The 72,089-nt window shown below is 34.6% G+C and overlaps 4 protein-coding genes across 5 annotated transcripts in view; 2 read left to right on the top strand and 2 right to left on the bottom strand.

Annotated features, from left to right (window-relative positions):
* Nucleotides 1-5,404, bottom strand: part of LOC131627998 (UDP-N-acetylglucosamine transporter UGNT1-like) — a 7,965-nt gene extending 2,561 nt beyond the window's left edge. Inside the window, exon 1 of one of the 2 annotated variants that reach the window (XM_058898864.1) lies at nucleotides 5,215-5,404. In XM_058898864.1, the coding sequence (XP_058754847.1) occupies nucleotides 5,215-5,341 (127 nt within the window). In that variant the 5' untranslated portion in view covers nucleotides 5,342-5,404. Of the gene's footprint in view, nucleotides 2,768-5,214 lie in introns of those variants that run through there. The other variant, XM_058898863.1, reaches the window with a different exon arrangement.
* Nucleotides 5,405-13,864: 8,460 nt separating this feature from the next.
* Nucleotides 13,865-19,274, bottom strand: LOC131627997 (probable hexosyltransferase MUCI70). The gene is made up of 9 exons (XM_058898862.1): nucleotides 18,558-19,274; nucleotides 17,536-17,826; nucleotides 17,196-17,409; nucleotides 16,715-16,824; nucleotides 16,430-16,629; nucleotides 15,626-15,729; nucleotides 14,938-15,128; nucleotides 14,622-14,821; nucleotides 13,865-14,270 (listed from the first exon to the last, which is right to left on the bottom strand). Exons 1-9 carry the CDS (start codon nucleotides 18,805-18,807, stop codon nucleotides 14,076-14,078), a joined length of 1,755 nt encoding a protein of 584 aa, XP_058754845.1. The 5' UTR covers nucleotides 18,808-19,274; the 3' UTR covers nucleotides 13,865-14,075.
* Nucleotides 19,275-52,580: 33,306 nt separating this feature from the next.
* LOC131627996 (probable serine/threonine-protein kinase At1g54610) lies at nucleotides 52,581-58,208 on the top strand. The gene is made up of 8 exons (XM_058898861.1): nucleotides 52,581-53,763; nucleotides 54,368-54,652; nucleotides 54,883-55,200; nucleotides 55,518-55,745; nucleotides 56,312-56,412; nucleotides 56,693-56,807; nucleotides 57,047-57,517; nucleotides 57,700-58,208. Exons 1-8 carry the CDS (start codon nucleotides 53,344-53,346, stop codon nucleotides 57,907-57,909), a joined length of 2,148 nt encoding a protein of 715 aa, XP_058754844.1. The 5' UTR covers nucleotides 52,581-53,343; the 3' UTR covers nucleotides 57,910-58,208.
* Nucleotides 58,209-60,813: 2,605 nt separating this feature from the next.
* On the top strand, nucleotides 60,814-69,671 carry LOC131628007 (uncharacterized). The gene is made up of 3 exons (XM_058898874.1): nucleotides 60,814-60,977; nucleotides 65,350-66,215; nucleotides 69,550-69,671. Exons 1-3 carry the CDS (start codon nucleotides 60,814-60,816, stop codon nucleotides 69,669-69,671), a joined length of 1,152 nt encoding a protein of 383 aa, XP_058754857.1.
* The last annotated feature ends 2,418 nt before the right edge of the window (nucleotides 69,672-72,089 follow it).

The following is a 72,089-nucleotide window of genomic DNA, read 5'->3' as shown; positions in this document are numbered from 1 at the left end:
GCTTCCAATGTCACTACTAGCAGTTGCTATACATTCTGCTTTAGTGGTGGAGAGAGTTACAATAGATGGTTTTTGATAACCATGAAAGAGCCTTTATTTCAAGCATAAAAAACATATTTCAAAGTACTTCTTTTATCTATTAGATCTCTTGCTTAATCTGATTTTGACCATTCAACAAACTTCCATTCTTTGTCTTTATCATACATGAGACAAGACTAATTGGTTACTTCAAGTGCCCGAGGATCCTCTTTATAGTTGTCATGTGAGTTTTAGTTGGCCTTTCCATATATCTTGCAATCAAGCAAATTGAGTAGACAAGGTCATGTATAGTTGTCATCTGAGTTTCAGTTGACCTTTCTACAAATAGTCTTCTTGATGAAGAGTTTCGTGAAGGTCATGAGCGATGATATTTATGGTGTAGAGTGAAACTCACACCAGAGAAAAAGAAGTGGAGAGAAAAGTATGAGATGAAAAAAAAAAAGAGAGAGTTGCCTATTTATAATGCTTCCTCTGACGCTCTGAGCGTGCAACAGCTTCACAAAATCAATGAAGATTCGGCCCAGAAAATATGAGAAGCAAAACTTTTAAAAAAGAAGTCATCTAATTGATTAAAATTTTGCCCTAATCGATTAGGTAATGATGATATTAAAGATCTTGCACGCTTGCTAGTAATGCACTGTTTTCTTTTGCTTGGAGATAAAGATTCAATTTGATTTTGTCTGAAATTTGAAACGTGTAGGTTACCTAATCGATTAGCTTCTTGCTTTTCAGCCTCCTTGATCCTTTTTCGGCCTTAAGTTGAATTTTAACTTTGTCCCACCTTTATTCATCTTGTTTGCACCCTTTTTTTTGTAGAAAGGCTAAAAGCTCATTTATTTTTTATTTTATTAGTGGAAATAAGTTTAAGTTGATGAACAAATAATAAAAGCACTTATTTAAAGGGTTAATGAGAGTTTTCTAATTATTCAACCTTTAAAAAATGCACTACATTAATTATCAGGTAACCTTGATAAAAACTACCCCATTCGAGAAAACGACAACATAGTGTCATACGTTCTTCTCTGTGAATAATTGGATATGAGAGTTGAAAGTAAACCATAAGATATATGGTTTATTGGAAACTTTTAATCTCCAAACATTTCTTATCACTATTACATGGTGTCAATATAGATGTTTAGTCTCATTGTTGGGTTGAACCAAATAAAAAGTTGATGGATATTAATATAGATGGTGTCAATACATCTTCTTACCAGCATTTAGAGGACTTATTGGATCAACATGGTCAATATGATATGGTTCTTTAAAATTATTTGTTTCCTCAAAATATGGTAACTAAAATTCTATCTATTGCCTCCCGATGGTAATAGTGGAAGAGATATTTGTTGTTGACAAAACAATGGAAAGGGTGAATTTACTGTTTCATCAGGTTATAATTACTGTGTAATTTTGGTAGGCAAAATGACGAGGATAGTTGGGTGTTGATATGGAAGCTTAAAATTCTTGAACGAATAAGGGTCTTTATTTGGTTGGTGTATCATGGTAGGATAATGATCAATGAGAAGAAAAATAAAATGCAATTAGGGAGATCTTTTTGTAGTCACCATAGAACATAGGTGGAATCCATTATACATTTCTTTAGCGATTCTTTGACTTTTGCAATTTGAACTAATGTGGTTAAGTTGGATATAAAAGACTCCTTTTTTACTAGTAATATTAAGGAGTGGGTGAATATTATTTTGAGTTTGGATTTTGGTATTAATGGAGATATGTTGTAGGAGGAATTTTGGGCAACTTGCCATAAACTTTGGATGTGGAGGAATAAGTAACATGATGAAAATTTTTTGAGACCTAAAATTTTGTGGCGTCATTGTTACTAAAGTTGCTCATTAGTATTCCCTCTGGTCTTTATTATAAGAAAAATTTAAATTTTTAGATTCATTCAATGATTAATGCATTCAGGGCCGGTCCTAACTTTTTGGAGGCCCGGGACAAATAAAAAAAATAGACCTCTAATAAAAAATTGAACAACTAACCTTGAATTTTGATTATTTTTTATTCTATTTTTATATGAAAGGTTAATGGTTATATATAAATATAAAAGCGCATATGAGCAAAGAATTTGATTAATTAGGTTTAAAAATTGTGTTGACCGAAACTTCTTCATCATCTTTATTGTTCGAAACATATATTCTCTTTGATGAAGTTTCTTCATTAGCAGACAATGATTCTTTGGAAGATCATTCATCTACTAAAATTGTTTTTCCAACGAAACCATGGAGTTGATTTCACAACTTCTTCAATAAAAAAAAATCTCTTTGATTAATAATGATGATTCTTTTAATATTCTTAAAGTAATCCTTTCACGCTTCAACATGTGAACTAACTTGTTGAGCTTTTCACCTAGATTTTTTTTTCTTCTGAAAATCACAATCACTTCGATCTTTTGAATTAAAGATTAGATCAAATTTTATATTCTAATTATTAAATCTTAGATATTTGTCACACACACAAGTACTAACTTATCTTAAACATGATTTTATGAGATTTTTTTTAAAAAAATATTAGAAATTATTCAAATTATTTTTTATTAATTAAAAGAATAATTTTGATATCTAATTATTTAAGTCTTTATTAGTAAATATTATAATATAACTAAAATCATAAAATTATATAGTTTTTTTAAAATGATTTATCTAAAAATTAATCTTTTTAGTATAATAAAATTATATTTAAGTGATATTTTAAAATCTAAAAAATAATAAAATATTTAAAACTTAGAATAAATTACATTTTATGTGCTATAGGATCACAAATTTCTAAAACATGATTTTAAGTGTTTTATAAAAATTCTAAATTACTGTAAGTACATTCTCATAAGATAGGAATAGATATCAACTCCAACTTGAACAATCATGTAATCTTTTAATGTAGCAATAAAGCATTCTAATCTTATCTCCTTTCCAGCCAAAAAACAACAAAACAACATAAGTATAGCACTGATCAAGATATGAACCAAAATAGCACGTTGCACATGAACTATCCTACAAAGTGGAACTAAAGTAAATTGTTTTATCAATCAATGATATGATATAAGATATAAAGATGAACCCTAAGAGATAATATAATTTTCTAAATTATATGCCTAAAGTAGTATCTAGAATGAAAAAGTCTTAAGATATGTTAGACAAAAAGACACATTTCCAAGGGCGTGCAATCATCCGTACACTCCTTAATCAATAATATAAATAAGCACTACACAAGTATTGTGTTAGTCTTTTTCCACATATCTTTATCATAACACATATCTCACTATTTAAATATATCTATGTCTTGAATCTTTATATCACATATGTTGATGTTAATGATTATTGATGGAGATAATATAGCACTAACTAAACCCACATACAGTTAGGGGTGTTCAAAACCAAATTAGCCCAATAAAAACTGCAAAACCAAACCAAATCGAAACCGCAAATAACCGCATTTAATTCGGATGTGTTTGGACAATTTTTTAACAAACCGCACAGTTTGATTTGCGGTTTGTAAACCACATTATGTTACAACCCTCAAACTTCAATTAACTTATATTCAATCCAAACTCAAACTTATTATGCTTTAACCTTACGATTACGAATGATTTTCTCTTCCTCACACTTAAGGTTTTAGTTTAAGTTTTCTCAAATCTCTCATAGCGGTATTGCACCTTCTTCTCATCTTCTTTTCCAAATACATATCACATATTCTTTTCTAGTCTTTCATCTATTAAGTTCTTTTCTTTTTCATCTTATTATTTTTATTCTACTTATCTCTCTTCCAATTACGTTTTTAATATTCCTCTTCTTATCAAATCACATCTCTTTTGCTCTTTCTTTTTCATCTCTAATATTTCATCTTTTTTTTTTTCTTCTATTTCATTATAATATTTTTAATATTATTTTATGCTACTATTTTATGTTTTTTATTCCAGTTTAATCTAATATTATTTTTGTATATTAAATGGAAAGTTGTTATCTAAAGATGATGAATTTTTTTGTTATTTGATAACGCATAAATGACTAAATACAAAGTTATCTTCTCATCAATATGTGTATGTATCGCTCAATAAAATTTTGTAAAAAAAAAACTGAACCAATCCAAACCGCATTGGTTTGGTTTGATTCGGTTTTATTTTTAAAAGCCAACCGAACCAAATTGAACCGCACACTTTTTCTTCTTGCAGTTCGGATAATTTTTTACGTCAAAACCGTTTAAATCGCACCGCAAACACCCCTACATAGAGCTACTGGGCCATGACACTCCTAAACGAATTGACATCAAAATGGTTCATACTACACTTGCTTGCTTTTGATTGGTTTATTCCATCTTTTTGCATACTTAATAAGAAAAAAATAATTTTGGTTAGGGTGCCAATTGCCAATACGGGTCCGGCTTGAGCATACCCGTTTTGTGTGCACTATAATGCGGCATGAATCAAGGTTTTAAATTCTCATCCTCTAATGTGAACGCTTAGTTCCACTCAATTTTTATGCGAGTTTTTGCGGAGATTGATATTAACGAAATTTTTTTGCTTTTTATACTTAAAAAGTACAATGCCTGCGAATTTAACATGTCCTGCCCTCACTTTTTTGTTGGACGGATCAAAATTTTAGACCCGCACTCTCAACTATCTCAATATATATATATATATATATATATATATATATATATATATATATATATATATATATATATATATATATATATATATATATATATATATATATATATATATATATATATATATATATATAAAAATTAACTTCTTCACAAATTTTTTATTTATTTTTACATCACAATTTATCATAATCACAACTCGACTCTTCTTTCTCAGAAGCTTGAAATTTCAGTCATTATTTAAGAATTTGTGCTTTATTAATTTTTTCTTTAGTTCTTAAAAAAGATTATCATGCTCATGAACTCAAAAAATAGATCATCTTTATAATATGTTAATAGAAAGCTTACGAAATTATTTTTTAAACTATCTGATCTATGAATTCCTTATAAATTTATTTCATTTGTAATTCTTATTAATAAATGTTAACTTTCAATGTAATTTAAAAAAAAAAAATTCAAAAATTTAAAATACATACACTTATACACGCATTATTAGTTTTATAAATTTTTCATATTTTTTATAATGTTGAAAATAATTAATTTGAAGAAGTTAAAACAAACCTGAAGAAGTCATGTAAGATAAAGCAGTATAAACTCCTTTTCTTGTCATGGTTGGAATTTTTTGTTCTGTTTCTTTGCTCTGTTTGATATCATTAGATAGTGGCAGCAAATTCTTTGTAGACTCCATTAATATGGCATGCACGATCCTTCTCTGTCTCTTATTTCTTGTTTGTCTAGAACTTAAAAGTGAGAAGTGATTATTTATAGCAAAGCAAAGAGAAAAGGTAATAGAGAAGTAAATATTGCATTATATAATTTATGGAAATATTTTAATATATATATATATATATATATATATATATATATATATATATATATATATATATATATATATATATATATATATTTAAAATTTGTGTATTTAATACATTGAAAATTGAAATAGTCAATTTTTTAATGTTTTTTTTAATTTGAAGTCCGAAGAGTGCCTAAGTAAACTCGTTAGCAAGATCCATTTTATTTGAATGGTAAAATAGTCCATATAATGTAAATAGCTAAATAAGAATTCTTGAAACGATAATCAAATGAAACTTAATTTTTAGAGGTTCTGTTGTTGTAAATATTAATTAATTAAGAGATTAATTAAATACATAAGTATTGTGGTGTTTCAATAATAACATGACACCTTATAATTGAGTACTCCCTCCGTCTCATAATAAGTGTCTTATTTGAATTTTGCGCGGTTCTTAAGAAAATGATTAGATGAGTTCAGTGGCAAAGCTAGGAAAATTATAAAGCCTGGGCAAAAACTTATGTTTAATATTAGTTTGAGACTGACGGTTCGAATATTCCATTGATGGGGGAGCATGCAGGTAAGCATGCTGCAAGTTTAAAAAACTCATTTATAACAGCCCCTAATAAAACTTATGGTAAGTAACAAGTACCAAGTAACAATATATATCATATATATAACTTACATCATAAAAATATCATGAATATTAACATCAATACCATCTTCATCCTTTAGGGGGCTATCAATTTTTTGGGAGTAAAATTAGATTCTCATAGATGGTTCAAAAATGCTCCCTTCCATGTCGCTCAAAACTTTTCAATAAAATCAGTCTTTGCATCTGATTCTGATGTAAATCCAAATGGTCCCGCCAAAATTAAGTGATGTACATGCTCAGGGTGCTATATTCAAATTAATAATATATACATCATATTGATTGGTAGAAGAAAGTTATGGAGTCAGTAATTTTTATCATTTTAAGCAATGCAGCAACAGACAGCTTACCTTGAGAGCATATTTGAAAGCAACATAACCACCAAAAATAATGTCCAAGTAGTATGAAATTTTTATCACATTCTCTCCGGTGATAATGCAAGCATAATTTTTAACTAGCCTTCAGTACTTTTGCATGTGAAATCAGGCCTGCTTCATCCGCCCCAACGACACAAAAAATAAAAGTTTCTAAGCCTTATAAGTAAAACATACATGTCTCATTTTGATGAATACTCTTCTCCCCTCAAAATTGATAGCCCCCTAAAGTTGAAATATAAAAAGGAATTTAAGGATATGTTATTATCCATCTAATCAACTTACCACTAAAACAACATCAAAAGCTTCTTTGTAGATGCTAATTAAGTTCTCAACGTTGTGGTTCCTACAACAATTCAAAATGGCAGAAAAACAAGCAGGGATCATCAGGTCACATTCAAAAATGTCTCAATTATCCCAACAATTAACTCAAGTATACCAAGTATTTTACATACAAAAATCCCACAAAAATTTGAGTATCGTAATTTAAACCTCGGACAGTAAATCGGACCTGCAACCAAGAGATTTCAAGATAGAAAAACAAAATAACATGGTTCAGGCATTTCACCGAACATTTGGTGTGCATAGCACGAAATGATAAATTCAACAAAAATTCTTCACCGATTTATAAACCACAACCTGCAACAACAATGAATAACGATTCTGCGTTGAAAATCGACCTTAAAAATGGAAGAAAAAGAAGAAGAGAACTCGCGACAATTCGCCATCTAAACTCGACCACTGTTTCTGAGTGAGGGAGAGAGAGCCGATTGACCCTGATATTTCGATTTCTTGAGCGAGAGAGAAACCACTGCGACGAGATTTTGAAGTTCAAGCGAGAGAAAAAAGAGCCCGGGCAACTGCCCTAGGTCGCCGGGCGCTGGCGTCGCCCCTGGATGAGTTGATTTTAATGAAAAAGTTAATATCATTTACTAATGTACCCTTATTTATTATAGGTAGTGGAGTTGTTGAAAAATGTGAAAATTAATATATAGGGGTATAGTAGTGGAAAAAAATAATAAATGTTGCATTGGTATTCTAAAGAGACATTTATTTTGAGACAAAGAAAAGGTGTAAATGAGACACTTATTATGAGACAGGGAGTAGTAAGTAAGCATTCAATGTATAAAAAATAGTTTCACATTGAAAGTTTAATTCAGTTTAACGTTCCTTATATAGAGTTGGTGTGAAGGTCAAAGTGGCATAAGGCTTGGGACCATTATACTCATCCATGTGACATTCTTTCCTCTTAAATCATCTAGGATTTAAAGAGCGAATCATGTTGCATGGATGAATATGGTGGTCTCAAATCTTATGTCACGTCTCATCTCCACACTTTCCTTCGCAATACCACCTCTGGGACCAGAGGATATAGAGGCGCTAGTGGCAAGAGTTGCAAGACCATGAAATTTGAACCCTCTTATTCATTGCTTAATTCTAGATTTCTTTCATCCATGTATTCGAGTTTTTATTTGTCTTATGCAAATTCTAAATAGATTGAATTATCCTGAATATATGTTTGTAGACTCTAAGTAAATTTAGAGAGTGCTTGAAACGCTATTAGGAAAGTGTTCATATGCACAATTTTAGCCTTGATCCATCTACTTTACAATCAATTTCTAAGGATTTAATAGTGCCTCAAATAATGACAATTGAGGCTTCCGTTTCAAGCATCAAAGTGATGAACCAAGACCTTGTGAAGTTGGACCGTATCGATGGAAAAAACTTCACTCGCTGGCAAGACAAGGTGATCTTCCTCGCGGGTGCTTTGAATATCTTTTATGTCTTGGATCCTGATTTGGCATCGATTCCAGACTAACAAGACAAAAATTTTGAGGAACTTAAGGCATACTGCAAGAAAGAAAAGAGAATGAATCATTGTGCCGTGGACACATTCTGAACACACTATCCAAATTCCCCTCGAGTTCAAATTTCATGCTGAGGATGAAGGTACTAAAATATTTTTGATTTCATAGTATTTTAATTTTAAAATGTTAGATTCAAAGCCTAGACTCGCATAACTGCACATGTTACAAGTTCTTGTAAATACATTGAGGACTATGAATATCGATATTCTTGAAGTTTTCCAAGTTGGTGCAATTATTGTGAAATTGTCATATTTCTAGAAAATCTATTAGAAGAAGTTGCTTCCCAATTCCGAGGAATTTTCACTAGCACAAATCCAAAAACATATTCGAGTAAAGGAGAAATCAAAAGTTAGAGAGAAATTTGAGGCTGCTAGATATTCTAAGGCCAATGCGGTGAGTGCAAAAGGAGAGAATAAACAAGATGGTAATAAGAACTATCTTGGTCCTAAGAAGAATCAAAATCAGTTCAAGAATTCTGGCGAATCAAAGGGCCCCAAAGGCGACTATCATGTGTGTAGCAAACATGATCATTATGCTCAAGATTGCAAGAACAACAAATTCCAAAATAAGGAAAATTTTGTTCAAGCCAATGATAACATAATTGCTATTGTGAGCGAATTATGGCGATCAAAGGCAAGGTAGAAGGGTGTTAGTATGATATGTGTGTTACTGTCCATGTTTCCTATAACAAGAGATATTCAAAACTTATTCTGAAGTCACTGATAGACAAGAGGTTCACATGGGAAGTGAATAACGTTTAAGAGTCATTGGAATGGAAACTGTGGAACTCAACTTCACTTATGATGGAAAGAAAGTTACTCTTATTAATGTATTTCATCTTCCTGAAATGAACAGGAACCTTATTAGTGGAGATCTTTTTGGAAAACCGGGTATTTAATTTGTGTATGAATCAGGCCAGTTAATCTTGATTAGTAATGATGTATTTGAGGGAACAGGTTATTCTGATGAAGGAATGATTAAGTTTTGTACTATTGACATCATTATTAGTAAAGTTTATATTTCTGCTTATATGATTGAATATGTTTCTTTATGACATAGTAGATTAGCTCATATTGGTATTAGTATTATGAAAATATTAATTAAATATTGTTTAATTTCAAGTGATGTTAATAATTTCGAAAAATGTGAAATATGTGTTAAATTGAAAATGATTAAGAAACCTTTATACAGTGTAGAAAGAAATACCAACTAGTTTGATCTTGTGCATTCAGATTTATGTGAATGTAATGACATGTTAACTCTTGGTGGAAATAAGTATTTCATTATTTTTATTGATGATTGCTCTATATTCATACATGTATATCTTTTAAAGCATAAAGATGAAGTCTTTAATGCATTTTAATTTTTTAAAGCATAAGTAGAAAATTAATTAAGTAGAAGTATTAAAATTCTTAGTGTTGAAACAAAATTGGTTTGTACCATGTCCCTACGATTTTGATGATAACAAAGTATTTAAAGAACAATTGAGTATACTAATGTTTGTTCATGTGAGCATGATCAATGAATAAAATTTATGATACAAGTTATGTTCTGGCATAAAAATTGAATATTATAATAAAAGCTTGAAGATTCTCAATCTAAAGGACCAGAACCTGAGCATCAGACTCTAAATACCCAGACTCTGAAGAGGTAAACTTTTTGAAGACCAGACTCTAAAGAAAGTAATCCTCCAAAGATCAAGACTCTGAAGTCAATCAAGCGCTAGGATCAAGAAACTCTAATAGGTCATTATCAACTCAGAGAGCAATTTTTCTTCTTCTAATTACGTGAATATCCAAGTCCAAATACAATAGAGATGGAACAAATGGTTCCTTTTTAAGCAAATGAAATTCAAATGTCTTCTTCCAAGCTTTAACCCTTTGAAGCAACATTCCAACGTCTCTGATTAAGATTCTACAAGACTCTCTTGTGCAAGTTCTTCAACGACTCTTTCTGTCTCTCTATATAAGAAGCTGAAAGACTTAAAGAATTATAGCGAACCATTGACAAACAAAGAGTTTTTACTTTGTCAAATCAAAAGCAAAAGTTTAACTTAGAATTTCTTAACACTTGTATATCCTAGAAATTCTTAAGTCTTAAAGAGTCTTTATGTGTTGTATTTTGTTTAAACCTATGATTGTATATCATGTGTAATACTCAAACAATATCTCTCTAAGTTAGATTGTAGAAGTATATTGCTTGTATGCTTGAGAATTTGATGTCTCTTGCTTGTATGCTTGAGCATCTTAAGTCTCTTTCATGTGTGCTTGAGCATTAGAAATCTCTTACTTATGTGTTTGAGCATTGTAAGTCTCTTGCTTATGTGCTTGAGTAAATATTAATCATAAGTGATTATAGTGAAATCCCTTGGAATTACAAGGGGACTAGACTACTCCTAATTTGTGAGAGGAACCAGGATAACTGCTTGTGTCTCTCTTTCTCTCAACTCTAATATTGTTTTATCCGCTGCAAACAACTTACCCTGAATCATATTCTAGAATTTGTGTTTAGAATCCTATAAGAGCGTTTTAAAAAGAAAGAAATAGTAAACACAATTCAGCCCACTCTTCTTATGTTTTTCTCCCCCTTCAGTTGGTTTCAGAGCGCCTGGTCTGCGCTCTAACACTTTACAGTGGTACATGAAAGATCCTGAGAGAAAAATATGCCTGGTACTAGAAGTGAATAACTATGAACCATGATTATAGTTTTTTTGAAAAGAATAACTATACTTCTAGACATCCAGCCTTTAGTGGAGATTCAACAGAATTTGAACGGTGGAAAATCAAAATGTACAATCACTTCATAAGTATTGATGATGAGCTATGGGACATTCTTGAATATGGCATTTCTATTCCAGTTGACGGAGTAGGAATGATTGCTGACAAAAAGAGTCTCACACCTGATCAAAAGAAGATCTACAAAAAACATCACAAAGTGCGAGGTATTCCAGTGGATTCTCTACCTCTCTTGAGTACATTAATATTATTGAAAAATCTACTGCTAAAACCATATTTCAATCTTTGTGTGCTACCTATGAAGGAAATCAACAAGTTAAAGAGGCAAAGGAAATTCTTTTGGTCCAACAATATGAATTGTTAAAAATGAAAGAAGATGAGAATATTGAAACATTGTTCTCAGGTTTCAAGATCTGGTTTCTGGACTTCGGGTTCTAAATAATAGCTATACAACCTCTGATCATGTCAAGAAGATTCTTAGGAGTGTTCCTGCCAAATATAGAGCAAAAGTGACAACCGTTCAAGAGGCTAAAGACTTGAACTCAATAAGTCTTGAAATCCTGATAAGCAATCTCCAAAGTCATGAGATGGGGCTTATAAGAGATGAACCTCCTAAGAAACTCAAGTCTCTTGCTTTGAGATCTGTTAGTCAATTTGCCAAATCTCCTCAACTTTGGGAATTTGAAGAAGCTCTTTCTGCAAGAGGTTTTGAAGAAGGCTCAAATGATGAAGAAGAAGAAATGGAATTCTTAATCAAGAGATTTCAGTATTTGGACAAGAACAAAAGGCCCTCAGGAAGAAGCAGTGGCTTCAGATGATCTAGTTCAAGAGAAAAGAGTTATGATCAGAAGGGATGATTCAATTGTAAGAAGTTTGGTCACTTTATTGGTGACTGTCCAGAGCTGCAAAAGGACAAGTTAAAGAAAGGAAGCTTCTAGAAGGACAACAGTAGAAACAAAGTCAAGAAGAGTTTCATGGCAACATGGGATGAACTTGACAAAGAAGAGGAGTCTGATGAAGAAGAAGCCAATATGGATTTAATGGCTCTAACATCTTCTAGCTTAGATTATAGTTCAAATTCTAAAGAAGAAGATGAGGTATTTTCTAACCTTTATAGTTCTGGTTTAATTATATTAATTCAAGACCTTATGGAGCGTTGTCAAGAAAAATCCAAACACATGAAGATTTTGAAGAAAAAAAAGAATTAAAATATATTAAATTAATATAATGATTTAGAAAAAAGTCAAATTGAAAAGGTGTCTGATTAACCCCCAGATGAGCATGAACTTGCTCTTCAGGAGTTTATTATAAGTGGCTTTAACAGGACAAAACTTGCTTCCATGATTTGTGGTATTAGCAAGAGCAAAGGAGAAGACATTGGTTCTTTACAAAAACCTAATAATCCAAGGATGGGAACCTTGAACAAACCAATGGAACCTTATTTCTCTAGCTCTACTAAGAAAGGGTTATATTCTCATTTTGTACCAGTTGCTAATAAGGCAGAGGTTGTGAACCAGTTAGAACCAAAAGATGAAGAGTCCAAAGTTCTGAACAACTCAGAACCTAGTACCTCAAAGGTTCTGAAGAAACCAAAACCAAGGACTCAGAAGGCAAAGGTTCTGAACAGACCAGAACCAAGAACTCAGAAGTCAAAGGTTCTGAGAAGACTAGAACCAAGGAATCAGAAGTCAAGGTCATGAACAGGTTAGAACCTAAGACAACCGAGTTTAAGGTTCTGAAAGGTTCACAACCTAAGACTAAGATAAATTCAATGAAAAAAAATTAAACTAAAAGTCTTGAATGATCCCAAGCCTTGCTATATGAAAGCAAAAGTACAAAGTCAAAAGAAGCCTTTTAGAACTAACCTTAAAGGACCCACAAGATTATAGGTACCTAAATATGAAATTAATTTTGCAACAAATATGCTTCATGGGAGACGTAAAGCAGCACTCATGGTACCTAGACAGTGTCTGCTCACGGCATATGACATAAGAAAAGCATATGTTCCAAACCATAACTTTGAAAGAGGGAGGAAATATGGGGTTTGGAGGAAACAAAAAAGGAAAGATAATTAGCACATGTATTAGTGGTAATTCCTCCATTTTTATTAATAATGTCTGGTTAGTTGATGGACTAAAAGATAACCTATTAAGAATTAGTCAATTTTGTATAGTCATGAATAAATCTGGCAAGTCCTTAGTGTTCAAAGGTAGAAGAAAAGGCAATGCTTATAAAATTAATTTCTCTGAATTGGCTGATCAGTAGGTACTTTACCTTCTATCAGTGAGTGATGAAAAATAGATCTGGCACAGAAGGTTAGATCATGCTAACTAGAGATTAATCTCCAAATTTAGCAAGTTAAAACTTATTAAGGGTTTGTTAGATCTCATTATCACTCAGAAGTTCTTTGTGTAGCATGTGAAGTAGAAAAAAATCAGCAAAACCTCTTCTGAAACTAAAACATTTACTTTAAACCAGTTAGTCCTCTGAAGTGAGAAGGTTCTCAGGTTCAAAAGGTCCTAAGTCGGAATCCCTCTGAGAATTTTCTGTCTTACATTCATGCATCACATTCGATTTCAAAAAATTTAGAAAAATTAAACAAAAACGAATATGAGTGTTTGAAATATTTAGATTTTTTTTTTTTTTTGAAATATTTGAGGGACTCAGATCTCACCAATTCAATGTCTATTTCTATTTTAGATAATCTTGAGACATAATAACACCTGAATGTTCCTTCATGGATAAAATTTGCAAGTATAAATGAAGATTAAAAAAACTATGATAACTAATGAATACAAATTGTATTGTGTGCAAAATGCACAACTGAGAACCCATTTCTTTCTCCCTTTTCTCTTTCCCCTTTGAAAAAAGTAAGCAAGGATCTTGTCAAAGACAAATATTTACAAAATAAAGCATAAAAAGGGAGCAACATTTTTGAAATGGTATCAGTTGTTCAGAGCTCCTTGATGTATAATTTCAAACAAAGAATGCATTTACAATTTAGAACCCTGAGTTCATAAGAAAATTGTCTACTACTTTACGATGACGCCTAGAACCTGATCTCCTATCTCCTCTTCCGCGCCTAGGATTCTTCTTCATCAGTGGCTTGTTAGTAGTATAGGAAGAAGGTGGATTGAAACGACTGATTATGACTGGAGGAGGAGGCATGTTCTCCAATACATCTCTATGGTAAGCCTGAAATTTATCGCAAACCAACATCAAAATTCTTCCTTTCAAAAGAACAAATGCACAAAATTTACACTGTTTTAGACATTAGCCAATCTCGTGAGAGAAAAATGGTTAGCATTAATCAATATTTTCTTTTTTCAAAGTTTTGCCCATGAAATATAAAAGACTGATCAATAACTTTTTTTGTTTCCAATTTCGGTTTTCCCTTATATTTATGAGAAGGCCACCTGGTGTTTGCATAAAAATTGTATGGAAAACAGTGGAACCCTGTTTCATGTACAAAGCTTTAAATATAGGAAACAGATTGAAAACGAGGCAGATTTGTATTTCTAAAAATGGCATCAACTAAAAACTAACCTGTATCACAAAGTTTCGCCTTTCACAATCCAAAAACATATCGATACTCCAATCAACTTTTGCCATTATTTTGTCTCTTACTGTGGAAAAGCTTAATTGATCCCTGGAAGTAAAGCGATCGACTTCATTGAACCATAAGCAGGTAAACAGATTTGTAATTGGAATGTGTTCTCTAATGATAACACAACCTTCAGGAACATCTGCAGAGGCACAAGGCACATTTAAAGTGGAGTATTATATGCAAGCACAAGCACATCTCTCCGAACATAACCTATTTTGCAAGAATAGGCATGTTAAATATTGAGATTGTTCTTACCACTAGTTATGGGAAGTTTAGCCCTAGAATAATGAGTTAAACCATCGTGGTATTGATAAAATTGGACTTGGCGATCAATGGAAGCATTTTCATATTTTCCTGCTACTTTATTAGCCTCAGCCTCGACAAAGACATCAAAGCGTCTATAGTGTCTTGAAATGGCAAATGTAGCATTTGGGCGCCACAAGAACCTGGATATAAAAAACAGGCGGTGACAATGAACATATTACTGATACTATCAGAAATTCTTCTATGTAACTTGGCTAAGTAAGCAATTACTTGTATTGCACCAAAGGCAGAGGGTTATATAACTTGATCATCATAACTATAAAAAGAAATCGAAGTCTGTTTTATGCAATAAGAAATCTTCAAAACTTTCATAGAAAATACCAAGAAAAGAGTCAAACTTGAAGCCAAATTGTAAAGGATGTGCGCACAAGTATCACAAAGTTGAAAATAGTAAATAAAATCTATAAATCATGTAAATCTAAGCCGAAAGTTATTTAGTAATTAATCAAAAATGAATCCTCTAAAGAGTATGCCTGATATTAGAATATTTATTACTTGTCAAGGAATACTAATTTCAACTCTAAAGTATAAATGACAGTTAATAGAAAATTGCCTCTCTCCCATACAAAGGGAATAAAAATATGAAGAAAAATATATTGAAAAAGAGAGCACATTTTACCTTTCAAGAACTTGATATGGGTCAACAACGAGCTCAAGCTTCCCATCAATCCAAATTGAATATCGAATATTGGGGAAGATTCTGTGAAGAAGAAGTTTTGGAATCTGCAATATGTTCAGAGGCATCATAATTCATAATAAGTTCCACAATCTTTATAGGGAGCAAGACAAAAACACTATCATACTTCAATAGGTTACAAATTTGATTGTTATTTGTTAATATATTAAAAAAGCAAATTGTTAATACTTCATAAAATCAATAACTCGGTTCTTTCTTGTATAATTATTTCAACTGATTAACACCCTTTTGCTTCCACCTTTCCTACTATGTTTCTATTAGATTTCAAATATTAGAAGATAAATCAACAAATAAATTTTGTAAGTTTTATGCATTGAAGCCTCAAGCCTCACTTCATGCACTGGATTAACAAAGACATACATGATTCAGATCCTTCCACGCCAAAATGCAAGCAGCCCTTGGAAAAAAAACCCATTTTATTATACTACATGGTTCATATTGGTAGGAAGCACCAAAATCAAACTCAGCAATTAATTTGGATTTTGGAAAAAGATAATAAAAGCTCAATTAATCAAGTACAATTGTTACACGGATTAAAGTGAAATTCAAACAGCATCAAGATAAATGTAGAAAGAAAAAAGTTCTGAGATCAAATCAGAAAAACAGATGTAATTCAGAAAGAAGAGTGTTAAGAAATACATTATAGAGGTCAAAAATAGTATTAGATTTCAATAAATCACGTTATTGATGTTCTAATAACGAGTAAGCAAAGAGTAAGCAATTAACCTTTCCATTACGCCTAGAATCAGCATATGGAATATTCCGGACAACAATGATTCTCCACAATCCAACTCTCCTGCTGCTATCCAAAATACTAGCATTTCTCATATACATTTCTGTCTCTTCGTCAATAAACATATAGAAAGGAATGTTTCTTCTTGCTTCTCTACTGATGTTCCTGGGCTGCTGTATTACATCATAGTTTCCTGATATATATTGGATGGAGCTATGAGAAACAGAAAACAAAAGACAAAAAAGCAAATATAGAACATAATCAGTCATAAATCATACCAAATATGGCAGACGCAACAATGATATCATGGTACTGATCCAACTCTAAGAGATCTTCCTCATCAAAATCAAACCCAGTCTGGCGGCCAGGTCTGCTTCCTTTGACAAATCTGACAAGAGTGTATGTCAGCCAAGAAATGCAATAACAGGTATTAAAAATGCATTGAGTATTGAACCCAGATTCTGTGCAGTAAAAAATCCCTGCAGTCACTACATCTCGACGGATAAGACATGTCTCATGTCTCTACTTCACCAAATTGGGTTTAAAACGCAAACTCGAAATACTAACCATCTTATCTTTTATCGAACAACTGAGATACAATGACTGCAAGAATTTTTTTTTACTGCATCAAATCCATTTCTGTAAAAAAAATCTTAAAAGGACACTAATGGAAAGTGGGAAACTAAATTATGAATTCTTTCAAGAACATTACTTTCCAAGTTTTGAGAGAATTAAAACAATTAACAGAAATAAACTAACCCACAATGCACTTTCATGGTCTCTTTTATATCAAAAGAAGCATCCCTTTCTTCCAGAGTAGGGTATCCACCAAAATCAGAGCCACCCTCTGGTTCAATTGGAAACATATTTTCGTTATGCGCATATGTGAGAGTGTGAAGTATAGGAGACTCTGATGGGGAACTTGGCATACTATCTATAGCTTTCTCCACAGGCATATAGCATACAGGACATGCTGAAAGGGAAAGAGTAAAAACCAGATCAACAGAATTCTAAAATGATACAGATTCAAAACAGATTCAGTTTTGTAAGTTAAGAATTGAAAACAAGATCCGACTGGAAAAAGAAAAACAAAACTTACGGCGTGGTCCAGTTCTTCTTCTATCAGCCGGTGGAGGAGGATATGCAAAATGGTCACAATAATGTCCCGCAGTAAAGGAAGATCCTATTTTTCCTTTCAAATTATATGACGATCGTAAATGGGAAACAGGATGATCCCTGAATGTACTTTTATGCCTACTTGTTACAGGTGTCTTTCTAGAAGAACTACTATCCATCAACTTTGGTTCTATTGTTTCATCAAGGCCTAAAAAATCATAGCTACTAATGGCATGAGATCGTGTATTTTCAATTTCACTAGTAATGTTTCCACCTGAAGTTCAACACAAAACCAAAAAATACACCATGAAACATAGATATTTGATAAACAAAAGTTTAAAAAGTTACACACACACAAAAAAAAAGACATTTCAAAGCATGTCATAACTTATAAGCCATAACCAATATTACAAAACAAGTCTAATCTAATCTAACTAACTAGGTAAGAGTTTAATATATACGGCACATCATATAAAACCAATCAAATCTCATCGTAGCATCATTTTGTTATATCACTCTAAAATATCTGGACAAACATAAAGAATCCATTTGATGAAATATGATCAGTGTTGTCAATCGCAGATCATGGAAGATTTGTTCAAATTATACTATGCAACAATGCTATAGAGCATCTATAACCGCTAATTGTCAACATTGCGTCCTAAACAACATATCACATAACATTAGCAATCTTCAATTTAGCAACAATGAATATAATTGAATAATATAGTCCTGGTGCATATTCAGGGCCGTCTATAAGGGTATGCAAGGCGGCCTTCGCCACAGGATCTCACACTTTTTCACGACTAATTATGGTAAAAAGGATCTCCATACACACATTCACGACTTAACTAAAGGTAACTCCAACTTCTTACACAGGGCCTCTAAAAAATTTGAGACGGCTCTGTGCTGTGCACATACATTAAACTCTATAAACTAATAGATACATGATTATGAAGGAAAGAATGTAAGAGTAACTAAGAAACTAAACTAAACTAAACTAACCTTTGTAAAGTGTAAAGCAACCAAAGACAAAAATGAAAAGACCAAATAGAAGCATGAGAAGCATAGCAACCCTGCCGCGTCCGAGGTGGCGACAAATATAAGGGCAACCCCTTTCTTTCTCTTTAGGGTTATAAAGGAGCGCCTTTGAAGGTCTACGAACAAGCACAGGAAGCTGCAAACCGTTTCCATTTTGAATCAACTGCAGAGAACCATAGCTACCTGTTCGTAGGCCCAATGACACTCCAGTCATCTCTCTCCTTTCAATTTCATCTCCTTTTCACACCATCAACAACAACCACAGCAACAACAAACAAATCTATAAATCCACAATTCCAACCTCTATAACTTCAAAATTCAAAATTCAAAATTCTAACGGTGTAATAAGATTAACAATTATGCTATAAGTATCACATTTTACAGAAATTCGAAACCCTGCGAGCTACATTTGATGCCGAGGATTGAGAAGGGAGAGACACGATTCATTTGCGTGGGTTGGAGGGGTAAAAAAGGAAAGTTGATCGGAGTGGGTCCCACTCCGGGGAAGGATGATGGGGAAAAGGTTGGTTGGTTAGGAGGAGGACGGAATCTGGGCGTGGAGTTTGAAATCGGGAATTGGGAGGAAGAAGGAGATGGTGATGGATTGAGGTGTAGCGTGAATGGAGGGAAGAGAGAATAGAGACAAACAAAAACACAAGATGCAAATGCAATTTGCTTGCATCAATTGCATTGCATTTTAATGGGCCTTCATTTAGCCCAAATTTAATAACACAAAAAAAAAATATGGAATATGATTTTTATTTTTTTTTAATTTGGTGTAGAGTTTCAACAAATTTCTAACACACTTCCAAAGTCCATATCACATTATCTTCTTTCTTACATTCAAAAATTATAGAGTCAATTAAATAAGTTATTTCTGCAGAAGTAACACCAACAATCTCTAAAAGAGGAAATTTGTACTTCTTATTCTTATATATTAGATCAATTACCAACATAGTAGAAAATGCATTGACTAACTTCATCGAATCGAGATAAGCCCTAAATATATCTCGAACAATTTTTTCATATTCACACATTTTGTACGTATATACATAATGATCATCATTTAATAATTTTAACAATTGTTGTATATTAGATCTTGAACCTCTTATCGTCTTGTTGTTTTGGTTGTGAACATTGTATACTTGCAGGGCCGTTTTAAGAGCGTGCAGGGCAGACTACCGCACATGGCCTCAAATTTTTCAGGATTAAATTATAGCTAATTAGGGCCTCATTAATTATTTGACAGGTTAAGTTGTGATTAAATAGGACTTCAATTTGTTTTGTTATAGTTAAATTATAGCTAACCTACACAGGGCTTCCAAAAACTTGAGACGACTTTGTATACTTGCATACTATTTATGACATTTTCAAGTCTTTTTCTTTTCAAAATGGATAGTATATTTTTGGGTTGAATCATGTTCAATGTCATATTAGAAACAAGTTTATTCTCTTCAGCATTAAGACAATATACAATCGGATGACCAACAAACTTGTGTCTTAAACCATGTTTATGTACAGTACAATCACATTAAATGTCCATGTATTAATCTCTTTGTAATACCCACGCAACTTAAAAGCACACTCACATTTTCTTATCTTAGTGTCATCGTGTTTTAACTTTTATATAGGTTCCTTATACTAATCATTTCTTTCGCATCTCATTGTAATAAATGTTTGTCTTCTATCATATAACATAGATTTCTCTTTTTTCTTTTGGTCTAATAACCTAATATTTAAAATGTCAACTATTAAAGATGAATAGCCTAGTGAAATGTTACGGGTTCGAACGTGCACTTCTGTTTCTGTAATTGCATGTCCTTACATAGTTACCAACTAGTTGTCTTAACAGACAACCTAAATTTCTCACTAATATTTATAAAAAAAATAATCTAATGATATGAAGATAATTATTTTAAATGCCAATTTAAAACTAAGTAAGAATATAAAGATTTTTTTTTAGAGAAAATTCGGACAAAGAAATAAAATGTTGACATTTTAGAATACAAAAAGAAATAAAATGTTAGTTGGTTAATTATTTTACTCATCAAATGTTAGCTCAAGAAAACTCTAAAGTGGTTGAGGGGTGTGGATAGGATGTAGTGGACAAATTGTATGTGAGGTAGTAAAGACAAAATTTATTTGCAAAAACTCACCTAACATGAAGTTATTGTAATGGCAAGTGAATTGTGTTTAAAGGAAAGGATATTATAACAAGTTAACTACAAAGTGAAAAAAGAGAAAATAAATGTGCTTAGAAATGTTGCTTTAAGAAATGAAGAAGCATCACCTAAATATATAACTTTCATCCACTTCATAAAATTATTCAAGTTGTCTTGTACATGTTAAAAAAAATTAAGAAAAATAATTTTAAAAAATAATCATAAATTTTTTAATAAAATCAGTGTAAAATTTTCAAAATAATAATAATAATATTAAGTGAGTATTACTCTTTAAAAAAAGTTATTGAGCTGAAATAGAATCATGAGCTTAGTTGAAATATGATGTATTCACTCTAATTGCAATGTACTCTTTTTCAACAACATAAGTTAAACAAGATTCACATCATTTTTTCCCACATCATTATGATGGAGTAATAATTTTGAGCCAAACCATTAATTAGTCTATGAAGTTGATAATGCTTTTAGAGAACCAACCAATTCAAATTTGTCTTTATATACTAGTACTTGCATATAGTGTGGTTCTAGTTTAGGTGTGATTGAAAAATACATGAAGCATGATGGTTTACTTTCACCTAACTCTCCAATCTCTATCTTACCGCTAGTTATGGGAAGTTTAGCCCTTGAATAATGAGTTTCTTAATGAGAAGTTTGTTTCAAGGTTACTTTTCTAATATTGTGTTAGTCCTATAGGAACAACTAGTTCATTATTTAGGTAATGGCGATTGTATTTTTCTTGTGGCATAACGACTATAATATTTAACTTGTATTTTGCTTCTGGCTGGACTTCAATCTTTTCAAAATAATGTGATCTAGCTTGGATTTTTTTATACAATATCAAATATTATGCTAGAGCTAGCTCAAGGTGTTATGAACCTTGGTTCGGCTAAGATCTTGACGCCTTAAGCCCTGCTTTGTGGATTAAAGCCAACAAAAGAGATTTTAACTTGTCACCACCAAATTGTACCTTGTACCCCTCAAATGCAATGAAAAGATTATAATAGTCTCGCAAAAAAAATCCAACATTTTTAAAATTCACTTAAAAGTTGCGCAAATTTCAAAATTTCTCCAGCGATACCGAAAATTTATAGAATTTACCGGAAAATATTGAAAAAGTGAGTAACTGAAAATTTTGGAATTTGTTTGGGGTTTTTCCTAGAAATAACGGAATTTTTTGAAGTTTTTAACATAAATTATGGAATTTTCGAAATATTTTACTAGAAATTATGAATATTCAAAAAATTTTAAATCCAACTGTACCAGAAATTTCATAATTTTCGATAGTTCAAAAATTTTAAAATTTTTATAATTTTCGATAGTACTAGATTAGGAACTTGGAAATTGACATTTGTTCACTTATTCTGTTCATGTTGTGACACTGACTATTTAGCACTGTACATTTTATTACATAATATTTTGTCGATTACATGTTTCGCAAATGAACATAACTTAAAACATTACAATAAACATAAATTAAAAATAATGAAGCATAAAAACATAGACACTACCAGATGATTATGGACGTTTCAGCATCTTAATTCTGTTGTCGACAAATCTTGAAATCTTCGCATCAAACTCGATCGGCCCATTAGTTGGCCTACGCGTACGGCGAAATGATCTCCACATGACCGTCAAATCTTCATCGGTCTTCAACTCAATAAAGTTGTATTTCACTCTTCCATCAATATCAATTCAATCTTTACGAAACTCGATCTTTCTCACCATTTTGTTATCGGTATCAGGCAACAATCATTCAACTTGGATGTCAAGTTGGCGAGAGATGTGGTGCCATCAGGAAGACAGAACTCAGTAGGAAGTTTATCTCCGTTGAAGTAAACTTCTGCCTTAATAAAAAATTGAGGAAAATGCATTCTTAGATGATGCTCTCAACAACAAATGAACCCTATTTATACAACTTTAGATTCATTCTGGTCCACAAAAAACTATCGGTGCAATCACAACCATATAAAATTGTCGGCAAAATCTAGATCGTTGAAAATTTTGAGTTACTGATATACCAGAAATTTCATATTTGCGCTAAATTTCTAGTATGAAATGGTAAAATTTGAAAATTTTGGAAAAAATTGCCATTCACCGAAAATTTCAACTGAACTATCAGAAAATTTTAAAGTGCCTACCGAAAATTTTATTAAGATAATTTGTTCAATTTTTTACCAGGGGTATTTTTGGCATTATCAAAATATATGGGGTGTCAGGTTCAACTTGGGGGTGCCAAGTTAAAACCTCTGAACGGAGAAACCTTGACTAAACAATGAGCGAAGTCGTCTTAGCTAACCACTAAAGAGAATGGGGAAATCTCGGGTCCCCAGTCGATTAATATCAGACTGAGATCCATTATCAAGGATAAGTATTTACATTATGAGCTTTTATTTTCTTTAGTTAGTTAACAAATTTCCTTCAATCCCTCCATAACATTTTTCCTTCGAGTTCAGACTCTTTTAAAGTAGTTTATTCCACCTGCAACTCAATAATCTCCTCCACTACCAGAGATTTTAGAAAAAGATTTTAATTTTGTGAAGTTGGATTTTGTGTTAGATGTCCTCATCTGCTCAAGATGATATGGACAAATTTGATGCAGCGTTGCATGGAGACATTCTAACAAGCTTGTATATATGAAGTAGATGTCTTAAGGAATCTTATTATTTCCGCTAGCATCAATTGGTGAGGGGGGCCTATTCCTCATAAGACAAAGTTTAGCCAAATAATTATGCAACTAATTGATATATCAAGGAACTACTTGGGTGTCAAGGATCAACATGATAAATACTTTTATGGTTTTTTAGAAGATGCAAATGTTTCCTGGCTTCAAATAGGTTAAAACTCACCTCCTAATCTTTACTCTAACATTCATTTGTATGTTATTAATATTGATCATCATTTGTGCTACCTTCATGAAGAGTCTTCCTCAAATTAGAGGCGTGTCATCATCTTCTTTAATATCCATAACCACAAAATTGATTGGAAATAGGAATTTTTTTTCACTTTTAGTAACACATCTTCTATTATTCCTAATGGACTTTTTATTAATCTATCTCCCAGTTGCAAAGTCATTCTTGTTTGCTTCAGCTCAAGATCACCAATTTTCCTAATGATTGATAAAGGTATAAGGTTGATGCTTGCGACCAAGTCAATGAGCAATTTTCCCACACTAACATTGCTTATGGTAACTAGCAATGTAACTCTTCTCGAATCATTTGCTTTTTGTGGAAGAGTTCTTTGAATAATTGTATTACAACTTGCTTCCAATTGGATGGTATCATCATTAGTGTATCTTCTCTTCTTCGTCAAGATTTTCTTCATAAACTTTGCATATGTAGGCGTTTGTTCTAAGGCTTTGGAGAATGGTATGTTTATCTACAGAGACTTGAAAGTATCCAAAAACCTTGCATATTGTCTTTCTTTGTCCTTTTTTGTTGGAACACGTGGGCAAGGGAGGCTTGGAGTTGGTGGTTGCTTCATTTTACCTTTTTATTCCCTGATTTTCTAATTTTCTCTTCATGCTTTTTAAACTCTTTTTCTTTCACTTTATTATATTCCTCTTCGGTTTATTTTTCATTTTCCTTCTGTTTTTCTCTGGAATCAACAACTTTTTATTTTTCTTTGTTATTATTCTTTGTCTTGTTGCTTATAATTCTTACAATTGTGTAGTGCCCTTTTGGTTGATTTGATATGTGCTTAACAACATGACCAAATTGTGTTTCTATATTCTTGATAGAAGCATATGTATTCTTTTGGTTGAAAATCGACATTTGTATGAACTGGTTCAATGTGTCCAATTTTGATGATTTATCTTGTTGAGGATGAGCTTGAGTATAGTTATGATACGGTTGTCAGTTGGACGAACCTTCTTCTGATCTCCATCATTGGTTGTAATTATTTTCCTACTGAAAGTTATTATTCTGGTATTGTCATGGTCTCTGTTGATTGTTAACATAGTTTACTTTTTCTTCGTCCCATGGACAAAATCCAGTTGAATTATCTCTGTTACATAATTCGCAGTATGCAATTTTCCTATGCTTAGTCATTTCATGCTTTTCAAGTTTTTTGTTGTTTCTACGTGTGGTTCTTTCAATATCGGGATCAAACAAGAGTTGATCTTCAGGAGTTTTAACTCGCATAAACAAATTGTATCAAAACTAGCCAATAACTTTTAGTAGGTTAGTCGAAAAATAAAATACAACATGCACAAATATGAAAAGTTATGAACATGATTACTTAAAATGATAAAAACGATCACAATGCTTTGTAAACTCTAAAGTCAATTCCCGATAACAACAATATTATGTTGTCGTAGCAACAAGAGTACATATGCAGATTATCGTCCTCATAGATACTAGTACAATTTTTAAAGTTGTTCAATAGTTTTCATGATTTTAAGGAAAGGGTTGCAAACTGAGTATTGAAATAACGGTAAATAAGAATTTAGTTTTGACACACGAGCAAGCTTGTTGGGGGTTAGATTTCATTGTCCGATATTCATGTATTATCTTGATCATTAATATGCATTTCTAACCAGAAATTTATATTACCACTTATTGCTCTATGTTCGTTGTTTATATCTAAATCAACATCGTGAAATCAATCATATTATGTAATAAATGATATCTCAATTTATTAACTAATATGATAGCATTAAGATTCAATAGTATATGTGGATGCTCAGTCTAAATCAGGGCCGGTCCTACGAATTTGGGTGCCTTGGGCGAATCAAAAGAGTGATGCCCCTATAATTTTTGTAACAATAAATGCACAAGGATAAAAGAAATAATTGGATAAAAAACACATTTTCATTTAACATTGTGCAAAATGAATACAAGTATGGATCTTTGAATAAATATTTATACTACATCAAAACATAAACCATTATAAAGAGACTTATTCTTCTTCTTCTTCTCTATATTTTTTCAAATACTTAGATCAAACTTTTTACTAGTTCTATAGCCACATCAATACACATGTCTCTTTTTTGTTGCAAACTTTTCCTAACTTCATTAACAGCAGTTAACAATTCAAACCAAATAATCATAGCAACTAAAAATTCAAAGTTTTCAATTCCATGAGTTGCTAAAGATTAGGCTTCACTCTTAATTTTGGGATCATTATCTTGTTCAGCTAGTTGAAGTAGTACTTCTCTTACATCTAAAGTTTGAGATTTAATTGTATATACACTATTCATATGACTTTCTCAATGTGCTTGTGACAATGGTTTAATAGTTAAACTTTTCACATTGTCTCTAAGAAATTTCAACGTTTTGTCAAATGAGAAAATACATTATAAATACGTTGTAACACTCCAAAAAATATTTTAGCTTTAGTACAAGAATTTGCAATATCACAAAGTGTCAAGCTGAGGCTATGACAACCACATGTTGTGCATAATGCTCTAGGTTAACATCTAATAATTTTCTTTGTACACCTTGGTATTTACCTTTCATGTTTGATCCATTATCACATCCTTGTCCTTTCACATTATTAGTATCTAGACCAAGAGTTTCTAATACATTTTTGTAATTCTTCAAATAATCCTTGACCTGTTGTGTCATAGACTTTAAAAAATTCTTCAAAAAATTCTTCAATTCTTATTGGACTTGTAGAAACCTTCACACAGTGTATAATGAGAGTCATTTGTTCTTGATAACTTACATCAGGAGTACAATCAAAAATCACAGAAAAATATTTTGCTTCTTTGATTTTTTCGACTATTGCACTTTTGACTTCATTACCTAACATGTTAATCAATTCATTTTGAATCTTATAACTAAGATAATGATAATGAATTTCATTATTCTTAATACGTCCAGAAAAATTTGTATGTCAGGATCCCATTCTGCAATCATTTCAACAAGAGAAAGAAAGTTTCAATTTTTATCCACATTAATCCTCTTTTTTTTTCTTTCATGAAATGCTAAATTTTGCTCAACAGGATATCTAGTAACTAAAACTATCCTAAGTAAGATTATTAATAATATAAAATATTCTCTATATCATTATTTTAATTTTAGTTCTTCAATTAAACGTTTTGTTGTTAAAATTATGGATATATTAATTGATTTTATTTTAGGGGAATTAATTGATTTTATTCTAGTCTATATTTTATTCTTGGGAAATTACATTCTTTTATTCATTTTGACTTTGTAGTGCTCCTATAATTTTGTTAGCCAGTATTTTTCTAATTTTTTTTCTAACAAGTATTTTTATAATAGTAAATTCTCTTTTAATACATAAAGAGGTTAAAAAAAACTTTTTTTGGTGCCCCTAAAATTATGGGGCCCTGGGCTCCCGCCCCGCCAGCCCGTGCTTAGGGCCACCCCTGGTCTAAATTTACATATAAACGTTAGCTTCTAACAAATGAATATCTTGGATCTAATGATGAAAAATATCTCTCGATATCAATTCAAAATCATGAAAATAGGTTCTAGTTAGCTACTCTAAAAAAAGAATTAAGCATTAAGTAGTTCATCAATATTAAAGCATAATTAGATTTACGTAAAATGTCATGATCAAGATTTGTAGATAAATATATGTATGACTATATCTAACCTCAACAAATTGAAATTGGCTACTCTTATTCATAGTAGCTTTACAGTGATATCCTAGAAGAAAGAAGTTAAATAACATCTATCTTGATTTCTCAGACTATGATTTGCCTTTGATATTCCTCCATTTCTTTATCTATTGTTGTTCTTGATAAATTTCTTTGTGAATACAACAACAATGTTGTACCAAAATTTTCCAACTATACTTAACTCAATTGGTTTCATCAGCTATTTATATGGGCTGGTAGCAGCAGTCTCGATTAACAAGGCCTTTAGCTTGCTTATCGAGTTTGCCTTTTCCCCACAAATTGTCAACAAACTGGTTCGTGTGGGCTTGTGTCGCCATACCTCACTAAGTGAGGCCCCTATTTTGTGCCTAAAGAGCTTGCTTCCTTTCTCTTAAAGTTACTTAGCCTGCAAGGATTCTCAAATCGCCTTGCTTCGCTAGAAGAGATTTCCAAACTCACCTAGAGAGATTCACTTAGCTTCATCATAAAGTAACTTGGCTCTAAAGAAAGGGTTGAATGCATTTGTCTCATGTTAGCTCGCCTAGTGGATAATCTTTCTCGCCTAGCGAGAAGATCCCTGTTGGTTTTGCCTGATATCTGGCTCAACGAGGTTTATGGTTGGCTGGGAAAAGTGACTATCCTTGCCTCGCTAGGCATGCCCATGTCTCGCCTAGCTATCTTTTTTACACGCTGCGAGTGTACGGTTAAGCGAAGTAGTAAAGATTATCGAACCACAAGGACCACGGGTTGAATACCACAATACATATTTATAAAAAACTATTTTACGATCAAAATTCTATAAAAAAAATTAAATGATTACAACTATTCTTAACAAGGTATATATATATATATATATATATATATATATATATATATATATATATATATATATATATATATATATATATATATATATATATATATATATATATATTAGTAAATTTGTATGAATCAAAATTGAGGATCAAAACTTCTTTTGACATTATATTTACTCCAAACAAATCAATGATAGAGACAGACAGATATCCATATAATAACGAATAGTGAAGTTGGTTTACCACATGTAATGCAAGCATACCCCATAATACCTTTTGGGTATGACTATTTGACTTTATGTATCCATAATCTATAATTAAAACAAAGCTAAGATCGTCCATTACGTTATGTTAGACCCCGTGAAGACACAAAATACACAAAGCTAGCATAGTGGACCCATAAACCATACTTATCAATCTATGACTTAAAATAATAAGACCCCACCAACTCGTTACATGTCTCAATGGCATAAGGCAAAGACATAAATTTCTCCTATGCATGATTTATTTAGAAAACTATTCATTATTAAATGTCTATAGACAGTTGTTTGTGAGGTGGGTCATGGCAAAGGGAAGCTTCACATTCACAATGTGTCTATATCTTGTGTTATTTGTTGATTTTTTTGGAAGGATTCATTTGGTTCACATTCTTGTGTCTTTTATTGGGTTCTCTCTATTGGAACTTCATGTTGTGTAGTCACTTCTCTTTGATTTTGTTGTCTAGTTATTAGTTGTATATTTTGATCAAATTTGTTTTGAGTTTTATTCCGTTTTTGAAGATCTAGTAAATTGTCAAATAGCAAATAGTAAGATATGCCAAACAAATTATTATCATTTAATTAATCATGTTTAGTAGTGTCTCGAATATTTCTTATTGATGAGATAGCCGAATAATTTATCTATGTGTGATAGTATTTGATTGGTTTTAGTTCAATTTGGCAATGTGTAATATGTGGAATTTCTCAAAACGCATTTACCTTTAATATGTAAAGGAATTAATTATAGATATTGATTATGCTTATAGTTTTAATCATGTAAATATGGGTTGGTAAGAGGTGATGGATAGAAGAGAAAGTAGAGATTCTATTTGGGGAAGGGTTATTCATTGATAAGATGTGGGTGTTGGTGTTGGTGGGTGGGGGTAATTGGTTTATGGAGAAGTTGTTTAAGAAGGTGGGGATAATAAAGATTCATATTTTATCAAATGAAATTTATAATCTTCTCAGAAAGTTGATTTTTTTTTAAAAAAAATTTAATTACCCATGCATCTTATTCATTTGTACACAAATTTTTATTTGATAAAATATTATTGCGTTTCATCAAATAGTCCTTTTTTTAGACAATCGATTATTCAACAATCTCCATTTAAAAATGATATTTTTAAAGGTGTCAATTTTTTCCAAATTATATCGGGAAAGAGTGATATATCTCTTTCAAATTTCTTAAACAAGATTTATACGATTCTTTAACAGAATAATCATTATTTGAAAATAAATTTCAATTTCAAGATTTTTCACAATAATCTGATAAAAAACGTTATGTAACAAGAAATCAAATTGTCTTAGGGTTAATGAGGTGGGCGAGTAGGTGGTTAGATTTTTTAAAAATTAAATTTTGAAAATGTGTATTGATAGGCCTATCTTGGGCAATGTGGGTTTTGATTTATCTCCATTGTTGATAATTTTGTGTTGTCCTCATATTTCTCTCTTCTTGAGATTGATTTCGTGGTGACCCGAAGAGTTGGGGGATAAAAGCTAGGGTATTGACAACTTTAATTTCTCCTTCTTCAAGAAGTCTTGGCATCTCTTAAGAATGATGTAGGGATAGCGTTCAATAATTTCTTTAGTTTGGCTTATTTACCTTGTACTTTTTTCGTTTTACTTTGTCACCCTAATCCCTAAAGTAGATTCACCAATTACGTTGGGGAATTTTCGTCCAATCTCACTTATTAGCTCCCTTTATAAGTTGGTGGCTAAGTGTTAGCTGAAGTGTTCGACGTCATGTTATCTTAATGAAGAAGGAAAATATCTTTGGAGATATTGTGAGCTTTCGACAAGGAAAGTATTTTGGAGAAGCCCAGTCGAAGTCACCTCTGCATGGGAGGGGTATGTTGGACAGGACTTAGAAATATTTTCTAAGTTTTAGATGAGTTCGACGAGTAGGGTGTGGCATTCGACGAAGAATTTGAATTTGAATAAGAAGTAACTGAATTCCCTCCTTATCCAATTTCAAAAGAAGACACGTGGAGCCTCGGGGTGAAAGGAAAACATGTCGAGCGAAATGTGTCATGTTCTAGGAGAAAGACCGTTGAACACAGTTACTTCGATTTATTATATATATATATATATAAGAGTCTTAGCGTTAGGAATCCGGGTGTTTATTCATTTGTACAAAATTTCACATAAACTCAAAGTATCTGCGTTATTGAGAAAGAGTCCTTGAGAAATGTACGTGTAAACACCATATTTATTCAATTTACAATTTATCTTTCCAGAATTTATTCACTTCTTGCAATTTATTTTCAATTTCTTTTTACTGTATTTCTTTCCAAGTTTCATAAAGTTACTTTAAGCTAACTTATATTAAAACAAATAATATCCAAAAGTATGAATGTTGTCGAAGTGTTCTTAATTTCACAAAACATAGTCTAAAATAAAAGCACATGTCCTGGGATCAATCTAGTTGATCCTGTAAGTAACCCAAAAAAACCTTTGTTTTAGAAAACTAGCGCTTGGTTACCAAATTTCAGGGTAAACACTAAGGTTTTGGAAATTTGGATGTCCTCGATTATGGATAAGTCAACTTCTCCTAACCAAATTGTCTTTATCAAATGTAGGAAATTAGTTGACAGGGTGGTGGTAGTGAATGAGCTTGTAGATGAAGCTGAGAAGAATAAGAATAAGTACATTAGCTTCAAATTCAGTTTTGAAAGAGCTTATGATTTTGTTTGTTGGGGTTTACTTGAGTATATGTTAAGGGGTTTTAGGTTTGGTGATAAGTGGTGTGTGTGGACGTGTGCTTGTATGTTCTCTGAGAGCCTTGTTTTCCTTGTTAATGGCAGACTTATACAAGAAATTAATATTCATACGTAGGCTCAAGCAAGGGGGTCATTTTACCCTTTTTTTATATTTCTTCTGGTGGTGAATGGTTTGTTGGGAAGCGGTGGCCTTTGGTCTCTTCTCGGGTTGTAAGGTTGGATCATGTGATCTTATAGTTTCTCATTAAAAATATGTTGATGATACATTGATCTTGGAAGCTGTAACTGTCGAGAATCAATGAGTTATTAAATCCATCCTCTGAGGTTTTGAATTAGCTTCAGGAAATTGGTCGAATTTATCTAAAAGTAAGCTTATATGTGTTAATGGTATTCTTGATTTTTTAACTATGGTTAAGGGTTTCTTTCTTTATAAGAAAACACTCTTGTCTTTCAAGTATCTTGGTTTTCCTATAGGAGTGAACCTACAAAAAATGTTTACTTGGGATCCCCTTTATCAAGCTTATCTATGAAAGGATTAACTTATGGTGCAACATGTATGTTAGTTTGGGTGGGAGAGTGGTTCTGATCAATTTGGTCTTCAATGCTATCCTTATCTTCTACTTGTACTTCCTAAAGATGTTACTTAAGGTTTTGAAGTTGATTGTGAGACTGTAAAGAAGGTTCCTTTGGGGAGAGGTTAAAAGTTTATCTAGAATTTCTTAGGTTTAGTAGTTCGAGGTTTGCAAACCTAAAAGTCAAAAGAGATTGGGTGTTAGGGATATTTTCTTGACCCACCTTGAGCTTCTTGGTAAATTGATATAGAGGATGATCACTCAGGATCATGGATTATGACGTATCATTTTAGCTACTAGACATGATCCTCGTGTTGTTTCATCCATCAGTGGGGTTCGTAGGCTTCAAAGTAACCTCTTCGTGTTGAAAAGATATTTCCTTTTTTGGGTCGGATCATGAGATCTCTTCAGATTGGTTCTCCAACGATATCTCCAAGAAGCAGAATAATGATCTTCTCACTTATTTTTAGGAAGACCTTTGGTTAGGGGTTTTACTTTGAGAGCTCGGTATCCAAATTGGTTATAAATATCAAACCAGAGAAATTTATGTGAGGTTATATGGGACGTTGGTAAAAAGGTTCTTAGGTTTGGGTTCTTAGTTGAAAGAGACGGTTATTTGTCTAAATCTGAAGTTGGTTATTAAGATTGTTTCTTCAGGGTGACACTCATGCCAATGGGGTGATTGATGGTTGAATCATGTTAAGAAGGGACTGTTCTTGGTTAATAGTGTTTATTCAGTTTCATTATGGGTGGTGGTCAATCTCGCACCTTCTCTTTTACGTAACTTGACATTTTGAAGCCTTCTTATATAAGTGTGGTGGTTCGTAACTTTTAATTTAAGACCCATGTATATGCCGCTATCATGAGTCCAAACTCAATTCCCCCTTTGGTTTACTCTAGTTTGTATTAAAATTGAATAGATCATGAAAAAACTAAATATATATATATATATATATATTGATATTTTTAAACTATCAAATATATTTTGTTTAAAACTGTAAACTATCACACACAACATCATAGCAACTAGATTGTTAGCTTGGAATAACATATTTTTGTCATTGGGAGGCAAGGTTGTATTGATTAATACAATGTTGAATTCAATCCATATTTACATGTTATCCTTCTATAAAGCTCTAGTAAAAGTATTCAACAAAATCAGAAGGATTCAAGCTAACTTTCTGTGGGAGGATTGGACATTAAGAGGATAATTTATTGGGTAAGTTGGGAAAATGTGTGCAAATTTAAGGAAGAGGGAGGTCTCGACATTAAAAATATTGAGCTTTTAACATGACTTTGTTACTTATATGGAAGTGGCAGATTGCGAAAGAGAATTATGCATTTTGAAGTGGTATTTTGCGTCATAAATACCTCAATATGGAGTTGAAGATGTTTTATGAAGAAGGAAGTGCAGTTCGAAAAGGGGATTCAATTTGGTGGATTGTTGAAAGTGGAGATCAAGAATGGATTCAATCTGAATATTTTTACTAACAATATTTCTGTGCAAATTGATGAATGGTTCCGGAATTTCCTCTTGGCAGAACAAATGGCTTGGCACCCAAACTCTTAAAGAGGTTTTTCCATAAACTTTTGAGGAGGCCATTAACAAGTATGGCATCGTTGCAAATGCGATATTGTGGGAAGATGGTTATCGGCAATGGAAGAGGTTATGCAATATTGTTAATTAAAAATGATATTTAGAAATAAGAATTTTGTCTCTCAAATTAAGATAATTGTTAATTAAAATAAAATAGATATTGTGTTGATAGTGACTCATGAGATAAAATAAATTGTTAGTTTTATTAAAATTAAAAAATCAATATTAATATTTTTAGTGATAGTAAATAAATAGAGAAAAAAATTAAAATGAAAGTTAGATAGTGTGAAAAAAATGTGAGAGAAATTTGAAATTTTAATCAAAAGAGAGAATTAATGGATGTAATATTAATTGTGATTTAATTGGAGAAAGTTGGAAAATAAAAGTCACATGTCAATCTTGAAAAAATGTTAGATGTATAATGGATTGTTCAAATTGGACACATGACATGATGTAATAGGAGATTGGAATGAAAAATGTAAACATTATTTAATTATTTAAAAAAAAATTAGTGTAAATAATTTATAATGAAATGACGATTTAATGAGTTAACACAATTAATTTATAATGAATAAATATTATAATAATAAAGTTGTGTTTATATTAATATATAATTATAAATAAATGTTACACTTATTTAACTCAAGTAACATTTATGAGTTAATCTATCTCACTCACCCTCTTAAATATACTCTTTCCAAATTAAAATTGAATAAATCTTTAGAAGAAAAAAAACTTTATTCGTCATTTTTAAACTATCAAAATTCAATCTACCATTTTTATGGTAGTTTTTAAAAAATATAGAAAATTGAATGTAACACAATTATAAATTTGACATCCACATATTAAAATATCAGATAAAAAAGTAAAAATCATAAAACTAGTAATGAGCAAATATAGAACAGAATAAAATTTCTACAGCAGTGTAACATTTTCAGAAACCACATGCCATGTTTATTGTCCCAAACTTGTAACCCAAAAAACGAAAAGAAACAGTAAAAACGGGAAACAGGTTATACAAGTTAGGTGTGATACCCCAAAAGAGAAAACGACATGTCAATGGAATTGTTAAACCAAAAGGATCAAAGAACAAATAATTAGATTTCAATGCTATTTTGACCATATGATGGTTGGAAAATCCAAGGGTGAAGCGTGTTTTGAGGGATGAGTGGGGTATAGTATTGTACTTAAGTGTGTAGTTTTACAGTGTGGGTGTTGTGAGTTTTGTGAAGTTAGTTCGTCAACCCAACAAATAACAAAGTTTATGAAAAGTGTGTTAGATTAGAGCAGTGGAAAAGGTAACGACTTTGAATGACTTAAACAACCTTCAGTTTACTTTTTTGTGTTGTGAGATTCGAGTTTCACGCTCCCTTTCAAGCGTGTGACACCACGCGCATGTAAAAAGTTTTATTTAATTGTTTTGTTCTTGTTTCAAGTTCAACCTGAAAATGAATATATTATGAGTTTATTATATATGTTATACATATTTTGACAGTTAACGTATACTAGTATTAGTATATATATGTTATAAGAACTTAGGATAAACTCAACTAGTCCAATTATTATAAGGATGTGGTCCACTTTTCTTTTTGGAGTATTAAAAAAAAAGCTAGTTAGTCAATATGGTGCACATTTACTAGCGGTGAATATTTGAGTGAAATAAAAGATTTTTAGTTGGTCTAGTGGTGATTGAAGTTAGATTTGGTAGGTTGAACCATGGTTCAATACTCCGCAAATAAAACGGAAAAAATATATTACTTAATTATTTTTAATATATATAAATTTAATATATATTTTTATCATTAACTTAAAAAATAAGCATTAAGTTCTCACCTTTTCAAATGATTATATTTTCGTTTAATCTAAGTAGTACTTATGTGTATGTAAACCGGAATGTCACTTTTAAGTGGTCAATTTTGTTTTGGACCGACGAAGGTTTATTATGGGCGAAATCCATATATACAATCAAATCATGCAAAGCCTAATAGTTTTGTTGTATTTTTGTAGGTTTTTCTGCATTGTCGGAGCCTCGAGAAATAAAGTGTCGAAGACACAGCTGCGGACGCGTTTTGAAGAAATAAAGTTGTTGTTCTGGTGTAGCTCGCGTCGCGCGCTGTAGGAGCAAAAGAATAAATTTTTGGCAGAACTGAGGGCGCGTCGTGCTAGATTAGCGCGCATCGTGCGCTAAGGTGATTTGGTACATTTAATACAGGGCGCGTCGCGCCGACTTAGGGCGCGTCGCGCCGACGCGCCCACTGCGAAATTATGTTTTTGTATAAATAGTTCAGCTTTGTGTTTTTAGGTTTTTATCACCTCTTCTTGGACAAAGTTGAGCTTTGATCCATTCATTGTAGTTTAGAGGTTCAAGCAACACTATTGGGTGTCTCATCATGTCGATTTAGGTAAGGTGGTCTCCGATTGTGCCGACAAACACGAGAAGTTTCTGCTTGTTCTTCTTCTTCCCTATGACCCATTCTAATGGTGGGGTTTGTATGTATATTTCTCCTCTCTTATATGTATATTTGTTGATCTTGAGATCGTTTATATATTCGCTTTACAAATTATCATTGTTGTTGTTCTTGATCTTTTTGCTTAAATGCTCCGGATTTGTGTTGTTGCAGAAATGGACATCATAAATCTTGATTAGGAATTATATCTGTTAGTTTCTAGGTTTCATACATGGATTTAGAGCTAATAATCGTAATGGGTATCGATTTTAATGCCTGTGTTGTTTATGTCTGTGGTGAAATCGCTGATGTGAATAGTACGGTTGAGCTTTCTTCGGTGTTGCAGAAATGGACACTGATGTGGCGTATCGAATGATGCTTGGTGATTTTGATGCGTATTGTGAGTGTTGAGCGATAGATCTTCAGATTTAAGTATTCGACGGGTTAAGTAGAAATACGATTCCAGACTGAATTCTCTTAAGCTACAATAGATTATTTATGTGCTTTTATTTACTTTTCCCGCATTTTACTTTCCGCACCCAATCATGAAACTTAGAATGCGAGATAGTCGAATGGCAGTTTTTCTTTATCAATCTCTGTGGACTACAATACGATATAACATATATCACCCGGTAATAAATAATACCTATTACTTTTTGCTTGCCGCTTTACCGCTTCAACAAAATGGCGCTGTTGCCGGGGATTGGTTTTGAGATTAATCGCATTGCGATGGTTTAACATTTTAAGTTTCGTAAATATGTCCATATCGTATATTTTGTGCATAGACACATACTTGTATACTTGTATAATTATACTTGTTTCGTTTTGTTTGGTGAATTTACTAAACAAGTTGAAGTCGGATTAGCTCTTAAAATTACATATCTTCACTTTTCAACTTGTTTAGTCATTTCACCAATTCGTTGTAAATTGTGTTTTTCTTATTGTTTAAGTATGTGCACATATGTGTTGTTTATGTTTTGTTGTAAATTGTTATCGTTTCATAACATTTGTTCAAGTGAGTGGTTAGGACATTTTCTTTAGCTTGCGTTGAGGCGAAAGCGTTGGCGTATCGTATGGGAAGCTACTACCGTGCACAATAAAGGCGTCGAGCTAACGACGTTAAACGGGCGCTTGTTGGGAGGCACCCCAACGGTTTTATTTTTCTATTTTTTTTGTAAATGAGTTGTGTAGGTGTTAAGTGGAGGCCGCACTGGAAATTTTGGTTTTCTAGACTAGTTCTATTTTTCTGGTGTAGCGCGCATCGCGCGATCATCCGCGCGTCGCGGGGCCTGCGAGTTGAAGAGCTTGGTTTGGCAGAACTCAGCGTGCGTCGCGCAGTCTTGAGGGCGCGTCGCACGCCCTGTGGCTTTTGGCCAGTGAACTCTTTTTAACAGTTCACTTGACCCGCCTTTTTCCCACTTACAATTCTTTTTTGTTGTTTAGACTCAAATTTTGGCCCGATTACTTGGAGTCGCAATTGGTAATTTCCGATTTTGATAGATTCAACATGCGGGTTGTGCGGGAATGATTGTTCAAATTTGTACGTAGCAAGGTACTCGTTTATCGCTTTCTATAGCATAGCATATTTATGAGACTTTTCATTTGTACAAATTTCATATTACTCATTCTTTTTGCATAACTTGCTCATGACTTGAATCAAAATTAGTTTTCCCTTTTTACCATAAATGTGAGGTGGCTTTCCATTGTATATATATGTGAGAGACCGACAATTCTTGTTTTAACTGGATATTATTATGTTTAATCTTTTGTTTGTATTGATTTTGTGAATGCACGAAAGTGATCAAGGCATTTGTTTGATTTTGAGCACAACTACCATAGCCAAATATCAATTCACCTTGTGAGTGTGTGACCATTAGTAACCACTTTTGAGCCTTTTTGTCAATATCCATATTGTATGTGCTTAATGCTTTTCTATGAGCGTTTGGTTTTCAATTGTGTATGGATGTTTGATTCTTTGTTTTTCTTTACCTTCACCTATGATGTTTGGTTGGATTTTCAACTTGCCTTAGAAAGTAGGGAGTATTCACTTGATGTTGTGGTTGAATTCAAGTTGGGGAGATGGTGTTTGCTCATTTATAGTGTGATTGGTATGAGGTTGAGGAAAGAAAAGAAAAAGACAAAGAAAAAAATGTGAAAAAGAAAGAAGAAAAAGAAAGAAAAAAAGAGAAAAAGTTTAAAAAAAGAAAGGCTTAAATGCACTTTTCGTCCCTGTAAGTTAGCGAGTTTTTTATTTTCGTCCCTGTAAGTTTATTTTTTTGGTTTGAGTCCCTATATTTCACTTTCGCGTTCGCTTTAGTCCCTAAAATCAAAATTTGCAGGAAATTTCCCAGGAAAATCCGCAGGTAACCTGCAGATTTTCCTGCGGATTTTGGCTTTAGGGACTAAACCTCAAGCAAAAAGTAAGATATAGGGACTCAAACCAAAAAAAAAATTACAAGGACGAAAATCAAAAACTCGCTAACTTACAAGGACCAAAAGTGCATTTAAGCCAAAAAGAAAATAATAAAAAAGAGTTGAATAATGTGCTAATAAGTATTGTGTTTGGTGTGAAACTTGTGATGAAGAGAAAAGTTGGATTGAAATTCCTTTGTTTGAAACTTTGTGGAAGTAATTACTCCCTTAGGTTTAGGCAAGTTTTTTGTTTCAATTAGCTTTAGGACTTATCACTTGTTTGTTAACCGAGCCACATTACAACCTTTAAAGCCCTTGTGATTCGTGTCGTTGCATTTTCAATACTGTTTTTGGATGAGTGCATAATTTTGTCTATTGTTTGCAAGTTTGTCGGGTGTGTGTCAAAGTCCTCACCTTTCGGTGTTTTTCATCTACCGATGAATTTTTGCTAGGCGTGATTCGTGATTGAGCTTGTTTTGTTTTAGAATGTTTTATATGATTTTTGTACTTAGGATTTGTTTCGCTTTCATGTTGTCGTTGTAGGATTGTGGTAAGTATTTACTTTGTTCATACGTTTTTGTTTGAACCGTGCAATTGTTTCGTTTTTTCAAGTCTTGTTGATTCTTGATTCTTTGGATTTTTATTTTTGCGATTTGAGTATTTGGCCTTGTTTGAGGACAAACAGATTCAAGTTGGGGAGAGTTTGATAAGTGCCAACATGTAGTTATTTTGGGTATGTAAATAGTGGCACTTATCGATACTTTTTGTAATACCGTTTGAATAATTCCTCGTTTTTGTGTAAATTCGTATACTTTGAGTTTTATTACGTTTTCGTGTAAATATATACCGCTTGATAGTTTTGTTGTATTTTTGTAAGTTTTTCTGCGTTGTCGGAGCCTCGAGGAATAAAGTGTCGAAGACACGGTTGCGGACGCGTTTTGAAGAAATAAAGTTGTTGTTCTGGTGTAGCTCGCGTCGCGCGCTGTAGGAGCAAAAGAATAAATTTTTGGCAGAACTGAGGGCGCGTCGTGCTAGATTAGCGCGCATCGTGCGCTAAGGTGATTTGGTACATTTAATACAGGGCGCGTCGCGCCGACTTAGGGCGCGTCGCGCCGACGCGCCCACTGCGAAATTATGTTTTTGTATAAATAGTTCAGCTTTGTGTTTTTAGGTTCTTTATCACCTCTTCTTGGACAAATTTGAGCTCTGATCCATTCTTTATAGTCTAGAGGTTCAAACAACACTATTGGGTGTCTCATCATGTTGATTTAGCTCAGGTGGTCTCCGATTGTGCCGACAAACACGAGAAGTTTCCGCTTGTTATTCTTCTTCCCTATGACCCATTCCAATGGTGGGGTTTGTATGTATATTTTTCCTCTCTTGTATGTATATTTGTTGATCTTGGGATCATTTATATATTCACTTTACAAATCATCATTGTTGTTGTTCTTGATCTTTTTGCTTAAATGCTTCGAATTTGTGTTGTTGCAAAAATGGACATCATATATCTTGATTAGGAATTATATTTGTTATTTTCTAGGTTTCAGACATGGATTTAGAGCTAATAACTGTAATGGGTATCGATTTGAATGCCTCTGTGTTGTTTGTGTCTGTGGAGAAATTACTGATGTGAATAGTATGGTTGAGCTTTCGTCGGTGTTGCAGAAATGGACACTGATGTGGCGTATTGAATGATGCCTGGTGATTTTGATGCGTATTGTAAATGTTGAGCGATAGATCTTCAGATTTAAGTATTTGACGGGTTAAGTAGAAATATGATTTCGGACTAAATTCTCTTAAGCTACAATAGATTGTTTGTGTGCTTTTATTTACTTTTCCCCATTTTACTTTTCGCACCCAATCATGAAACTTAGAACGCGAGATAGTCGAATGACCGTTTTTCTCTACCAATCTCTGTGGACTACGATACGATATAACCTATATCACCCGGTAATAAATATACCTATTATTCTTTTCTTGCCGCTTTACCGCTTCAACATAAACCCTTTAGGTTTAGGGTCCTTCTTTTTATAGCCATGGAAACGCATGGGCTTGGATATTTAATATGGCCAAATCAAATAATCTGCAAATCAAATCTTTTAGTGCATAAAATAGTATTCCCATTAATGTTTTGACATCTAATATTGAGAACCAAATCTTCAAATATTTCTGTATTGAAACAAATCTTCTGTGAATCAAATCTCCTAATGCGCAACTTGGTCTACACGAAACATCAAACAAATATTTTGAAGCACAAGAAACAAATCTTCTAAAAATAAAAACAATACAGGTTGCGATGTTGCACCAACATGTCACATTATTTTGTCCAACATCTTATTGAACTAGTTGTTTTAACAAAATGCAACCAACAAACTCCCCCCTTTGGCAATATTTTGGCTAAAACAACTTTGGGTTATTACCATTTTTACCTCCTGTCATATAGGTCATTTTTGGTTTACCTCCCTGTAATTTTTTTTGTAAAAGTAACATTGCCATTAAAAGATTCTTTCGTTTTAAACCTTGGCAGAAAATGACACACTCTAGTTGCTTATGTGTCATCCTGTTTGGCTTTTTCTTTTTGTTTTTCATTTTTTAATTGTGCCACATCAGATAATTGCCACGTCATATTTTGTTATCATACAATATAATTATGCAAGATGAGAGTTTTGGCAATTTTGACAAGTGTCATGCTCACATCCATTATCAAATTTTGTAAGGTTACTATAAAAGGAAAAAAAATTAAGATAACTTTTTAATTTGTTAAATGTATTAATTGATGATTTATTTTAAATTTTTATGTGAAATCAAAAAATGGTTGGGCCATTGAGAATATGAAGCATCCATTGAAAATATGAAGCATCTATTAAAAGGGTTTCTATAATTATCTTTAATTATATTTTTAATATTTAATTAATTATTTCATTAATTCCTAATTATTCATGATGACCAGATACACTTTGCATAGCTACTCAATAGTCACATTGAAAGATGTAAAATTATTGGTATCAATTAGGAATCCAAAAGGAGTTCTTTGAGAGAAGCTTTTTCTCTTTAGTTTCAAATGGTACATGAACAATCTTATTTCTTATCCAATCTTCAAAAGCTTTCTCTCCAAATCACCCTTCAAACATACTATATAACAACATTTATTTCCTCCTCATTAGACACACCCCGAGAATCACCATAAAAAAATGTTCTCTTCGATTTAACAGCCATGTTAATTCTTTATTGTAAAAGCACTACACAAGTCTTTAGTATACATCAAATCGAAGGCATAAAAGCTTCATTCTGGTGTTTGTTATTTCATTCATATGTTGAAAAGTAGAGATAAACTCAATAACAACTCCACAAACCTTAACAACATCCTTACAACACTCATGAGCATAATCTTCCAAAATTCATTCAATACTAACTAATTGTTAGAACAAGATTGAGAATCTATGTTCAGAATTTGGTTTTGATGATAACAAGTATATATTTTGTTAGTAACAATTTTACTAATGCTTTCATTAAGTGTGCAGATGTTATGCTATAAGCCTTATACGACAACATCAGAAAGAAACTCAGACAAGCACAACATCAGAAAGAAACTCAGACAAACTTCAAGGAATTAAACAGAAATATCATATACATGAGGAACTCATTACAACAAGAAGATCACATGAGTAAATGATCAGAAGTTATGCACATAGAACAAAAATTCAAATCAGTGTCAGAAGATCATAAGTCATCATAGAAACAAAAGCTTGACATTACAAATAATACTAAGCTTCTTCAGAAGTACAAGCAACGTCAACTTTCACAGCAACAAAAGTTTGACTCTGTATTCAGAAGCTTTGAAGAACAGTATAAATTGCTCAAATTAAATCACATGCAATTTATCATGTTACTCAATGCAAAGACAAAATTATGACATTTATGGTTGTCTACATTTTAACAAAAGGTAGGAAAACATGCTACCAATAGAAACGGTTTTGAAAGAAGAAAAACAAGGAGAACATGCTACCAAAAGATAAGATTCGCCTTGTAAATAGGTGTGTCATCATTCAGTCTACGACAAGAATTAAATGCTATGTTCAAATATGGTTCAACAGAAATATTCCAATAGTAATAATAGACTTCTATAAAAGGAACAAGACTATGATAGAAGAGATGTGTGAGTGAGACAACGTGAGCAAGCAAATAAGCATAAGATTAATTAAGCTACTCCAACAGAGGCAACACACACAAAGTGTGTGATAAAACTATTATGTTGAGATACATATCATAAGCCTATGAAAAGAGAATCAAAAAGAGTGAAAAAGAAAATCCTGCATGTTTTGCAGAATACTCCAATGGAGTTATATGAAATCTACAATACTTGATCGAACCAAACACTTCTCATGTTGTATGACAAAGAAACTGAATACGTTGAGTTACTGCTCTACAGTGTTTTATGTTTACTTGTGATCATCAATGTGTCATCAGCTGTAATGAGCTTCATGATCAGTATTCAAGAAGAAGAGGATGAAGATCAATGAACAAGAAGCAATTCATACAAGAGCAGTTGCTCTTAATCTGCTTTCAAAAGAAGAAGAAGATCTCATCCAAAAGTTGAAGAAAAGAAGACTGCAAGAAGATTTCTTGTAATTATATATAAAACACCTAGAGTTGTTGCTCATATTGTGTTATATCTTAGGAAACTTCTGATAGATTGTTTAGGCACCGTAAGTGACTTATAGTCAGTGTGTCGTAAACATATGTACTTAGAATAGGAGAAAATCTGCTTGACTAAGAAGCACACTTGTAATCTCCAGAAGAACAATTCTGATAGAATTGGTGTTCCTTAGGTATCCTCTGTTATGGATACTTGAGAAGTCCTTGAGATCTGGTTAGACTCTTGGAGGGTTCTAGGTCAATAAACGTTATATCTCGTGGAGATCACTGAACGGTTTATTGTCCAGGGTTAGTCACAAGCAGTTGGCTTGTGCTGGGTTAGTCACACTAGTTGGTTGTGCAGGGTTAGTCACGAGCAGTTGGCTTGTGCAGGTGTTGCTAGGTTGATGAACGTTATATCTTGTTGAGATCACTGAACGGTTCATCATCTAGGGTTAGTCACTCGTGGGTAGCTTGTGCAGGAAGTCAGTCACGGCAGTTGATCGTGCAGTTGTAATCAGTTTGATTATAGTGGATTAAGTCATCGGTTGAGAGAGGCAAAATCACCTGAGGAGAATGGACTGGAGGTAGCCTTATTGAGAAGGTGAACCAAGATAAAAATGAACGTGTATTTTACTTTCTACGTCTTTCATTTAACTTAGAACATTCACGCAGAATATCTTCGGAACTGTACTAAGCAAAGTCAGAAGTTCTGATGATATAAAGAAGTTAAAATAAATATGTATCTCATTGGTTATGTTGTGTTATCTCTAACATGCTTCCGCAATAATAATCTAAGCATATCCAGAAAATGAGATACCAAAAAGAAAGAAAAGATATATAGAAAGGGAAATTTTATTTTATAAAAAACACAATTCAAACCCCTTTTTCTTGTGTTTTTCTCCACCTTCACTAATACCTTATGATTGTCTTGATTAATTTTCTTAGTTTTTAGACCCTTGATTTTTGTGTGTTTTGTGTTTAGGTTAAACAGGTTGTTAGGGAGGAGAAGACTATGGCAGCACTTGGGATATACTATGAATCTATGGTAGCTCACTTGCCTATGGTTGAATCACAAAAGTATTTTCAAACATTACCACAACCATAACAAGCAAGTTCAAAAATCAAGAAATAGAATCACAACAACAATCACAATAATCCAATGCAACAAACATAATATTCAGAAAAATTATAAAACAAATATAAAGAAAAAGAGGGAGTTTCGATTCTGAAACACAAAGAAGGTTCTAAAACCACTTCCTCCACCAAGCAGCATCGTCGAACCCTCAACACGTGCCATCAGAAGTTCGCCCTTGCATCCTCACACAATTCCACCGCTCTACCCCTCTCCGTCACGTCCGCGACAAGACAATCACCTTGACCTAAATCGTCACCTCCGCAGCTTGCAAACAGCCTCCGTACCGGACTCGACACACAATCCTCCGCCTCTACGCGAGTCACCTCTTTTTCCGACGAAGTTTACGTCACCCCTTTTCTGTTTCGATCCTTTGGTGGTTTTTCATTTTGGTTGATGGATATTATGCTAGATTTATGATTTTATATATTGTGGTTTGTTTTGCTTTAAAAGAAATAGAAATTCATATCCGCAACAAAAATCAGACAAAGAAGAAGATTAGAAGAAGTAAGCAGAGCGCGCGCGCACACACACACACACACACACACACACACACACACATATATCTTTTAATTTCGTCTGTATTTTTTTTTGCTTTTGGATTTCTGCAGAATGTTGTATCTATACGTCTGTAACTTTGAACATTTGAGATCTAATTTGGGGCTTAAGGGTTTGACAGGGGGTTTGGGTTTTTTTTGTGTTTGAGGTTTGAACCTGTTAGTGAAATAGAGAGAGATTGAGAGGACTTTGCTATTTTTGTTGTTTTGATTTTCTCCGAAGAAACAATAATGAAACATGGAGAAATAGAGGAGAATAGAGCAAGAGAAACAAAGAAAGAGATGAGAGAGACGTGACATGTGTTTTTTTTGCTTAAGCACAGAGAGTTTTGATTAAATCTTCCTTTTATTGTTTCATTTAAGTTTTAATTAAGAATTTAAGTAATTAATTGAAGGAAATATGACAAAGTTGTAAAAAAACTCTTTTTATTTTACTATATTTAATGATTTTTAAAATATTTCAAATATTTTATATATAATAAAATTTTCTTTATAATAGAGATTATATAATCATTGCTTATTAAATATTTAAAATTTTCATTTTTCATATGTATTACTAATAATTTATCCACCTTTTTTTATGTTATCACAGCTTCATTTATAAATTGTAAATAATTATAAAATAATTTTTTTAGCATAACATTTTTTATCAAGTTTATATTCATTTAAATATAAGTATTTATTCCCTCTATTTTTATAAACTTCTATATTTTATTTCATAATAAAAAATAATAATTTAACTTTCAAATACTTTTCATATATTTTTTTAGTTTAATATAATAAGATACCGATAATATATAAGACTTGGTTGATGTGTATGTTGAGCATGGTGCTGATATCCTTGATATAATAGATGAGGCAGAGTTGGGACAAGATGGGCCAAGTTATGATAATGATGATGCAGTTGAGGTTAATAATGATGTTGAGGGAGAGAAAGACAAAATTTATGAGAATAATGAGGTTGACGATGAGGGTGATAAATACTTGGATTATGATCATAATGAGGTTGGTGATGAGGGTGATAAAGATAAATATTCTGAGCATAATAAGGTTGATGATAAGGATGATAAAGACAAAGATTCAGTTGATAATGAGGTTGAGGATGGGAGTGGGAACAATAGTGAGTATTCTATAGACTTAGATTGGACTACAATCTTACTAATTGAGACATCAGAAGTGTTACCTGAGCAAGATCTGGATGAGGATTGAGATCAACTATATACTCCTCCAACTACTGAAGATGAACAAGAATATGAACATTTTCCGAATTTTCAAAGTGGTGAGGAAATCAAGTTCAAATTAAGTTTGGTGTTTAACAATAAGGATGTAATAAAGGATGCTCTCAAGGAGTATGCTATGATTAGTAACAAAAATTTGTACTTCAGAAGTAATGATGGAAAAAGGATGGTAGTTAAGTGTCAAGATGGATGCAAGTTTTAAATGAGGTTTAGTAAGTGGGTTGGAAATCAATCATGGCAAGTTGCTAGTTTATTTGATGAACATGCATGTGCCAGGACTGCATATAATAGACAAACCAAGACTAGATGGCTGGCTAAGCAATTTTCCCACATACTTAGACAGACTCCAGACATGAAACCTGTTAGGTTAATTTTTGAAGCAATTGAAAGATAGGGAGTGAAATTGTAAGCTGATTAGGTATACAGGGCTAAGAGAAGAGCATTGGAATTGATACAAGGTGCTGGTAAGGACTAATTTACTCACTTAAGGAGTTATGCAAAAGAGTTACTAAATTCAAACCCTAACAACAATATTGTTCCACAATGCTCTGAATCAAGTGATGATCATGTGTTTGAAAGGATCTATGACTGTCTACAAGCATGTAAAGTTGTATTTGCTAAAAGCTGTAGACCACTAATAGGACTGGATGTATATTTTTTAAACGGGGAGAATGGGGTCCAGTTGATGGGAGTTGTTGGAAGGGATGGGAATAATCAAATATTTCCTATTGCCTATGGTGTTGTAGAAGTTGAGACTAAGGATTATTGGGAGTGGTTCATAAACCTTCTCACTTAAGACTTGCAATCCATTAATAATATACCATATGCTTTCATCTCTGATCAGCGCAGCTGATGCGAGCTCAAGAATGGAAGTGTCTTGCTTATCCCTCAGTTGGGAGCCCTATTTATATCTGTTGGAGCCATTATTGCTTTCATTGATGGAGGAACCTTGGATTCCCTCCATAATGACTGAACCTTCATAACTCCCGCCGTTTTGGTCTTTAAAGGATTGAAGTCCTTTATCATGAAAGCGACAGTTACAGTTGTCCCGGGCTGATGACGCCGAACTCGTTTGGTTTCTGCGTGTGTCGTGCTGTAGGGAGTACCAGGCTTGGTTGAGTGTCCGGGTCGGCTTGTGGGATTCCTCTGTGCTGATGACACCGGCCTAGTATCTCTCTTTGGATCTACCACGTCTCTCCGCTTTGGACTGTCTTGCCTGACCGACTCAATCATTCCAAATATGCATAATTCATAACATTGATCTCATTTTCCTTTGTAGAGAGTTCGATCATCTTTTCTCTTATGTTGGTGACAAATTTCTGACCCTTTGCCTTGCATATTTGTTCTCCAATGTCTATCCAGTCTTATTAGGGATTTGTTTAACTTTCTTCCAACATAAGTTAGAACATATGGAACAATTTCCTAAGTATTCTTATCACCATGATCTACCTTCTCTTGAGTATTGGATACAAAAGCTACACTTTTGTTCTTCTTTTATAATCTTCCATTTATAGAAAATCCAAAGGTTTGAAGAGAGCCAATGAGTTCATCAATCTTTAAGGAGCTTAAGTCTTAGGCTTCTTTTATAACTGTTACTTTCATGTCAAACTTCAGAGGTAGAGATGTGAAAATCTCTCTAACCAGTTTTTCTTCTGACATATTTTATCCCAAAGTAAAAGAATTGTTGGCTATATCACACAATCTAATGTTTAAGTCAGATATGGATTCATCATCCTTCAACTTCATAATTTCAAACTCAGTTATGAGGAGCGGTAGCCTTGACATCCTAACCTTGAATGCACCTTCATGAGCAATCTTGAGTATCTCTCAAGCTTCTTTAGCTTTAGTGCAAATGTTGATTAATTTAAACATATTATTTTCAACACCATTGAGTATGACATTCAAGGCTTTATCGTTTCCAAGAGCTCCATCATCTTCATCTTTGGACCATTCAACTTGAGGCTTAAAGTTTGTAGAACCATCTTGAGAAGTGATCACATGATGTTTTCAACCTTTAACCATAACCTTCTAAGTTTTGTTGTTTATGGATTTGAGAAAAGCAATCATCTTAGCTTTCTAATAGTCGTAATTTATGCCATCCAAAACAGGTGGCCTGATGACTAAACCTTCATCCTTACTATTATTATTAGTATCCATTTGAATAGAAAATATCCTCCCTAGAGCTCACCTAAACCGAATAGGGTACATGCTCTGATGCCAATTGAAATTATTTTTGAGGGGACAAATGTTGGAACAACTAGTCCAACAAGTTAAACCAGATTTAATACACAAATGAACAACAACACATAGTCAATGTAAAAGCAATAAATAACACAAGATATTGGTAACCCAGTTCGGTGCAAAAAACACCTACGTCTGGAGGGCACTCTCTCCAAGAAAGGAAATTTACTACTTCAAATTGGTACAATTATTCTTCTATGAATACCAACCCTATGATGTTCAATGATTCTTCCTAATCCTAGTGACTGTCTATTTAGGCCACCTCCTAAATATGAGAACCCCTTTCACTTTCTCTCAATCACTAATCCCAAGTGATTTTTTAATAATAACCCTATTGAATGTTAAATTTACAACTCAACTAAGACAAACCAACAACTATGCGAAGTTACTGAAACATAGAGTGGTGTACACAAAGACTCAACACTAACCCTTATGATGACATTAGCATGGAATACAAGTTACAAAAACTCAAAACTCTAGCACAAATATTCTAAACCTTACACACTAAATGCATGTCTCAAGCATGAGACATGAGCCTCCTTATATAACAATGTCTTTTGAGTTTTCTCCTTTGGATATTTGATTTGATTTCCTCCAAAAAAAGATGATTATGTTGGATATGATCTTCTCCACAAATGTATTAAATAATAAGATATGATTTGTTATATTTAAAATTTAAATTTAAATTTGATTTGAACATCTCATGTTGTCAAACAAATCAAACAAACATTGCTAAATTAACTGCAACAAATCTGATTAAATCCCAACAAAAAATTATACACTACACAACATCCATATGGCCTGCAGACAAGGTCATATGTTGTATTGCACATGCTTGAACATCGAGTTCCACAAGTTGCACCAGAACATTCAAATTAACTCTTCATCTCGAATATGAAGATCTTCTTTGTAGACCGAATCTTGGATAAAATAAGCTTAAACCAAAACTATAATACCAATTGTCTATTGTAAGAGACCAGATGTTGCAACACACATGTTGGAACATCGGGTTCCACACGTGTCCCTTCAGCATCAGAACTAGCTTGAACAAACTCCATGTTATTTTGTATAATGCAGCCAATCCAAAAGAAATATCAGTTTTCAATCTCCATTCATAAGTCTTAAGCAACCATTGTCCTAGTACCAAAGCTTTTTAGTGTGTTCTAAAAGACATTTTTGTATCACAAGTTAGTAATGATTTGAATACCCATAATTATTTAAATCCTTGATGGTTAATGCTTTTATAATTTTTTTTTATTATAACACATTGATTCATTATAACCCTTATCATAATAATAATATATTCTCTAAATTTCTCAATTTTTTTTATTAGAATACTTTGACTCATGATGGTTTGGCTTACCACTATAGGGACATCTCTTTTTGAAATTTTTAGTTTTTTTCTTATGAAAGCAATATGTCACAACATGTCCATATTTTTAGGTATAAGTTTCTTTTTGGAATGGTAACTACTATTGACTTGTTTTTATTTGATTCAATTTTTACATACTTTGTATTTGTTAAAACTAATTTTGGGAAGACATTTAACTAGACTTGGATCAATAAGAAATACTCTTCATACTTATACGATCAACTCATCTATGTCAGATTAATTTATGTTTATCAATGGATAAGAAATATGAATCAAATCAGTTGAGAGTTCGTCTAAGTCTAAGATATATAAATAATGTTTTCTTGATCTAGAAAAAATAGTTTTTCCCAAGGATGCTTATTTTACTTCATGCATGTTAGGTTTGAAAATAACTTCAAAGTAATTCCACTTTGTTAACTTATAATTAGTAAATTAAGTTTAAAACCTTCCACATATTGAATATGATGGAGAATAAATCTTACCAATGATACCAACAAAACAAGTTAAAAGTTGTTTTCATTCCAAAAACACAATTTCTAAAAAAAGAAAAATCTAGACATGTTGTGTCATATTGCTATCATAAGAAAAGAGTTGGAAATTTCAAAACAATATGTTCTCATTGTGATAAGCCTAACCATCATGAGTCAAAGTATTATTATAAAATTTTTAAGAAAATAAAGATAAGATGTTAATATCGTGACAAGCAGGGTCGTCATGAATCAAACTATTATAATAAGAAAATATCTAATAAAGAAATTAATCATCAAAGATCTAAATTACTATGTATACCCAAATCGCTACAAACTTTCAAAACAACAATGTCTTCTACAAAATAAGAAAACTTTAGTACGTGGATAATGATCACTGCTCAAGACATATGTTTCTTATAAAAAAAAATGGTGAATCAATCACTCTTGGAAATAATGTCAAATTCAAAATCAAATGTACAAGCTTGACATATTTTGTCTTTATCAAAAATAATTTTAGAAAGCCATTTACCTAGATCAAGATTGAATAATTATGAAATAGTTTTCATTCTTATATGACCTTCTCGTCCATGCCAAGTCCATTTATCTTTTTCAAAGGATATTTAATATGAATTAATTGATAGTTCATCTAAGTCTAAGATATACAAATATTTGTTTTTTGATCTAAAGAAAATGGTTTTTCCATAGGATAATGGTTTTACTTCACACATGTTAGGTTTAAAAATAACTTCAAAGCCAGTATCACATTGTTGACTTATACTTTGTAAATTATGTTTAAGACCTTTCACATATTGAACATCCTTAAGTTTAGCGGAATAAAACTTACCAGTGATACTAATACCTTTAATTTTAGATTTTACATTATTTCCCAAAGTTACTGATCCACCATCGTTTATTTGATTGATGAAAAACATTTTCCATCTCCAGTCATATGTCTTGAGCAACCACTGTTCATGTACCAAAGCTTTTTCTTGTTTTCTTGAAGACATTCTTGTATCACGAGTTAATAGTTATCTGGATACCCATAATGATTTGGATCTTTGTTGGTTAATGCCTTTATAAAATATTTTCTTATTATAAAACTTTGATTCATGATGTCTATACTTTTCCCAAAAAGAACATATTCTCTTAATTTTCTCCAATTTTTATAGTAATACTTTGACTCATGATAGTTAAGCTTATCCACAATGAGAACATTTCTTTTTGTAATTTTTAATTTTTTTCTTAGGATAACAATATGGCACAACATGTCCCAACTTTATGTAGAGTTTGTGTTTTTGGAATGAAAACTATTCTTGACTTCTTTTTCATTGATGCAAACTTCACTTATTTTGCCGCTATTAATACTAATTTTGGGAAGAGATTTAATTAGATCAAGATTGGATAATTTAAAAATAGTCTTCATACTTATATGGCCAGCTCGTCTACGATATATCCATTTATCTTTTTCAATGGGTGTGAAATATGAATCATTTAAATTCTAATGTATAGAGTAACACATATTTGTTTTTTGTTTTTTGATATAGAGAAAATGATTTTTTTTTCAAGGATGATTGTTTTACTTCACACATGTTAGGTTTGAAAAAAACTTTAAATTCACCGTCACATAGTTAAGACCTTCCATTTATAAAACATACTAAATCTTAGTGGAGTAAATTTTACCAATGTTACCAATACCTTTGATTATATATTTCATATTATTTTCAAAAGTTATTGATTCACCATTTTTTTCCGATTGAAGATAAGCATTTTCTATCTCCAATCATATGTCTTGAGTAACCATTGTCCAACAAGTACCAAATTTTTTTCTTATTTTCCTGTAGACATTTTTTTATCACAAGTTAGTAGTGTTTTGGGTACCCATAATGATTTGGTCTCTTGATTATTAATGACTTTATAGAATATATCCCTATTATAACATTTTGATTCAGGATGACCTTGCTTGTCACAACGAGAACATCTTTTCTTAATTTTCTATTTTTTTTAATAATACTTTGACTCATGTTCGTTAGACTTACTACAATAATAGGAATATCTATTTTTGAAGTTTTTAACTTTTTCTTATGAGAACAATATGACACAACTTGTCTATTTTTTTTTTCTTTTGCACTAACAACATATTTTTTAAATTTTTGATTCTCCTTTTTTGGGTACATAAAATTTTGTATAGAGTTTTTGTCTTATAAGAGGTTTTAAATTCTATCCATGTTTCATCAAATATTTTAACTTGAGATCCCATGTTTTTTTTGAAATGTCTCCATAGATTTCAAAAAGCTAATTAGATCATTTGTTTGTTCCTCAATTTTTATTTTCAAAACATTGTTCTATTTTCGAGTTTCACAAGAAATTTAAGGATAAACCTCACTCGTCCTTTCGTTGAGAATCTTATGTTACTTAGATATTTCACAATGAGTCATCTCCAATTTTTGAATGATTTTAGGATACTTATATTCTTAATTTGCAAATTTTCTTTCTCTGTATTTCTCTTATAAAGTTGATTTTAAGAGATAAATATTTTTTAGGCAAAGTGTCTTAGTTAATAATCAAAGTGGCTACTTCATCCTTCCCAATCTATAATTAGATAACAAAGTTTCTATATTTAACTCATGAAAACAAAAATTTGATAATAATGATATATTTTTTGGCGCGTGAAGATGCAGCAGTAGGAAAGAAGAACGTGCCGATGCGCTGGGTCACAGAAAGCTGCACTGCAGGGGACACTCTCTTCGCAACATAAATATGCGCCGCGACAACATTTAATATTCATTTTGTTTTCCTTTTTCTTTTATTCATTCATTCATGTTTTTTTTTCTTTTTTTTTTTTACATAACATTATTATTCTTTTTTTTACTACGTTGTTGTAGTTAGTTCCATTTCTTCATCTTCCATAACACTCTCCCACGCTTCTCTCAATCCTCTTTGCCCTAGATCCATGCTCTCTTCCTTCAACCCCTTCATCTTTTCTCAACTTCCAATTTTACCCTTTTCACTCTTTATCTGTAACTCTATAGAATCTTCAAATTCTCATTTTCAGCTGGTTTTTGAAGAGGATCTGGTTGTTGTAAAGTTGTAAATTACAAGTCTTTGTTATCTTCTGCATTAGTTTTTTGCTTGTGAAATTGTTGTACTGTGCAATTAACTCTCATTTCTAGTTTTTTTAGTTGTGTTCTTCAAGTGGGTAGAGTATAAAGTAATGATTTTTTAGATTTGTATGGTTTGATTTGTTGAACTTGAGTCTTTTTTAACTGGTTAGGTTTTTGTATTTTATTGGGTTTTTAGGGTTTAGTGATTTGTGACCAAATTTGAGATGAGATGAGATTGTGGATACTTGGTTGCTATTGTAGCTAACATTGTGTACTTTCTCATAAAAAATAGTTTTTAATTTTTAATTTTTAATATTTGGGTGATATTTAAGTACTTGAAAAGAGTACTATAGGATAGGATATTGGGAATGTTATCGAGGGGTGGAAATTGATATTAAAGTTTGGTTTTTTGGGGAGGGGTGATTTGTTGTGTATAATGGGTTGTATGTGTTGCAAGCCTTCTGCGATTGAGGATAGTAATGAGAGTCCAAGGGAGCGTTTGTCGAACAAAGCTGTGGTTGATTCGCGTGTGTCTAGTAGAGGGACTTCGTCGAGGAGGGAGGAAGTATATAGGGTGAAGGATAGAGGTGATAGTAACAATGATGCGAGGACGGCGTTGATTGATAAGCAAGGACAAGGGAATGGGTCGGTTAGAGTTCATGGGGATAATTTTGAAAGGAAGAGGGAGAAAATGGAGTATGTTGTTACTCAACATCCTGGGAATGGAACTGTTCCGAAAGCCATGGAAGGGGAACATGTTGCGGCTGGATGGCCGTCTTGGCTGGCTGCTGTTGCTGGTGAAGCAATCAAGGGATGGCTGCCACGGCGCGCAGACTCTTTTGAGAAATTGGATAAAGTATGATTTTTTTTTCCTATTATCTATCACTCTGCCTAATTACACTGTGATAATGCTTTTTGGATTGATGCAGATAACCTATTTTCCCTTTGCCTTTTTTTTACATTTCAATGGCCAATGGTGTTTTGATTTAAATGTTAAAAAAATGTCAATTTCATATTCTTTAGTTGTTTAATGGTAGCTTTTCCTAATCTTTTTGCCTCCTTTTGTCATTCAATTTTCTACATTGCAAAATCTACTTTATACATGTGGTGGCAATTGAATTTGAAATGCTAATGGCGAGAAATCAAACCAATATAGGGCCTGTCTACTTGTAGCTTTTTAATATTTCTACGGAAGTGCTGTCAATCACGGATTGCAGAAAACAACGATTTGTTCAAATTCTGCTACACTACAATACTATAGTGCCACTATTTGACAACCCTGTATTAAATAAATAGGGCATCATGAAACAATAGCGATTTGTTCAAATTCTACTATAGCTGTATTTAACAATACTGTTCTACATTTACCTGTTCTCCTTGATTTCTTATTATGCTAATGTGAAACTACCTTCAGTAGCTGTTTTGTCACATGATTAATATTTCCTCTTTCTGATGTGCAGATTGGTCAGGGAACTTATAGTAATGTTTATAGAGCCCGTGATCTTGAACAAAGAAAGATTGTTGCTTTGAAAAAAGTGAGGTTTGATAATCTCGAGCCTGAGAGTGTTCGCTTCATGGCAAGGGAAATTCACATTCTACGTAGGCTTGATCATCCAAATGTCATTAAACTGGAAGGCTTGGTTACATCAAGGATGTCGTGCAGTTTATACCTTGTGTTTGAGTACATGGAGCATGACTTGGCTGGGCTTGCATCACATCCTGGACTCAAGTTTACAGAATCACAGGTAATTTCGGAAGCTTCTTGTTTTTCATTTCTCTCTGTATTTTACTGGAAATGAAACCTATCACATGTTGCTGCCACTAATTATTCTTCAATGTGCTATTCAACCATTTTTTATTTTAATTTTTAAATTTCTTCTATTTGTACTTATATAAGCTATTTTAAAGGATTAAATTTCCACCGAAGACTAACAGATTTACAGGATTTAATTTGTTTTTCATTTTGTTTTGGCAGGTTAAATGTTACATGCAGCAACTTTTACGCGGTCTTGATCACTGCCACAGCCGTGGTGTGCTGCACCGTGATATTAAGGGTTCCAATCTATTGATTGACAACAATGGAGTATTGAAAATTGCAGACTTTGGTTTGGCGAGCTTTTTTGATCCCAATTTAAATCAGCCACTCACAAGCCGAGTCGTCACGCTTTGGTATAGGCCACCTGAGCTTTTACTTGGAGCTACTTACTATGCCACTGCTGTAGATTTATGGAGTACAGGTTGCATACTTGCCGAGCTGTATGCTGGCAAGCCTATAATGCCTGGTAGAACTGAGGTATATCCGCTTAGATCTTCCCATTCAAATGTTGTATTTTATCATTTTTCTTCATTTCATTTGTTAAAATTGACTATGGTTTATTGTGAATATCCATTCTTCAAAATTTCTAAAAGTAAGATTGACTATGGTTTATTGTGAATATCCATTCTTCAAAATTCCTAAGCTGAGTTAACAATAAACTATTGGTAGTTTTTGAAAAACACCAATCCATAAATATTATGTTATTTACAATTTACTACTTGTTCTTTTATGGTCACTAGCATGAAACTTGATTCTATAATGAAATAATTTGAAACTACAACTTTGTCTTGTAGGTGGAGCAATTACATAAAATTTTTAAACTTTGTGGTTCGCCTTCCGAGGACTATTGGAGAAAATCAAAATTGCCTCATGCAACGATATTTAAGCCTCAACAACCCTATAGGCGTTGTGTTGCTGAAACATTCAAGGACTTTCCCGCACCTGCAATAGAACTGATAGAGACACTCTTGTCCATAGACCCTGCTGATCGTGGAACTTCAGCATCTGCTTTGATGAGCGAGGTGTGAAATTTTTGAGTGTCTTTTATATTGTTTAGTCTTTTCTTTCAATGAAACAGTTAATATAAACAGTGGATGCTGGTATTATTAAAAACATCAATTTGACTTATTCTACAAATGTAGGTTTTGTGTTCATCTGAAAAAGCAATTCTAGGTTGTTTTGATTTCATATTGGTGCATACATACATGTTTATAACTATGCACTGACCATTTCAAAATGGTTTGCATATTCATCCAATCATATATCATCAGGAAGATATTTGTTGAGATATTTTACGAAGAGATATAACAAAGTGGCTACACAATTAGATGTGATGTGATGACTCTAAAACATTTTAAACTGTCAATGCATAGTCATAAACCTCGAACAAATCCATGCTCCTGTTTGTCTCTTTGTCATGTGTATTCATGAAAATTACCATGTATATCAGCAAAGTTATGTGTTTATTATCTCTTAATTGTTAGTATACATAAAGTGAAGATTTGCACTGCTACTTTGGTTGGAGAATATTATTTTCAAACTTCAGCATGCATTGCTGATGACTATCTCTTTTTATTTTACAATTCAGTTCTTCTCAATAAAGCCTCTACCTTGTGATCCTTCAAGCTTGCCAAAGTATCCTCCTAGCAAAGAATTTGATGCCAAAGTACGGGACGAAGAAGCTAGACGGTAAGTGTTCAAATTTGGCGACTATGCATTGGAGTATACTGTAAACTTACAAGCATCCATTCCACTATTTTTTAAAACGAATATTAAAATAATTTCATTCATAGCATAATGGTGTATATATGTTATCAATATATCAAGCTGAATTATATCTGGTTCTTAAAATCTTACCAATGCTTGGTAGTTCTACTGAAGTGTTAGCTTAGGTTTTTGGGCTCCTTGTCCGTGAGTGCAAAGTTTAGTGTAAGAATTTTGTTTATAGTTTTGTTCATTATTTTTTTAGACAAGGGGCAACAGGAAGCAAAGGCCAGAGACATGATCCTGAGAGAAGAGGAGTAAGAGAATCTCGAGCTGTACCCGCACCTGATGCCAATGCTGAACTAGTCGTGTCAATGCAGGTAAACTCATTTTTAACTCCGATACTAACCTAACTTGGTCACGATGATTTGTCATTGCTGTTTATGTAAGGTCAATCAACCTTTCAAATGTATGTATTTTGGATAGACACCATGATCAGTTAGCCCTTTCAACTTTCAATTGTATAAAATATCTTTTGGATGCACTCTTCCTGTTTAATCTTTCATTTTTTTCACATCTGTATTTTTTACGTCGAAAACAAATATATATTTTTTAACAGAAGAGACAAGGTCAGAACTATTCTCAAAGTAGGAGTGAGAAGTTTAACCCTCATCCTGAAGAAGCTGGTTCTGGATTTCCTATTGAACCCCCTAGACCATCACAAGTTGCAGAAGCAAGTGTTGATCCCCAAGCAAATCAACATAAAAGAGCCTCACATTCAGGCCCACTTACTCACCGCGCTGCTTGGGCGAAAGCTGGGAAGAACCAAGACGATGCTCCAAAGATTTCAGTGGGCGGCGACTTATCTACAATCTCAGGTTTAGTTGCAGCCAGGAGGAGTATGCTGTCTGACGATCGCAGAGAAAGTTCTGGATCATCACAAGTGGAGGCTCCAAAACTAATTACCAGGTTTCCAGGATCCTTCAAAGAGGCATCTGAATCATTGATGCAACAAAATCAAAATCAGAAGCATCATGTACACGCTTCTCAAAAAGAAGAAGCAAAAGGCAACAGCAAAGATCCAAATGTTGTAAGTAGTTGGATTATCTCCCTCTCCCACCTCCTCTCTTCATATATATACAATTTGTTTCTATATTTTGTTGTTTTTAAGGTCTCTTTGGTTTGAGAGAAATGGTTTCTATTTTCATTTATGGCTTTCAGTTTTAGGTCCTATATTTGGATAAACAACTTAATTAAACACTTATGCTGCAGGCTGGTTATGGTTCAAAAGGTTATAAAATTCATTATTCCGGTCCATTACTTGTTCCATCAAGCAACATGGACCAGATGTTGAAAGACCACGACCGCCAAATTCAAGAAGCGGTCAGAAGAGCACGTCTAGACAAGGCAAAAATGCGAAGACTCCAAGCTGAAGGGAACCAGAACCAAATAAGCAATTCATTATTTGTTTCTGGTCGTTGAGTTGTAGAATCAGATGCAGCAAAAAAGCATCTTCATTAAGATTAAGAATACATTTTTATTTTTTCCTTTTTTCCTTGTAATTATTCCTTGAGATCAATGTCCCCCCTTGGCCATATGTTAGGAAACTTCCATAGCTCATCAGATCTATTTTATTACCACTTACAGATGCAAATTGTATGGCCTTTTGTAAAGCTTTTAACAACCTTGAGCTTAAGAATATTGGGGGACAATGTCTTCCTTATGTTTAACTTATGATTAAAGTAATTAATCATTATTGGGAAGATGACTAATTATGTGTATGCATTCTTCTCATTTTGTTTCATGAGGCATTATTGCTTAAGCATTTTGGTAGGTAGATGGTTGCCTCTATTGCCAAATTCTGGTTTGGTACACTTACCAGTCTGTTTAGATGCATACAATTCTGCATCACACTGAACTTATGGAGGGTTACTTGTTATTTTTGCATAAATAAATAACTTTTTATAGTGTTTAATGATATCTATCCTATAATAAATTGATAGGTATAAAATTGGTGAATATATTGATATCTATCAGAATGGGCAATTAAGTTCTTTGACAAAAATCATCAATAGAATTGGTGAATACTTTGAGTCAATCACGTCATTACATAGTTGTAGAAAAATACATTTTAACAAAAGAGTAAAAAGATAGATAAATCAAAATCTTCTAAATCCTAAGCCTTTCTCCCCCTTCCCTTAAATCAGGGGAATTGCTCAAGGCAACCTAAGCATTATTTTTCCATCTTAGTGAAAAATCAAAATTACCCATAGATTCTAGAAATGCATATCCGTATGCATTTTAAACACATTGGTTTTTGAAACAGGCTTTAAGGCTATGCCAAAAGTAATTAAGGAAATACATTTTTTTGTAATTTTGAAAGTTGTATCTCCAGACGTTGTTTTAATCAAAAACACGTGAGATCGTTCTCTTTTCTCACTTCTTAAAATACTCTGTAAAAATACAACTCTTAAAACTCTCAATTCTCAAACTCTCATAACTTCCATTCTCTCAAACTAAAGCAATTCACTTCAAAGCTTCTGCCATCAACATCCAATCGATCAAATAGCTCACTCAACATCAAACTAAACCAGCAATTGGTAAATTTTTTTATTTTTCTATACTTTTTTTATTTATTTCTATATACATTTGTAAAAATTGAGCATTAAGTTATGTAATAGGTAGTTTAGATATGTTATTTAAATGAGAAATGTGTTTGATAGGTAGTTTAAATGATAAGTGCATTATTTTGGATGTTGACTGGACTGCATTTCCACCATTGTTTATTTGAGTAGCAGAACTTTACGGAGATGCATCTGCAGAAGTTTACAACGTTTTGATCCTAGAATCCAGAGATGGATCTCTGGAATTTATTAGTCTACATTGTTTGACTTGATCTCATTGTGTTTCATTTGTGTAATGCTTGTGTGATTTATTTATAGGCATCATGATTGATAAGCAAGATAGATTGATGCACGGCAAAGTTGCACAACATGCATCAGTTCAGAGGGAAAGAGCCTGAGCCTGAGCCTCGCAGACACATGTTGTTTCTAGTCCGGTTGATGTGGACGCGTCAATTTCTGGGGCTAATGCATCTTCGTCTTTGTCTTCACTGTATGAGACATGTGTCACTTACTTAGGCACTCGAGGCACAATAGGCACCAGAGGCAGTCGAGGCTCCCGAGGGGTTTGAAGGAGGCCCGTCCGACTTATCACTTCCGCCTATATGCTCGGACTATGCCGCCAGACATGTCTAGGAAGGAAAGATAAAATTCAAATGTATTCATTCTTTGAAAAACATGTATGTTATAATATTCGAAGTTTCTGACATGATTTATTTTTCGGCAGGACTGTGATGCTTTAAAATGCATCAAACATGAGCGGTAGATTATTGGTCTGCTGCAGCCTGATGAGTAGTGGTTTCACGATGTGATGCTGCTATCTGGGCTGAGAGATTTGTGTAGGATCAATTACGTAATGGTTAACCATGGTATGTTGCATGCGTTTGTAGAGAAATGAAACTCAAAGACTTTATCTTTTCATCTTCCATAAGGTGAGATGTCTATCACACTAGACGATGTCCCATATATGCTGCATCTTCTGATCACGAGGAGATTATTAGATCACAACAGAGATGACACATTGGAGATGATGTTAGACTAACTGGGAGCTGATCCACGAGATGTCCTGCAAGAGTTATAAGTCACCCGAGGGGATCATGCTAGGTTTCGATGCCTCAAGAGGTTGTATACATAACAACTGCATGATGCAGATCAGGCCGCTGGTGATGATAAATAGGTTGCGCAACATATAACATATGCATGGAGAGTATACCTGTTGTACTTGAGTGTCTCATCCATTTTTGTAGACAAAAGTTCCATTTATGTTGATGTGGTCTACCTGAGATACTTCCAGACTTGGAATAGATCCATCAGTACAACCGAGGGGCCGCTTGTTTGGTCTAGCTATACTACAAATTAGTGAAAGGTTGTATGTGAAATACTAAAAAGATGACAGACAACATCACACAGTTGACAATAATATTTTACATCTTTTAGTGTCTGTGTGTCATTTTCATAACACTTTTTTGACGCCATTACTAATGATTCATATGTACCATTTTCAGGCTTGGATCCTCCAACACTTTCTACGCATATCCGGATGGCCATGTGCTCTGACCTACACTAAGGATATGCCACATACTTCTGCATTTATCCCGCTCAAAAGGAATCGGGAGAAAAAGCCATACAAAGTGTATCTTAGCCATATGGTAACAGAGGATATACACTTTCATGCGCACGTCGATCACCGTGAGACGCTTCCCTAGGATGACATTGCATTCTACTCTGGATGGTTGGCCTGCAATTCATGTGACAGTTCAGGTACATGCAGTTTGTTCTCGAGGACCTTTTCGAGTCTGCTCCTCCTGCTATGACACATAGAGATATGGATGACATGTTTGATGATTACCTTAATTATCTGATACAAGATGAGGCACGAAGTACCATAGTTCCTAGCGAGTGGAATGCTGCAGATGACTACATCCAATGGTATTTCAGAGTGTGACATTCATATATGACACCAGATGCTCCGGGAGATCCACGTAGGCTAGCTTATCAGGAGATACTAGAGGAGGAGCAGGATATGGCAGATCATGCTGTTGATGTGTTACCTATATATTATCGTATCATGGAGCATAGGCAGACGAGTATAGACATATGACTCTTTCCTGATGACTCTGAGGTGAGAGACGTTCTAGATGCCCTGGGGGGAGGCATGAAAGACACTGTAGTAGAGGAGGAAACATAGGAACAGGGGGTCCGAGTCTGTCATACACAGTATTATATAATACTTGTAATAGGATCACTATTATCGGTTGTATTTTATTTTGACTTCATTGTGTACTCTAAATTTATTAATTTATATATGTCATTTTCCTATTAATTTGAAAGTGTGTGGTTTAATTTATATAAAATTGAATTTGATTATATATATATATATATATATATATATATATATATATATATATATATATATATATATATATATATATATATATATATATATATATATATATATATAATACATCGTCCATTTCATCACCGCATCCCTAAAACAAAGTAAAAAAAATACTCTGTGTGAATACGAATATGCATCTCTTGATTCTGTTTGGTGTGAATATGGCGCAGTTGCATCTTCAAATTAGTTTATGTCAAAAAAGAGTGCTTATTGATAATTCATTGGGTGACCATGATGTGGCTCTTAAGGTACATCTTCGAATAAATTTTAGAAAAATATGGGGATAACTCTTAATTGGGGCGTAATTTTGTAATACTCAAAGTTCGTTCAAAAAATATATTTTCAAAATCAAAGAAATATTTTAAAATTTCTATAGAGTATTCATTTAGGGTATTTAGGATGGGATAAGCAATTTCTTAAATTAGACCTATTGGCGTGGGCTTGGAGCCCAATATGTTTTTCTTTAATTTATAGTTAAAAACCTTCTTTTCACTACTTTCGGCACTTAATTTTTTTCGTATTGATGCATAAATATAAATAATTGTTTGCTTTCCTTTTGTTTTTTTAGTTTTAAAACAGTTATCTTTTATTTTCAAAATTTTAATTATTTTTAAAATATTTTTTTGAAAAAGTTAAAAAAGTAAATTTAATATCCAATAATAAATTAACATTATTGAAAATTGAAATATAATCAAAATTACTTTATTTTTAAAAATTATATCTTAACAATAGATTTTATAAAAAATTATTCAAAATAATTTTAAACTTTAGTGGTTTTTTTTTTAAATTTTAATATAAAAAAGCTAAAATATTTAAAATAATTTTTTGTAAATATTATTTAAATTAATTTATTATTTGAAATATTTTTAAAATTTCTTGCTAAATATTTTTTTAAACAAAAATATATAATACTATTAAAACCATAAAAAACTGAAATAAACGAATACTTTTGAATAACTAAAATGAAGATACCTCCAATTGTTTTTGAAAATTTGAAGCAAAATAAAATAGGAAAGTAAGAAAATATAGAAAATTTTGTAGCCTCTGTAAGAAAGAACTAGAATATGACAAAGCCAAAGAGGCAGATAATAAATGGCACGTCGTATTGTCCATGCATTTATAGAACAAAGATTGAGTATTATAATTGCATTATTACTTAATATACACGTTTGTGAAGTGTGGACGGGATTGATTCACGTCGGTGCTTACAAATAAAATCAATTAAAATAAAAGGTCAAATTATGATAGTCATTAGTTACTGTTTAAAAAGTAGATAAGAGAAAGTAGTAATTAGATTTCGTTTTAGCAACCATTTTTAAATAGGTTTGCAATGTCATAAAAATTAACAACTATACAATAAACTACTAGAATTTTATATATACTACTCCCTTCGTTTCTTTTTAGCATAAAACTCTTCGACTAAAATAATAGATTGTTAGAGTTATTTTTTCTATTATATTCTTATTTATTTTTTTTTTTAAAAATAAATTCAATCATACACTCTCGTTTTTCAATAACTAATTAAAAAATGTGAGGTGGATTTATTGAGAAAATAAGGGTATAATTGATAAATTATAACATTAAATTATAAAATGAGACTTAAATAGAAACAAAATAATTTTCTAAAATGACACTTAAAAAAACGGAAGCAATATTACCTAAAGAAAAGTTTCATAACAATGTATTTTTCACTACATTTTATATATACTTGTTAGTTAAAGACAATTTTCATGTTTTAAAACAACACATTACATTCACTTAATTTGTTAAGCCGACCATAAAAAATAATATTATTGTGTTATGTGATGCATGTGAAGAAAATGAGTATTGAGTTTTAGTTACTTTAGTAGGAAGGAAGTGGAGACTCTCAATTATGTGTTTGTAGTGCGGTTGGGATAATTTTGATAAAAATTATTCGAACTGCAAGAAAAAAAAATGTGTGGTTCGGTTTGGTTTGGTTGATTTTTGAAAATAAAACTAAATCAAACCAAACTAATATGGTTTGAGTTGGTTCGATTTTTTAAAAAAAAATTATTGAGTCATACATACACATATATAAAAAAATATAATTTCGTGTTTAATCGTTCATACATTACCATAAAAAAATTTATAATTGTCAAAATAAGTTTATAATTTGATGCATAAAATTGTGTCTTACAACTTTATCTTAGGTATAAAGAATGATATACATGAAATTTCATTTTTAAATAAATACCATATAAAGAATACGATAAAATATATTTTGTTAAAATGGTATTTATAAATGAATAATAAATTTTTTTTATGATATGCAAATTAAAATAAATATCATACAAAATATGATAAAATACACACATAATACTTATAAATATTAAAGAAATATATATTGGTTAGTAAGATTTTATAACATAATACGGTTTCGGTTTGGTTCAGTTCGATTTTGCGATTTTCTTTTGTACCGATTCGGTTTTGAACACACCCCTAATCTCAATATTTATATTTGGCTCTATTCAGGTATTTATAGTAGTGGATAGTCATCTTGAGGCGGGATAAATAGAATTGAAAAAAAAATTATGGGTATGCAACAAAAGTTGAAATTTGAGATTCAATAACTAAATGCATCGAAAACTGTGTTAAAGAGTGTCGAAGGTGAAAAAGATTCAAAATTTGTCAACAAACTAGTGGGATACCCGTGCTTCCGCAAAGATATTGGCGTAGGCTGGACCGGTTGCACCAAATAAATTGTATTATTTGCCAAAACGCAAATGCATAAAATATATGAATCTTGTAGGTAAATTTTATAAAAACATAATATTTAAGTTGATTAAACTAAAATAAAAAATTACATTTAAATATTATCAGTAGGTTGAATTAAAAAAAACCCATATCCAACACCCAAAGATAAATTAAAAAAGTGAAAAAGTAGTTACACAAAGTAAATAACATAATTATAATAGAAAATATAATTAAAATTTACCATCCCATAGAGATGTTGTGCAAAATGATCTAGTAGAGAAGAGAATGTTATTTAAAGACTCAAAATTTGTCAACAAAAGTTATTTTTCAATTAAATCTTTATTTTTCTGCTATTTGTTTTCTAGATTCATTATTATTGTACTGTACAAACATAATAAAAAAGAGCATGGAGAGTGTTTTTTTAAAATAAAAACAGTCATAATATTCTTAAAAGTTAAATATGTTCGTGATCCTTATAAATAACTTGTTCTGGACTGGACCAAGGTTAGGCCCAATATAGTTTTCGGCCCAGTGAACCTCAGAGGCCCACGTTCCTCCATGACCCTCCTACGCACCTAGGATGCCCACCTTAGACGTGCTCGGCTGCCCCATATCCCCGGAGCATATGGCACCCGGCATGCTCGGCACTAACATTCCCGCGAACACCTTCGTTGCCGAGGACCCTGCTCCGCGCAGGGCTCCTTCATATCCAATCCTCCGAACAACACGGATTCCACGTGGCTCCTAAAAGACCGCGTCTCCCTTGAACTTCGGAGCGGTTAACCAGGACAGAGGGCATGCACGCACCTCCGATATTTCCGCTCAGGAAACCTGGCAGTCTCCTAGTTGGGCTTGGGAATCCAACCCAATAGCGAGATCATGGCCCAGCGCTGGGGGCTATAAATACCCTCTTTAACTAGAGGGTCAGGTATTCACTTCCTTCGAACCTTTAGCTATTACTTGCACTCCTTTGCTCGTCTTCTTACTTTGGCATCGGAGTACCTTGCAGGTACACCCCCCTCCTCCTTTCTAGAAGATCCAGTCCAAGCAGCCTACGACGATTCTCCTGATCAGGTACGATCAGTGGCGCCGTCTGTGGGAAACTTGCTTCCCCGTCTTTAACAAAACAAAGATCAAAGCTAATCCTTTTCCAATCGTCATGGCTGACAACAACAACAACATCCCAAGTGCTGATCCCTTCCTCCTGCAACAACTGATCGAGGAATCCACCCGCGAGGCAGCAAATCGTCGCCGGCAGGGAGGAAATCGGCATACCCCCGCCGGGCAAAGGGGGCCCGGGCACGAGACCTCACCACCTGGGAGGCAGCAGATCCGTAGCATCCAGCAGCTGCAGGGCCTCCAACAGGTTCAGAATGTTGACCACGTTCCTCCCGAGGGACACGTTCAAAATGGGGATGACGAGCAGATCCGAACACACAATGGGCCAGAACGTGCCCAGAATGTGAATGAGACCGACCCCAGAGACGGGCATGCTGCTTCCTCATTCACCCACACCTCCGAAAGGCGGAGAGCCCGTCATGGAGAAGAAGAGGAGCTGCTCAACGTTCCCGAGGACGCTGACCCCATCACCGTCCGCCTGCTCAAAGAAATACAATTGACAAACAGCCTCCTCCGAATTCAGGATGACCGAATTCACGAGCTGGAAAGACAGCGACGACGTCGCTCCCCTCCGAGGAAGCACTACAGGTCACGCTCCTATTCCTCCTCGCGCTCACCACCAAGGAGGTACCGCCGGCGTTCCCCATCCTCTTCAAGGTCTCCACCAAGAAGATATCGCCGCCGGAGGACACGTTCCCGCTCTCCGCCAAGAAAGAGCAAGAAGAACCAGAGGCCAGAAGCCACTGAAGCGAGAAGCCCCTCCCCCGAACAGGATCATCGGGGCCCTTCCAAAGCTGCACCGAAACCTGGCGAACGTCCCCCTCGGGACAACCGTACCAGTTCGGACGATAACCAAGGAAAACCCCGGCGAAACAGACACTACACTTCACCGGGACCAAGCGACGAGGAGGACTTTCGCAGCCCCTTGTCCGGCAGTATCCGGAGAGCCCACCTCCCTCGGGGGATGGAAAAACCGCCAGTATTGGACCAATACGACGGAACCACTGACCCCGACGACCATATTCGGAGCATCGAAGCAGTCATGGACTATCACGTCGTCAGAGGCTCGATCAAGTGCCGCATTTTCCCGACCACCCTCAGGAAGGGGGCGATGAATTGGTACAGGAACCTCCCTCCGAACTCCATCCATTCCTGGACCGAGCTCAAAGAACTCTTCTTGAGCCACTTCACAGCCTCCCGACGACAACCGAAATCGGAAGCCAATCTCGAGGCCGTGATACAAGGACCCAACGAACCTCTTCGGGATTACCTTGAAAGATTCAACAAGGAGGCCGTCCAAGTGCAGACGGCCGACTACATGAAGAGATACCTCTTGGAGCGAGGACTACTCCCCGGTAGTGACTTCAAGAAGGCCATTAAGATTGAGAAGGTGCACTCGATGAATGCCCTCCTCCGCAAAGCAAAGGCATTCATCGACTTTGAAGAAGGCGAGGCAGCCGCGATCAAAGCCTCGAGGGGCAGTGATGTTGCTCGCAACTCAAACCTCGAGGATCCAGGATCACGCCGAGGACAGGACAAAAGGAGGGACGACAGGTCCCGAGATGCCAAAGAGCGCCGAGGACCGGCAGGACGGTTCAACGACTACACTCCTTTGAACGCCTCGCGGGAGAAAATCCTGGCCGACTTCCAGAACACCGAGTTCAAGAACTCCAACATCAGGCCCCCGAAGTCAAATCCTACAAGACCGGGGACAGACAAGTCCAAATACTGCAAATACCACAAGAGTCACGGGCATCTGACCGACGAATGCATACATCTCAAAGATGCCATAGAGACCCTGATCAAAGAGGGACTCCTATCAAAGTACACGAAGAAGAGAGAACCCTCCCGAAGAGATGTCCCTCGGAACTCTGACGAGGGGAACTCACCAGATAGCAGACCGCTTCAAGTCGCGTTGTCCGTAACCCGACCGGAAGACTTCATCCCTTTAGTCGGCGTGACGACTGCCTTCAGTACCTGGGAGCATTTCCCAACAGCAATGGTCATCTCCAACGGCGGTGACCCCGGCTCCCTCACTATCAGCTCGGTAAAGAGAAAATTCGATGAGCTGGTCAGCGCCAACTCGGATGTCGCCCCAACTCTGCGGAAGTTTAGAGGGAAATCGGACCCAATCACTTTCTACTTGGAAGAGCTGCCGGGCGGCGCCCCGAACGCCACAATTCCTTTACTGGTCCGAGCCAGAATGACGAATTTCGACGTTCGTCGAGTCCTGGTCGACGAAGGCAGCTCGGTCGACATCATGTATTCTCACCTGTTCCGGACACTCCAGCTGGACGACTCGCACCTCACTCCCTATGTGGGTTCCGATCTCCAAGGCTTCAACGGTGCTACCACCAAGCCGTGGGGATACGTCGAACTGATCGTCACTTTCGGAGAAGGGGAGGCATCCAGGCAGGTCAAGACAAGATTCTTGGTAATCGACTGCAAGACTCTCTACAACTGTATCATCGGACGTCCTACTCTGGCCGAGCTCACTGCCGTCCCCTCCACCGTGCACCTCAAAATGAAGTTTTACACAAAGCGAGGACGAGTGGTCACCATCAACGCATACATCGAAGCGGCCAGAAGGATTTTCGACGCCTCCGTGAAAGGGTTGCAGCTGATTGCCCCTCCATCAGATCCAAACAAAAAGCCGAGGGTCGAAGACAGTCACCCTCAGGAAGATCAACATCCACCGAACGTCAGCTCCATCGACTTAGACGCTCGGTTTACTGACGAAGAGATGAAGAATGTCGAAGAAAGAAGGCCAAATGCAACTCACCCCGTCAGGCCCATCCCAGACGGAGACTTCGACCTCATCCCGCTGGGCGACAACCCCGACAAAGCGGTAAAGATCGGCAAGGACATCCCAGATCTTCCGAGGAAGCAGCTCATGGCATGTCTTCAAGCCAACGCCGACTTGTTCGCCTGGAGTGCAGCGGAAATGCCCGGACTCGACCCTGAGGTCGCCTGCCACCACCTCTCCATCGACCCAGCTGTAAAGGCAGTAGTTCAACGTAGGCGTCGGCAGTCTCCCGAGAAAGCGGAGGCTGCCGAGAAAGCTGTAAAAGACCTCCTAGAGGCAAATTTTATTTCCGAGGCCAAGTATTCAACTTGGCTCTCAAACGTTGTACTTGTCAAAAAATCTAATGGAAAATGGAGAATGTACGTTGATTATACTGATGTTAACCGGGCATGCCCCAAAGATGCTTATCCTTTACCTAATATTGATAGACTGGTCGACAACTCGGCCGGCTATAAATTGTTATCATTTATGGATGCTTATTCAGGTTACAACCAAATTCCCATGGCGAGATGCGACAAGCAATGCACGGCCTTCATGACCGAGTCGGACAACTATTACTATAACGTAATGCCGTTCGGACTCAAGAATGCCGGAGCTACGTACCAGCGGATGATGAACAAAGTTTTCCGGGGAGAGATCGGCGACACCCTCGAGGTTTATATGGACGACATGATCGTCAAATCTCGGGAAGACGCCGACCACACAACGCACCTTGAACGAGTGTTCAAGCAGGCCCGAGCCTGCAAGATGCGTTTCAACCCTGAGAAATGCACCTTCGGCGTACGGGTAGGCAAGTTCCTCGGTTTCTATCTGACCGAGCGAGGAATAGAAGCCAATCCCGATAAGTGCCGAGCATTCTCAGAACTCCCTACCCCCGTCAATAAAAAATCTATCCAAGTACTAAACGGAATGCTCACGGCACTATCCCGCTTCGTCGCGAGATCCGCCTAGCACGCCCTCCCATTCTTTAAGTTACTTCGGAAAGAAGCAACCTTTGAATGGTCCGAGGAATGCGAGCAAGCGCTGTCCCACCTCAAACAAGTTCTCTCCAGGCCGCCCGTCCTCTCCCGACCAAATATCGACGAGATCATATACCTCTACCTGGCCGTCTCAAACGAGGCAGCCAGCGCGGCCTTGATCCGAGAAGCTGAAGACGGACAGAAACCGGTATACTTCACGAGCAAAGCCCTACAAGGACCCGAGGTGCGATATCAACAAATAGAGAAGGTCGCACTGGCTCTGATAACAGCTGCTAGGAGGCTGAGATATTACTTCCTCGCCCATACCATCATCGTCCGGACAGACCAACCCATCAAACATCTTCTCAGCCGACCAGACATGGCCGGGAGAATGCTAAGATGGTCCCTCGAGCTGTCGGAATTCGACATACAATACGAGGGCAGGAAGGCACTAAAAGCCCAAGCGCTCGCTGATTTCGTGGCCGAGATGACCTCTATTTCCAGCTGCCCGACCCCCACCGAAAACAAATGGACCATCTACGTGGACGGCGCTTCGAGCACCTCAGGGAGTGGAGCCGGCATTATCCTGGAGAATGAAGAGGGGCTCATCATCGAAGTATCCTTGATCTTATCTTTTACCACGTCGAACAACCAGGCTGAGTACGAAGCTCTCCTAGCAGGCTTACGTCTTGCCGAGGATGTAGGAGCTCGAGAGGTCATGATTTACACCGATTCCCAGCTCGTTGCTTCCCAAGTCAGCGGCGAGTACCAAGCCAAAAACGACACACTGGCCGAATATCTCACTCTCGTCAGAGAGAAGATGAAAAAATTCACAAAGGCAGACGTCGAGCACATTCCCCGGGAGCATAACTCACGCGCCGACATATTATCCAAACTTGCGAGTACGAGAAAGAAAGGCGGAAACAAGTCGGTAATCCAAGAAATCTTACCCAGACCGAGTATAAGCAAAAATGCGCAAGCTCTGCAAGTGTTCGCTATCGGGGACGACCACTGCTGGATGACCCCGGTATATAACTTCCTTACCAAGGACGAACTACTTGCCGACGCGAAGGAAGCTTCAACTATCAAGAGACGAGCCTGCTCGTACACAGTCATCGAGAACAAACTATACCGACGAGGCTTCTCCATCCCTCTCCTTAAATGTGTCGACACATCGCAAGCATCTGAGATACTCCAAGAGCTCCACGAGGGGATCAATGGCCAGCATCTCAGCGGCCGATAACTAGCGAGGAAAGCCCTCAGGGCCGGCTACTATTGGCCAACCATGCAACAAGACGCCAAAGAACATGTCCGTAAATGCGACAAATGCCAGCGTCATGCCGACATGCACTTGGCTCCCCCCAACGAACTCAAATCTCTATCATCACCTTGGCCTTTCTCCACCTGGGGAATGGACCTCCTCGGACCATTCCCGGTCGGCTCGTACCAAAATAAATATCTCGTGGTCGCCGTCGATTACTTCACGAAATGGATAGAAGCCGAGGCGCTCGCCAATATCACGTCTCAAAACGTGCTCCGTTTCTACAAGCGAAACATACTAGCCCGGTTCGGGGTACCTCAGGCCATAGTCACCGACAATGGCACCCAGTTCACCGACAAAAAGTTCCAAGAGTTTGTGGCCAAGCTCGGCACGAAGCAGCACTTCACCTCAGTCGAGCATCCTCAGACAAACGGACAAGCCGAGGCAGCCAACCGAGTCATCCTCCGAGGACTAAAGAGAAGACTCGGCGAAGCCAAAAAAGCTTGGGTCGAAGAACTACATAGTGTGCTTTGGGCATATAGGACAACCCCCCACTCGAGCACAGGCGAAACTCCCTTTAGGCTAACCTACGGCACCGAAGCCGTGATCCCCGTGGAAATCCGAGAACCTTCCCGGCGCACCGAGTCACCCCTCGAAGAGGAGCTCAACGACGAAGCTATGAGGGAAGAGCTCGACATGGTCGAGGAGATCCGCACAGGATCTTCCCTCCGAGAAGCAAAATTAAAACAACAGATAGCTCTCCGCTACAACACCAAAGTTATCAAGCGCGAATTCGAAGTCGGCGCCCTGGTGCTCCGGAGAAATATGAAGGATTCGCGCGAGGGTAAACTAGCCCCAAACTGGGAAGGCCCGTACCGAGTTTACGATAAGACCGAGAACGGCGCCTACTACCTCGAGGATCTCCTCGGAGTAAAACTTGCTCGGCCTTGGAACGCTGAAAAACTCAGACGTTATTACAGTTAGACCCAACCTAACACCCCCGGACACCCGTATCCAACACGGGCGCTAGCCGGGCAGGGACCCGCGTCATCGGTACAAACGCGAGGACTCCACGACAGCAACGGTCGAATTTCCCCACAAAACGGGAGGACCGACCACACGAAAGACTCTACACCTAGACCCTCCGTGGAAGTACCTGCACGGCAGAACCCCAGCTCGCGATGGGATCGTTCACGCCGCGAGAACTTGGCCCCAATCGTGGTCTCGTACTCGCTACCAGCGCACATCTACTATGCGCACCCGGACCGTACTCAACACGCCCGGGCAATCAATCTAGGCCGAGCATAGTCCATAAAAACCGATAATATCACAAGTATAGAGGTAACTCTCCGGCGTATCCGAGCGTAAATCATCAGTTACCTAAAACAATCGAAAAATATTCTAAGTATGGGGGAAATACCTCGTCTTACGAGCACAATAGAAAAGTTGTCAAGACACGAGCACACAACGATAACACTGAAGGTGCAGATAAACAGATATAAGCAAGCAAGATTATAAAACATTAAAATTGCCGACCAAATTGGTCGACGATGTCCAAGGGTTACAATCAAATGCCGGGCGCGCAGGCCCCCAAAGTAATCCGGGCATTACCCAAAAAAATATAAAATGGCACGCAGGTCGAAGAAGACAGGCACGCAGGCCCAAGGACACACTATCTACTCTTCACTCCCCGGAGACTCGGGCACTAACACGCCGTCCACAATCTTCGAAGAAAGCCCAATATTATCCTCCTTCAGGCCAGGGTTCAGAAGTTTCAGCTGAC

This window comes from Vicia villosa, unplaced genomic scaffold (assembly GCF_029867415.1).
Source record: "Vicia villosa cultivar HV-30 ecotype Madison, WI unplaced genomic scaffold, Vvil1.0 ctg.000418F_1_1, whole genome shotgun sequence".
Classification (NCBI taxonomy): domain Eukaryota; kingdom Viridiplantae; phylum Streptophyta; class Magnoliopsida; order Fabales; family Fabaceae; genus Vicia; species Vicia villosa.
This window is presented reverse-complemented; position numbering and strand designations above follow the sequence as displayed.

Bases quoted from the DNA above. Each gene is read 5' to 3' on its own strand.
- LOC131628007 (XM_058898874.1), top strand. From the start codon at position 60,814: ATGCAGTTTGTTCTCGAGGACCTTTTCGAGTCTGCTCCTCCTGCTATG. The intron at 60,978-65,349 runs GTATTTCAGAGT...CAACATCCCAAG, and splicing joins GCAGATGACTACATCCAATG to TGCTGATCCCTTCCTCCTGC. The intron at 66,216-69,549 runs GTATCCGGAGAG...CTCTATTTCCAG, and splicing joins TCGCAGCCCCTTGTCCGGCA to CTGCCCGACCCCCACCGAAA.
- LOC131627997 (XM_058898862.1), bottom strand. From the start codon at position 18,807: ATGACTGGAGTGTCATTGGGCCTACGAACAGGTAGCTATGGTTCTCTG. The intron at 16,825-17,195 runs GTTAGTTTATTT...CACTCTTGTCAG, and splicing joins ACCATGAAAGTGCATTGTGG to ATTTGTCAAAGGAAGCAGAC. The intron at 16,630-16,714 runs GTATGATTTATG...AATATATATCAG, and splicing joins TGTTGCGTCTGCCATATTTG to GAAACTATGATGTAATACAG.
- LOC131627996 (XM_058898861.1), top strand. From the start codon at position 53,344: ATGGGTTGTATGTGTTGCAAGCCTTCTGCGATTGAGGATAGTAATGAG. The intron at 55,201-55,517 runs GTATATCCGCTT...TTTGTCTTGTAG, and splicing joins TAATGCCTGGTAGAACTGAG to GTGGAGCAATTACATAAAAT. The intron at 56,808-57,046 runs GTAAACTCATTT...ATTTTTTAACAG, and splicing joins AACTAGTCGTGTCAATGCAG to AAGAGACAAGGTCAGAACTA.